This window comes from Podarcis erhardii (genome assembly GCF_964252035.2).
Source record: "Podarcis erhardii genome assembly, chromosome: 15".
NCBI lineage: Eukaryota > Metazoa > Chordata > Lepidosauria > Squamata > Lacertidae > Podarcis > Podarcis erhardii.
Genome location: NC_138505.1, coordinates 13,866,548 through 13,936,912, shown reverse-complemented (window position 1 = coordinate 13,936,912; position 70,365 = coordinate 13,866,548). Strand labels below are relative to the sequence as shown.

The 70,365-nt window shown below is 46.4% G+C and overlaps 3 protein-coding genes across 7 annotated transcripts in view; 1 reads left to right on the top strand and 2 right to left on the bottom strand.

The window, feature by feature from the left end:
* The first annotated feature begins 1,421 nt into the window (after nt 1-1,421).
* Nucleotides 1,422-10,848, top strand: LOC309330594 (V-set and immunoglobulin domain-containing protein 8-like). 4 transcript variants are annotated; one of them, XM_081842319.1, is made up of 7 exons: nt 1,422-2,812; nt 4,633-4,808; nt 5,410-5,719; nt 6,610-6,774; nt 7,854-7,976; nt 8,422-8,557; nt 9,990-10,848. In XM_081842319.1, exons 1-7 carry the CDS (start codon nt 2,653-2,655, stop codon nt 10,411-10,413), a joined length of 1,494 nt encoding a protein of 497 aa, XP_081698445.1. In that variant the 5' UTR covers nt 1,422-2,652; the 3' UTR covers nt 10,414-10,848. The 4 variants fall into 4 exon arrangements, with proteins under 4 accessions (XP_081698445.1, XP_081698443.1, XP_081698444.1 ...); XM_081842317.1 differs by having other exon boundaries at nt 5,380-5,719; XM_081842318.1 differs by lacking the exon at nt 1,422-2,812 and having other exon boundaries at nt 4,420-4,808.
* Nucleotides 10,849-16,172: 5,324 nt separating this feature from the next.
* On the bottom strand, nt 16,173-44,262 carry LOC309331048 (V-set and immunoglobulin domain-containing protein 8-like). Of its 2 annotated transcripts, none has more exons than XM_081843045.1 (8): nt 44,183-44,262; nt 37,871-38,110; nt 27,473-27,651; nt 25,943-26,144; nt 24,248-24,412; nt 23,447-23,569; nt 21,884-22,112; nt 16,173-19,883 (listed from the first exon to the last, which is right to left on the bottom strand). In XM_081843045.1, exons 2-8 carry the CDS (start codon nt 37,917-37,919, stop codon nt 19,403-19,405), a joined length of 1,428 nt encoding a protein of 475 aa, XP_081699171.1. In that variant the 5' UTR covers nt 37,920-38,110; nt 44,183-44,262; the 3' UTR covers nt 16,173-19,402. The 2 variants fall into 2 exon arrangements, with proteins under 2 accessions (XP_081699171.1, XP_081699170.1); XM_081843044.1 differs by lacking the exons at nt 37,871-38,110; nt 44,183-44,262 and adding exons at nt 32,601-33,144; nt 33,319-33,752.
* Nucleotides 44,263-61,789: 17,527 nt separating this feature from the next.
* The window catches only part of CFAP45 (cilia and flagella associated protein 45), a 14,669-nt gene continuing 6,093 nt past the window's right edge, over nt 61,790-70,365 (bottom strand). The window contains exons 6-12 of the mRNA XM_081842639.1: nt 69,396-69,574; nt 67,416-67,545; nt 66,025-66,171; nt 65,635-65,748; nt 64,367-64,560; nt 62,814-63,038; nt 61,790-61,973 (exon numbers count right to left, since the gene is read on the bottom strand). Coding sequence (XP_081698765.1) covers nt 61,904-61,973; nt 62,814-63,038; nt 64,367-64,560; nt 65,635-65,748; nt 66,025-66,171; nt 67,416-67,545; nt 69,396-69,574 — 1,059 coding nt within the window. The 3' untranslated portion in view covers nt 61,790-61,903. The remainder of the gene's footprint in view (nt 61,974-62,813; nt 63,039-64,366; nt 64,561-65,634; nt 65,749-66,024; nt 66,172-67,415; nt 67,546-69,395; nt 69,575-70,365) is intronic.

The following is a 70,365-nucleotide window of genomic DNA, read 5'->3' as shown; positions in this document are numbered from 1 at the left end:
TCCCTCATATCCCAACCCAAATCACACTCTGAGGGAGTTGCCTTATACGGATGAGTAACAGCCAGGTATACCGCTGACTCTTGTATTCACTTCCTGCCTTTTTCTTGACACTAGAGAGTCACATCCTCTCTGGCAGGCAAAAGGTAAGGACATCAGGAGAGCCCAAGTAGGGGAGGCCAGAGGCCCATCTAGTCCATCCTGTTCAAACAGTGGACAGCCACAGTGGCTTCTGAAAGCCCACAAACAGGACCTGGGTGCAAAAGCAGCTCTCCCCACTTGTGACTCCCAGCAAGTATACCTGAAGTAGCATCTCCACCTATATCGCTCATCCCAGACACTGAGGTCCAGCTCTAAGGGCCTTCTGGTGGTTCCCTCACTGCGAGATTACAGGGAACCAGGCAGAGGGCCTTCTTGGTAGTGGCACCTGCCCTGTGGAACACCCTCCCACCAGATGTCAAGGAAATAAACATCTACCTGACTTTTAGAAGACATCTGAAGGCAGCCCTGTTTAGGGAAGCTTTTAATGTTTGATGTTTTACTGTGTTTTTAATATTCTGTTGTGAGCCGCCCAGAGTGGCTGGGGAAACCTAGCTAGATAGGCGGGGTATAAATAAATAGATAGATAGATAAATAAATAAATAAATAAATAAATAAATAAATAAATAAATAAATAAATTATTATTATTATTATTATTATTATTATTATTATTATTATTATTATTTTCAGAGGCTTATTGCTGCTGATAGGAAAGAAAACATTGTCATTGTGGCTTGCAGCAGTGGGCAGCCTTGCTCTATTAATTTATCTTCAGACAACCAGATGCCTTTGGGAAGCCTGCAAATAGAAACAGACTGCCACAGCACTGCCCACCCTTTACAGCAACTGCTATTCAGAGCCAGTGACCCACCTAGCCAAACATCTTCCTCTCACGGCGGCCAACCAGACACCTCTACACACTCTCTGCTCTGTGTTCCATGTTGACAAGCAAGAAGCATTGAAGGACACATTCCAGCCAGGCACAAACATTCCAGGAGAGTACAAGAGCAGGCTTGGGGGGAGTTTCCAGGGCCTGATGGCGAGGACTGGAGGGCCACATTCGCCCCCAGGTCTGGGCTTCCCCATCCCCAATGTAAACATCAGAATCAAACTAGATGACCCATGACTTGCTTGATTAGTTACAGATAGGTAGCCGTGTTGGTCTGCCATAGTCAAAACAAAACAAATTCCTTCCAGTAGCACCTTAAAGACCAACTAAGTCAGTTCTTGGTATGAGCTTTCGTGTGCATGCACACTTCTTCAGTGTGCATGCACACTTCTTCACTTCATCTGAAGAAGTGTGCATGCACACGAAAGCTCATACCAAGAACTGACTTAGTTGGTCTTTAAGGTGCTACTGGAAGGAATTTGTTTTGTTTTGCTTGATTAGGAAAGTGACAGGGAAACGCATTGAAAAGCATGGGGTGAATGATGAGTGAGAAGTCGTATGAACACCCCAGAAGCAAATCAGGATGAATAGTTATGGTTGTAGAGCCACTCTGCAGACAAATTAGTGACTCGCCCATAATCAACCCTCTTGGGCCCTGCAATCAGCAAAGAAGACCCCCTTTGGTGCTGCTGCTTCTGGCTGTGGTCCAGTTGGTGTTGACCCAGGAGGAGACCTTCTTGGTGGTGGCTCCCCTTTTGTGAAAAGTGCTGTGCCTGTCTCCCTCATTATGGACTTTCAGCAGAAACATAAATGCATTCCTTGTTTACCCAGGCATTTGATGGTGACGGGATGAGCTCCCGTTGCTCTGTCCCAGCTCCTCCCAACCTAGCAGTTCGAAAGCACACCAGTGCAAGTAGATAAATAGGCACCGCTGTGGTGGGAAAGTAAACGGCGTTTCTGTGCACTCTGGTTTCCGTCACAGGGTTCCACTGCGCCAGAAGCAGTTTAGTCATGCTAGCCACATGACCCGGAAAGTTGTCTGAGGACAAACGCCGCTCCCTCGGCCTGAAAGCGAGATGAGCGCTGCAACCCCATAGTCACCTTTGACTGGACTTAACTGTCCAGAGGTCCTTTACTTTTTACTGGCCCTGACAACTTTGAAATTAGTAACTGTGAAGGCGTGTGATTGCTTTTATATGTTTCTCGATGTTCCAAATGTTTTGAAAATGCTGTTTTAAATACTTTTTTATTTCATTTAAAACACTGTTGTTTTAACATTCTGATGTTTTTCTCCTTGGGCTCTTCTGGGGGGAAGGGCAGCAGGGTGCAAATGAAACAAAATATAATAAATTGGAACAAATGTGCCATGAAGTCCAGCCATTGTATAGCCATTATGTAAACTTTGTGCGAGGAAATCTGGAAGCCTGCTCAAAAAATGGGTCTTCTGGAGGTCTTCCCCCAAAATCCCTTATCTGGATGTCACCATCCATTGCTGTCCTTTAAAATGCTGAGCCAAATGGCCCCCGAGACATGATTTCACTGGTATGAATAAGGCTCTGCTGGCACTTCAGGCGAAAGGATGCACAGTTGTCATTTAACGACTGAGTAAGAGCATCTCTGGAAGGGAAACCGGGTGGGGAGAGGCAGCACTCATCTTTTGGGAGTTGCACATTGTGCCTTCAATTCACCCCAAAGGCATTTGCACCTGGAGGGGAGGGGCCAGGCCATGGAGATCAAAAACCCTCGGCTCCCCAGGATTTCTACTCAAAGCTCGCCTTGCCTGAGACCTACCCAGCTCTCGAGAAACATTTGCTGCTCCGGAATACATTGCAGAATCATGGCGGGGACGTGGGGCCTGCGGATTTTCCTTTTGTGTTTAACACCAGGTAAGAGCCTTTGGGTAGCGCCAGAGGATAATGATGGAAGCTTCTTCTTCTTCTTTTTAAAGAGTGCTACGTGTGGTTTGATAGCATGGATGGTTTGATAGCATGCTTCCAGGCAACCCGTTTATTTGCGAGATCAGATGACATTTGAGCATTTGTTGAGCATTCCTTCTGATTTGTTTGCAGAGAGGTTAGACTTGCCTCCAAGCAATTGTCATTCAGCACTTTCCAGTGCATCTCTCCCTTGCTTTCCATATTGTAAAAAGTCTGCTTTTTTTGCGGGGGAAGCTGGCTTTTCATTGCCCGAGGGCACCAAAGCAACTTTCATTGAACAGCCTGGATTTGCTGCTATGGGATTGAATCTCTCCTGCAAGAAAGTGACAGTCCTCATAGTTTTATTTTCTGAGGCTGGCTGGAGTAATCATGTAAACTGTCCCGGTTCTGCCACAAAACATAGCTTTAAAAAACACACACCAAGTATCTAGTCCTTATTGTTGCAAATGTGTGTGTGAGTGACAGGCGTGCATAGTGAAATGTAAGAAGCAATGAGTGCAATGGGATTAGTACTGAGCTAAAAAGAAAATAGGGAGAGGATCGTTTTGTGAAAACCTGTTCCTTCCATACAGCCTCCCCCCCCCCCCCATTCCCAGTTTCAGTTATCTTCTGGGGGGACATGGACAGAAGTGGAAATGCAGTAAAACTGAAGTGAGACTGCAGGAGGCAGGTGGAGTGTCAAAAGTTTTGAAGCTTGTTCATGGGAATGGGAACCCCAGAATTTAGGATTGTAGCATGTCAGGGAGAAAGTTAGACCGGGGTCCTTCTCCCTTATATCTACAGGTTTTCGTTGTGCAAAGAATTCTTTTAAAACAAGCAAACAAAAATAAAGAGCATGGGACTCTTGAACTCAAGCCCCATGTTGCGTAAAAGATTCCTGCATTGCAGGCAGTTGGACTAGATGACTTGTGGTCCCTTTCCAACTCTACAATTCTGTGTTTCTAATATAAAATACAGAGCTTTAGCTGTCACCTTCCTTCAAAATCTCACTGTATGTGCTTTGAATTTGTCTGGATTATATACAATCCTTAAATCCTCTATCAGTGCTTGGTGGTTTTTACAGTATGTTGTTGTTGTTAGCACCATCAGTGACCCTGAACCTGACAACTAGCAGGTGATGCCTTGTTGGTGGGGCCCAGTTCCATTCACCCATGACAGGGCCTTTTCAGTGGCAGCTCCCTATTTATGGAATGTCCTTCCCAGTCAGGAGTGTCTGTCTCCCTCATTTTTTGTAGACTTTAAGAGCATTCCTGTTCGCTTAGGCATTTGATGGCTGAAAGACACTGTTCCTGGCAACCCTGAGATCACTGACAGAAAGAATTATTTTAACTGCTTTTAGAATTCTTTTTTTTTAAAAAAAAGTTTTAGTTAAGTATTTGCCACTTTGGGCTCCTTCAGGAGAAAGGGCCAAATAAAAACATATTTAGTAGCAGTAATTATGACTATTCGTAATCATTCGTGCATTGCAGGGGGTTGGACTAGATGACCCCAGGGATCCCTTCCAATTCTACAATTCCATGATTCTAAGTGTGTGCATATTTATGACTTTTCCATGGAATGTGTGGACCACCAATGGGTCATCTGTATGTCAGAACTTCTCCATTGGGCTACAGGGATTAAAGAGCTGAGCCAAAGGCTTTGCCTGAATCGTTCTCCACACTTGGGTGCCATATATAAAGACTTCCTTTGTGGGATGAGCTTAACTACCAGTTGCAGCCAGTTCGGGACACTCAGGCTGCTGTATATACCTCTTTTCTTTTGCCCACCAGCTCTTTTACCTGCCGTGAAGATCAATGCCAAGGGCCGGGAGGTGGTCTACCTAGCAGAAGGTGAGTCAGCCAAGCTCGGCTGCCCCTACGAGTTGGAACCGCAAGATCATGGCTCAAACGACCTGGACATTGAATGGACACAGATGAACTCTGACCCCACAAACCTGGACAATGTGGTGAGTACGTGGGTCGAGCTCAGCTGTTATAATAATAATAATTTATTATTTGTACCCCGCCTATCTGGCTAGGTTTCCCCAGCCACTCTGGGTGGCTTCCAACAAAGATTAAAAATACATTAAAATGTCACACATTAAAAACGTCCCTGAACAGGGCTGCCTTCAGATGTCTTCTAAATGTCAGGTAGTTGTTTATCTCTTTGACATCTGGTGGAAGGGCGTTCCACAGGGCGGGCGCCACTACCGAGAAGGCCCTCTGCCTGGTTCCCTGTAGCTTTGCTACAGTAAACAATAGATTAGAATGAGAAACAGAGAGAAAATGAAATTGATAGGTTTGCCCATCTGTAACCCCATTGAGTTTACCTCTATGCAATTGGCAAAACTGCTACAGCCTGACATGAGAGGCGCCATCGCTTTCCCACCTCCTCAGGCAAAATAATCTGTGGAATGCCAGGGGGGAAGCAAATATAGTTTTGTGAAGGAGGAGGAGGGTGTTGTTTTGCTTGCGAATGATCTGGTGCAAGATCTGTGACCACATAAGCAATTTGGAAATCTTATTCTGTTGATTCAGCGGTGTTGTTCTCTGGTTCCTGCCCACCAGATCCTGAGCTACAACAATCACCAGGTAATCCACCCCGGCTACCATTTCCTGCAGTCGAGAGGGGGTTCCGCAGCCCACGACTCACGACATTTTGGCAACTCTGGCCTGCAGCAGAACATGGTGATGGGGGGCTCTGGCCACGACTGCTGCTCTGGCCTGCAGCAGCGAGTGACCTTTGCAATCCAAGACCCCAGCCAGTACGATGCCTCCATCAACCTGCAGGATGTCCAGATTTCCGACTCGGCAACTTACGAATGCAAGGTGAAGAAAACCACAGTGGCCACCCGCAAGGTGACCGTCATGGTGCTAGGTGAGTCCTACTGATGCAGAAAAAGGGACTGTGGCCCCAAGGCAAAGCAGGAGGTCCAGGACTGCTCTGGTTTTGAGGGACTTGCCTTGCTTTGTAGAGTCATATGGCTGGGGCTGCAGGATGCTGGAATAGATGCCCCTCCTCTTTGTATGTTTTGTGGAAATGTTGTGGATAGTAGGGGAGGATGTATTGATTAAATATTATCCTTCCTCACTCACGCTGCTGAGTCAGTAGCAGAGTACATTCCCCAGTACATAGCAGGAAGCTGGTTGGTAGATTCGTCTGAATCTCTTTACTTAAGCAATCCAATCTGGCTTGCTTAAGTGGTAACTCCTCTTAAAAAGAATAAAGACACAACAGTCTTCTTTAAAAGTAGTGATAAGAAGTTTACTTACATTCAGTTCACAGCAGCTTCCCTGAAGGCAGGCTTTAGCTTGGAGTTACAGAAGAGAGTTTGAGTTCATCCCATGTGGGGATTGAGGTCATGTGCTGCTGGCTGAGAGCCAGCAGACAGCAAAATACTTCAAGAGATCAAGACTTCAAAGAGTCAAAAGAGAAAGATGGCTGTGTGATTGGCCTTTTACAGGGTCTCAAAGGGCCACGCCCACCTACCTGGTCACACGCAGGGGGAGAGGATGCTCCAGACCAGGTGTGACAGGAAGTCCTCCTGGCTGGATTAACATCCCCCTGTGTGTCCACTCTGGGCAAACAGGAAGTTTTGTACTTGACTGTTTGTGTTACATCCCATATGTTGGTGGGCCTTGGCTCCTATGGCTCACGTACTGGCAGTGCCAGAGTCTCCGGGAGCCATCCGACACTCTTCATTCCTTCCCCCCACCTCCTTTTCTTCAGACTTACTAACTGAGGACATTTTCTCTCTCTTCCATCAGCGAGACCATCCAATCCACAATGCTCAGTTGTAGGCAAGGTAGCCTTGGGCCAGAAAGTCACCCTGAGCTGCTCCGCAAACTCTGGCACTTCCCCACTCATGTACCAGTGGGCCAAAGTCACAGATCGCCCTTATGCAAACTGGCTCTCCGCTACCACCATTAAAGGTAAGAACCAGGAAGTAATGGAGAGTGTGTGGGATGCCCAGCATTTTGCTTGCTGCTCTGGGGTGGTAGGTCAACATTGTGAATGAGGAACGCCAAGCCCCGGGTACTGACTGCGGCCCTCCAGACCTGTCTACCTGGCCCTTGGGCTTCTTGTCTTTTGCTTGTGTGGATGGAAGAAAGAGACGGGCGCATGAGTGTGTGTAGAAACTAGCCTAGGTGAAATTTGCATCCATTGCTCCACCCACTTTTCCTTCTGGCTCCTCCCACCCACCTCTGGAAGGAATGCAGCCTTCCAGGTGAAAATGGTCCCCCACCTCTGGAGTAGAGGAAAGATGGTTGTACAGGAAAGGAAGCAGAGGAGAAATTGCAAGGTGAAAAATGAATTTACAAAATCCTTGGGTTAAGGGAAGCAATGAAAGCAAATTAGGGATAAAGACTGCAAACTAAAACTGCTGAACTTGTCACGCATTTGGGCCTCAACAAATGCAACAGCTACATATTTCATTACAGGGGTGAGTTGGTCACAGGCTTAACTTTTTGGCCAATCCTGTTTCCATATGTCTCCTACACCTTTCTCTCTCTCCCCCCCCCCCCCCAATTTAGCTAGATAGATACATGTGTACACACACTTCAGATTACATTTCAGGCATCTGGTACAGTGGACTCCACTCCACAAACACATGTGCCGTGATCAACAAAAGGTAAAGTCATACAGCCATACCTTGGAAGTTGAATGAAATCCTTCCCAGAAGTCCATTCAACTTCCAAAATGTTTGAAAACCAAATTGCAGCTTCTGATTGGCTGCAGGAAGCTCCTGCAACCAATCGGAAGCTGCGGAAGCCCTGTGGGATGTTCGGCTTCCAAAAATAGTTCACAAACCGGAACAGTCACTTCCGGGTTTGCAGCGTTCAGGAGCCAAAATGTTTAGGAACTAAGCTGTTCTAAAACTGAGGTACGGCTGTATTTGGTCTTGTGCAAAGCTTGCCTGGCTCATCTCGAGGTCATTGTGGAGGAGTGTAACCCAGATCAATGTGAGCTTATAGTAACTGGGTTTTTCCTGGATTTTCTCTCTCTCAAGGCCCAAATCCCGGTGACCTGATCATTCAGAACCTATCCAATGACCACGCTGGTGTTTACCAGTGCAGTGTGGCCAACAAAGTTGGATCGGCCAGGTGTGTTGTGGAGATCTCCTTCTCAAAGGGTAAGAGAGTAGCATTTTTCATTTTGTCCAAATACCAAATCTCATGCTTGTCTGGAAGAGTCTGAAAAGCAAGTTTTATGCACAGAAAGCCCACAAGTTTTATGCACGGAGAGCCTGCAAGCAGGACCAATAATTCTCCTCCCCTGCAGTTTCCAGAAACTGGTCTCCAGAAATAATCATCTTCAGAAGTTTCAGGATCTTGCAGAGAACTCCAGGGGAATTAAATCTTAGCATAAGGAACTATCCTCCATCTTGGCTTCTGGACTCATTCTCCATATCCCCCTGCCTTTATTTTAAATTTTTGAAATCGCAGACAAATTAGGGAAATGTAATCAGGGTAGATGACACCTAGTAGCTGCCAGTCAATCAAAAGCCATCCAGCTTAGCACCTCCTAGCCATTCCATCTCAGCTCAGTGTTCTCCATGGTCTTCTCCTCCCTTGCAGAGTCCAACCGAGTGAGCATCGTCGTGGGAGTAGTCCTTGGCTCTCTGCTCTTCCTGACCCTCCTGGTGTGTCTCATTGTGGGGCTGATCTGCTGCTGCAGGAAGAGGCGCTACAAGGAAGAGGCCAACCAGATCAGGTGACTAGAAGCAAGAGGAATATATGAAAGGAAGGCGTTTGTGGGGGGTGGGAGGTCTGCGCCGTAAGCCTCCTGTCATTAAGCCGCTTCCTGCTGCAGAACATTGAAGGGGGGGGTCCTCATTCCATGGAGGAAACCTTAGGTCCAGGGGCCAAATGTGGCCCTCCAGGCCTCTCTTTCTGGCCCTCAAGACTCTCCCAAGGCCAAGCTCCCTTGCCCAGCCACATCCTCTTTCAACAGCCCTGCTTGGCATCCTCCTTGAGTGCTTTTGCCTGGTTGGAAGGTGTCCTTAAATTCTGATAATTCTTTTGGTTTGCCTAGATGAAGGAGAGAGTGGGGTGTGCACAAATATAGCCACAAATCTCAACCTTTGGCCCTGGGACTTGAGTTTGGGGGTTCAATCTCAGATCTTTGGGGCTCTGGTGACTTCATCTAAGCATGCAGGACAGTTGCTCCAGACTCGTGATTCCCGATTAGCTAAGTGCTGCTGACTCCCAGTTTTTCAAAAGCCAAGCCAACTTTGGAAATTTTTGATATCTCCATGGTAGTTTTTGTTATGTGAATGGTGCCACGGACCCCCCTGGATGGGTTATGCAGACTCCCTGGGCTCCATGGACCACCGATTGGGAACCGCAATGCTAGACAGAAGCCTAATATTGTGCTCACTCGTGCACAGTTGATTTCCACATGCAGCCCCCACAGTTAAACATAGGTAACTGTGCAGTGTGCACAGGACTAGTCGATTGCCCGGGCTGTACTGCTGTTAACATGATGGGCCAGAGAAACACATGAGGGTGGAAAGTGCTTTAAACAATATTTCACTCATCATTTTTTAGATTCCACCCCCCGCTCTGCGAAATGGGGAAGGCAGATTTTCCAACCAAAAAGGGCACTCAGAAGCTGCAGGTGGCCCTTCCTGTTAGAACAGGCATCCAAAATTAGCCAGGAAAATGGACCATTAGAAAGTGCTATACTGTACTGTATTTTCCTGGAGTCCATCTATGCTGACTCGTAAGGCTTTAATACTTGCATCACAGTTTATTGTACAGTTGTACCTTGGAAGTTGAACAGAATCCATTCCGGAAGTCCATTCAACTTCTGAAACGTTTGGAAACCAAAGCACGGCTTCTGATTGGCTGGAGGAAGCTCCTGCAGCCAATCAGAAGCGACAGAAGCCCTATCGGACGTTCGGCTTCCAAAAATAGTTTCCAAACCAGAACAGTCACTTCTGGGTTTGCGGTGTCCAGAAGCCAAAATGTTCGAGAACTAAGCTGTCCGAAAACCAAGGTACAACTGTATTATGTTTCATCTTATTTAAAAAATCATTTGTTTCCTTTGTAAGCTGGCCTGAGCTGCAATTATTATTGTTGTTAGAAATGATAAATATATAAAGAAATTAAATAGTGAAACAGAGAACTCTTTGCCCTCACAGGGTTGACACAGCGCCCCCGCGGGCCAGAGGCGGAAGCCGAAACAGCAGCATACGATCCGTCCTGGACTTCGTGCCCCACAATATCAGCTTCATGCAGCGCCGCAAGTATGGCCCTCCCAAGGAGCAGGAAGGCACCGAGATGATCTCCCCGGCCCAAGAGGCACAGCCCGTGGATTGCAGCGGCGTGAAAAGCGAGCCCCACCGTGGCGGCTGCTCGACCGCCATCACGACAAAGGCCAGGGTTCACTACGCTCCTTCTGTGCCTTCCTCGCCCCAGGAGACATCTTCGCCATCAGCTGCTGGCCCAGATAATGGAGGAAGCTGCTCCATCACATCCGAGAAGGGCAGGCGAGGCCATCCTGCACAATATGGAGGCATTGCTGTGATGGTGCCAGCCAAGAGCAGAGATGGCCTCTTAGTATAGACTGCCACACCTGATGGCCCAACAGAACATTCCTGAACTGTGTGCTGGACGCATTTGTGCGCCGTGAATGGATTTCAAGCGCAGCCGCCAGAGGCAAATGGCATAATGATTTTATTTATTTCACAAAATCCCTGTACCGCTAGATTGTAATAAAACCTCTAAGTGGTCAGGTCTTTTCATGCTGGGATGGGGAGCTTTAGGCCTGGGGGCCTTGAGGCCTCTCTGCCCCTCCCCATTCTGACTCTGCTTAGCGCTTAGAGTGTCTTTGCTTAGCTGGAATGTCTCCTTGAACTCTTTCCAAGATGGCGGATGGGTTGTTTGTGGTTGTGTGTAGAACTAGCCTACTGTACCAAGGTGAAATTTACACTAGTTGCTCAGTCCACGTTTGCCTCTGGCCTCAGCCCCCACTGGCGTATGGCCCTAGAAAGGTTGTCTACAAACCTCAAAAGGGTTCCTCCCTCCTGCCCTTTTGGGAAGGAAGTTATAACTTCTGCCCTACTTCTGCCAGCTCCGTTCCCCCATTCCCCATAGCTGTCCTCAAAGAAGTGGGCCAGACAAGCCCTCCAAGTGGTTTGATGCTCACAGAAGTTCATCAAGTTAAAACCCTCTCTGAATTTTTGAAAAATCACGAAAGACCTTTCCGTTCTACCAAACATTTGCGACAGGCTGGTTGCAACCTTCGACGTTGTTTCTGCTCCAGATTATTAGAACTGGTTGTACATTGTATGCTTTTATGTATTTAAATGTGACTGAATGTAATTATTTGCTGCAGCCCACGTTTGTAAGAAACGACGGCTTCCCTTAATTTAACAAATAAATGATTAAAAGAAATGACCAAGGAGCTTCTTTTCCAATCAAAAGGTGAGAACGGTGAAAAGCAGTGAGCAACAAACCAATGTATTAATGCATCAACAGAATTGCTTAATGTTTCCATGTGTCAGGGACTGGCTGGATGAACTGGGGTAGTGGAAGGCAACAACCAGGGAAACCCCAGAGGAGGAATGCTCAGAGCCAGGGATTCATAGTAGGACACAGAGGAGAGGCCGGAGGAAGGATATAGGGAGGAGGTATGCTAAAGGGGCAACAGGGTTTAGTGAGCAGGAAGAGCCTGTGACAGGGAGCAGTTCAGACTCTGAGGCTGAAGCTGAAGCTGGGTCAGGAGGCTGCTGAAGAATCAAGCTCCTTTGTGGGTGTTAATGCTCTGAGCCCCTCCATCCTACGCTCTGGTTATATTTACAGTGGTACCTCTGGTTACATATGCTTCAGGTTACATACGCTTCAGGTTACAGACTCCGCTAACTCTGAAATAGTACCTTAGGTTAAGAACTTTGCTTCAGGATGAGAACAGAAATCGCACAGCGGCAGCAGGAGGCCACATTAGCTAAAGTGGTACTTCAGGTTAAGAACAGTTTCAGGTTAAGAATGGACCTCCGGAACGAATTAAGTATGTGACCAGAGGTACCACTGTATGTGTAAATAAAACCATATCTCCTAAAGACGCCACAGTCTCCGTTGATCTTCATTCCAAGGAAACTGAGGCCTGTGTAAGCACTGGAAGCCTTGAAGTTTCTCACTACTCAGAGATTGGCGTGGCGTGAAACAGCATTTATGCTGAATCAATGATCTGACTCATATCAAGGCAACTTCCTTCTATCGAGGAAGAGCAGGGCCTCATGATAGTGTGTGGATCTGGTTTAACGTTGAATGGTTTTCCCGCCAATACATTCACCAAATCATAACCTCTCTTTTTGGGGGGGCAGCCTTGAGGAAGCAACTGGCAAAGTCAGTTGCCACACACACACACACACACACTAAAGTGGTACCTCGGGTTACATACGCTTCAGGTTACATACGCTTCAGGTTATAGACTCTGCTAACCCAGAAATAGTGCCTTAGGTTAAGAACTTTGCTTCAGGATGAGAACAGAAATTGTGCTCCAGCGGTGCGACAGCAGCGGGAGGCCGCATTAGCTAAAGTGGTGCTTTGGGTTAAGAACAGTTTCAGGTTAAGGACGGACCTCCGGAATGAATTAAGTACGTAACCAGAGGTACTACTGTAATGTGTACTGGTATATGTTGCCCATCTGAATGGGTTGCCCCAGCCACTCTGGGCGGCTCCCAACAGAATATTAAAAACACAATAAATCATCAAACATTAAAAATATATATCATGTCTATTCTTAGGGCTGGCAGTGAGTCAGTTTATGCCTCTTAGTTTAACATCAGAATCTCTGTCAACGGTGAAACCCCGCCAAATCTTGGCAAGCAACCTTTGTTTATTATTTGCCTGATTCATATGTTGCTCCTTCCAAACCAGAGGGTTGCCACCCTCTGGGATTGGCCCATATATTATTACCAGCGTACTCTTTTGCAAAGCAAACAGTGGCTACTCTTCCTTTTCTGCAAGATTCTCATTTGTTTGCATATGTGGGTGGATGTTTGTGTAAGCCTAAACGCACAGACATCCTGACCCACTTACCACATGTGTATGCGGGGAGCTAGGCCAAGGGATGGCAACTACGGCCTGCGGGGACTCTCACTTCTGCTGCTCACCTATGCTATGTCTGAGGCAACAGCTGTGGTCACAGTTCTGCACACACACGCGTACACCCACCCACACCCACAGGGTTGGCTTTTACAGCCCAAGTCCCCATCAAGTCAGAGATTTACCTGCAAGGCAAGCTGTTGATCTTTACTGGTCTGTTACAACAAAGTCTCCTTGCTCCCTTGCAAGGAGGTGCCCAGAACAAAGGTGTGTGACATCTTTTAAAACCTCAGAAATTATCCACCTGCCCCTTGACAGAAGGACCACCAAAAAAATGTCTCAGATACATCACAAAATGAGTTGTGCTTGTGCACGTGAATTAGATCATGCTCAGGCTGTCATGTTTCTCCAACACATTTGCAAGCCCATCCATCAAGACGCCTGGCAATACCTGACATTAATTGCCCTTCCTGTCTGAGACTTCCTTTTGAAATGATGAATTACCTTGACTCCAGAATCCATTGACACAGACCTGTCCCCATTCACGTACATAAGATACCATTTCGGCGTCTGCTTGGATATTTGTGTACACTTGTTAAACCAGTTCCACAGAGGGGAGGCTCAGGAAGAATGTCCTGTAATGTGACAAGAGGGGTTGCTGAGGTCAGCTAAGGGCTAAACGTGGCCTTGTTTTTTGCTCTGTATAGTTTTCTGGCTGTGAGAGTATTATGAGCTTGGTGTGGGGCGCATTTATCTTCTACATGCACTCCATGTGGGCATGTGCGTATGTGTTTAAAACTGAATAAGAGTCACAGGAGCCCCTTTAAATCTTGCTTGAGGACTGGTCTAAGATTAAGGTGAGATGCTTCCCTGTTGCTCAGGGATGCAATAGAAACATAGAATTTTAGAGCAGGAATGCTCCTGGAGGTCATTTATTCTGACTGCAGGAATGACAATGCAGGGCTATAATATTAGGGAAGAAGTGTAGCTCAGTGGTAGAGCTCCTTCCCTGCATACAAGAAGTCCCAGGTTCAGTTTCCAGCATCTCTCGGTAGGGCTGGGAAAGATTCCCTGCCTGAAACCCTAGAGAAAAATGAGAAACTGAGAGAAACCCAAACAGTCCCATCCCTAGTTGTGACCTGATTCAGATCCACTGAGCTCCAGCAAGTGGATATCCTTTGCATATCCTTTGCATCTTCAGATCTGATAATCTATCAAGTGTCACCAGACTCTTGGGGTGCTTCCAGACTGCCGCCGCTGTGGGGTGCGGTTCAGTTCAATTGCATATTGACAAATTCAGGTGGCACAATCAAACTTGATTTGGAGGCCTTGCATTCTAAATCCACACCCCCACAAGCTGGACTTCCTTGCAATCTGCAAAATGATTAGGAGATACACTGGACTGTGTAGGATGCTCTCCAGGCCAACAAAAGCAGAATGAATGAATGCTCAGAGATCGCGGGCCTCCTTGCAAACACTGTGCAAACAAATCAGGATTTGTGCCCCACAAACAGGTTAGCAGAATGTGACTTTACTTGCTTAAAACAAACTGTTAGTGTTGTTTTAATACTATGTTTCAAACACCAAGGTAGTCATTTAAAAGGTCAGACTCAACGCAGTGCTTCATCTGACATTGTTTTTCTTTTTCTTTTAGAAATGACCTGGCAATTGCTACCTTAGGTTTTGAAGTGTAGCGTTAGGTGTGTGAAGAAAAAAGCACCACCAATCCGTTTGTTGAGAGGGCCGTATTATTATTTGCCTGTTTCAGCACAGGTCACAGGTGAATGTGTGTTTTCAGTTTCACAATCAGTTTTGTCAGTCAGAAGCCCATTCCATCCTCTTCTTGTCTGTGGATCCGCCCCGCCCCCCCACAAAGTGCATGCAAAAATTGCGTTTACATTGTACACACTTTTCCCTAACAGTGTTATAGGTTTGCAGTGTATGTCTTGGTCTCGATTATATCTGTGGGTCCTTTCCAGGCCTCTGATTCTCTACCAAGGAGGCTTAGAATCTAGTAGAAGAGGCTACTGAACTGGCCAGGCCAGTTTTTTTATAAGAGAATGGCCGTAGCTTCCTAGCTAAGTATCACCATTTACATGTCCAAAAAGGTTGCTCTGTTGCCAAAGAGACAAATGAGATTAATCCTCCCCCTCCCCACCTAGCTGGAAGCAGCATCACTTTGTAGGGACAGAGAACAATAGGCAAAGGGCAGGGGCTGTGCTGGAAGCTGGATACACAAAGGCTGGTCTTGTTCTGGGCCGCACCCAAAGCTTTGGCTTAAGGATCTCCCTGGGAACCTAATGGGAAGGTAATATCTGTTGGCGTATTAATTCTGTGAGACCCTCCATCCTTTGCTTAGGTAGTAAAAAGGTAAAGGGACCCCTGACCATTAGGTTCAGTCATGGCTCTGGGGTTGCGGCGCTCATCTCGCTTTACTGGCCGAGGGAGCAGGCGTACAGCTTCCGGGTCATGTGGCCAGCATGACTAAGCCGCTTCTGGCGAACCAGAGCAGTGCATGGAAACACTGTTTACCTTCCCGCCGGAATGGTACCTATTTATCTACTTGCACTTTGAGGTGCTTTCGAACTGCTAGGTTGGCAGGAGCAGAGACCAAGCAATGGGAGCTCATCCCATCGCAGGGATTCGAACCACCAACCTTCTGATCGGCAAGTCCTAGGCTCTGTGGTTTAACCCACAATGCCACCCACGTCCCTGCTTAGGTAGTATATTTATGTAATTCCTGAAGGCGCCACAGCCATTGATCTTTATCCCAAGGAAACCAAACTATAGAGAGGGGCAAACATCCCTGACTGCTCTCACTGCTCAGAGACTGGGTTGCAACGAACAATATGTACTTTGAGTTGTACCTACCTAAGCTCTACTCGGAGAAGACCTATCATATGCTAGTCATGTTCATTTAATGTCATTGGGACTCCTCTGAGTAGCACTTAAATTGAACAGAACCCTTTGTATAACCCCACCCCACAACACACACATTGAAACTTGATTTATTTTTCATATCTGATTATCCAAAGAATGGAGAAATGTGGATTAAATGGAGAGGGAATGTACAGGTTAGAGTTTTTCTTCATTGCAAGGGGTTGGACTAGATTACTTTTGGGGGTCCTTTCCAACTCTACAGTTCTGTGATTTTGATGAAGTGACACTATGCACTTGCTCTTAAATACTTGCATGCTTAGGTAACAGCAAATCCATAGTAAACTCCTGCATGAATGAAGCCTTGGTTTCGGCGCAATACAACAACATGGCTACTATTGAAGTGATAATTAAAGGCAGATGATTTATTGAACCACAAAAATATTCAAGAGCCTAGTGCATTTTTTAGGCTATACAGCCCTCCTTCAGGGAAATATCTCAGAAGCAATTAACAATCCTTATTACATTTAATTGAAGGGAACTAACCATATACACATTTAAAAAAACACACACACACTTACACACAGAAGGATAATGATGATACTCAAGTATACAGTTACAAAAATCCTGCATCTTGAACTGAAAAGGGCTTCTTAAAATAAAAAAGAACATTCATTCTCAAAAGCATTTTAAAATGGCAAAATGGTTTCCAAACATGACAATTTACAAACAGAAACATTTGTTCATGTGCTCTGTCTTGCGAATGAGAAGGTGTGATCTCTTTGGAATCCTTGTATGGCAAGAGAGGACAACACTTTTTTGTCAAGAACCGCATTCCCGTGCGAGTAATTTGATGGGGCCGTTTTTTCCTGTGGGTGCAGCCAAAGCCAACAGTGGGCAGGGTCAACTCCTTTCTCCCCTCCCCATTTTTTCCTCTCCCTCTGACACCCCCTTCTCTTCCTCTTCCTCTTTCTCTTCCTCTTCCCTCCCCAGGCAGTCAGGGGAGGGGCACATTGTTCCTTACCAGAAGTCTCAAGCTATTCCTTGCATAGGACTTTTGAAATTAGACTGATGGTCACATAAAATTAGACTGAGGACTACAAGTGGACCTATGGATGAGGGTCAACCGTTCCTGGTGAATGGAATTTCAAAGACAAAAAAAAAAAAAAACAGCTGCAGCAGTAAATTTAAGAGCAACATTTAGCTGTGGAGCTATTTATTTTATTTTTCACCTGCTGCTGTAATTGACCCTCTCTATTTCTGCGTGCGAAACCACCTCCATCCTTTAGAAAAGAAGGGATGGGGAACCACAGACCCAGAGGTCAGATGTGGCCCTCAAGGCCTCTCTGCCTAGCCCTCAAAACTCGCCCCAGGTCACACCATGATTTTGCCAGGGATGTGCAAGGAATGTGACTTTGAACCCTGATAATACCTCTTACTTGCATGGATGGAGAACTGAGTGAGCTTAGTGTGCGTGTAAAAAGTAGCCTACTGTTTTACATTTGTCCCTGCCCCCTCCCAAACCCCCACAGTTGCCTCTGGCTTCACCCACCACAGTCACACGGCCCTCGGAAGGTTGTCTGGGAGGAAATGTGGCCCTTAGCCTGAAAAATTGATTTCTTGCCCTGATTTAGAATGGCATATGCACAGCTGGGATACTGTTCTATGAACATTAACCCAAAAGCGAGCTCCACTGAATTGAGTGGGACTTGCTTTTGAGTAAATATGCAAAAGGATCAGGCTATTAGAAGAGTTTGTATTCCACTGCCGAAGAAAGTGTGCTTAAGAAAACAGGACTGTTACAAATGCCATTCTGTAGTTTAACTAATACTGTTATTGTTTCATCTTGTGCTCTTGTTTTCTGAGAAGCATTCATTCATAAAAACAAAAACAAAAACAAAAAAAGCTGCTAAAATAACAAGCCTAACTCTAATAATACTCAGCAGTTGTATGGCGCTTTTGCTGGATGAAAGCATTCCTTATACATCGTCTTGTCATAATACTTACAACGAATAATGTTTTGAGCGCTTAAATTAGGGGTGCTTGCAAAAGCGAGCTCCCTCATTTGAAGACTTGCTACTGGAACTCAGGCAAGCAGGGTTGCCTCCAACCTGCCCTTGCCCCAGAGGTCGAGAGACTTAGTTTGGGGTAAGGAGGAGACTAGTATCAGTAGCAGAGACACCAGATCAGGGAAAGAGTACCAGATGTGGCCCACAGGCCAGATCCTTCCTTCCCCTACCCTTGCGGGCCAACTTTGACAGTTAGGAAGGGCTGGCCACCTGCCAATCACCTGAAATAATGATGATGTCAGCTGACAACTTGAAAAAGGCTCACCTTTGGAGTCCATTTGCACTGGATAAAAACAACTTGGAACTGGACTTCAGAAAGTGAGACCTTTCGGCACTTATCAGCTGATGGGCACCAAGAGACATCGCTTTGAAATCCCTTCACAGGGGACTTCAATAAAAAATGCTTGCAGACAGATTTCAAAGTGATGTCGGGAGTGGGTATGTGGGTGTAGTTTGTGGGGGGAGGAAATGGCCTCATGGGTCAGAGATTCTCCACCTCTGCCATTCACATTCCCATCACCCCCAGCAAGAAAAGGGGGATATTTGCATTGTTTCCAACAGGAAAAAGAGCCTCCAAGAGAAAACGCTGTGGTGGAGCTCTGGGGAACCCTCTGCCACGGCCTTCCCTGCTCCCAAATTTGGTTTGGGGTTGGGTCTAAGGGAGGGGAAGGTGACAATGGTCACCCTTTTTGGTTGAACTTCAGGGTGCATACCTTCCTATGGAAAGGAGGCCAATATATTAGGATAATTCCAGTGGTGCCAATAATGGGGCTGAGGCAGAGGGGCAAACTTTGAAGGCTTAAAAAAAAAGTGCATTGGCCTCCCTCTCACTCTAACAGTGAGAGAAGGTTTATTCTCATGGAGAGCCCCTACTCCTTTCCATTCCTATTCAGCCAGAGTGGAAGTCCATACATTGTCAGGGCTGGGCTGTAGGCAAGTGTCTAAGGTGAGCCAGGAACCAGAAGTCATAGGACAAGCCAGTAATCAAGACCAAAGAAAGGGAAATGAGGAGATGGGATCAAGGAGCAAGCCAAACGTCAAGGCCAAAGGTCAAATCAGGAGACGAGGTCAAGGAGCAAGCCAGGGGTGAGGACCAAAGGTTGAATCAGGAGATGGGGGTCAAGGAGAAAGCCAGAGGTCAGGGCCAAAGGTCAAATCAGGGAATGGAGAAGGAGGTCAGACGTCAAGACCAAAGAATAGCCAAGGATGCTCAGGAGGTCCTCATTGTTCAAGGCTCAGCTGGGACAGGAAGCATCTTTGCACTCCTTCTTGCCCTGAAGGATCCAACAGTTAGCCTGGGTGGGCAGAATCAGAGCAGTACCAGAAGGTTCTTGATGGGGAACCCCACGACCTGCAGTTCTGTGATTCACCACATGGGACGGCGGCACACAGACAGATCCCAACAGCGGCTGGTACTTGTAGACATACATGAAGATGGGAGGCCGGCTGATGAGTTTGATCTCCAGCTCTGAATGAGAAGTTGGCAATATCTATCCCCAGCACCAGTGGTGCGTCAACATTCCCTGTCCCACCCCCCTCCCCTCCGCCCGGCATTTGCCTCATATCAAGAGCCCTTCTTTGCTTGCAGATCGCATCATGACTACGGTGCCCTTGTAGGGCCTGGTGTTTCCATCCTGCCAGCGGATGCAGCCAGGATCCGAGGCGGGCGTGGAGAACTTCTGCGGCTCGGCGTAGATCTGATGCCTCGGACTGGAGCCTTTGTAGTTCTCCCCCTTGACGTATCCAGGAACGGAGTCGATTGCTGCGGGATAAGCATCCTTCCCTTTAGCGGGGTAGTAGTGCTCAGAAACATCTCCTTGCTCCGAGCTGGGGGGAGACGGGATTTCGGGGGCCAGGACGACGCTCACGTCGCTGTCGGGGGGAGACGTCATCTTCACCTGAACGATGGGGGAGGCGTACTTGCGGCACTGCGTGTACTGGCCGGTCCGCGTCTGGTAGCCGCCAAGCAGGGAGTGGAGGCTGCTTGCGCGACTGAATGCCTGGCTGCACGGTCTGCTTGGAGGAGCATCGGCATCCACACTACAAGAAACAGGATTGGGGGGGGGGAAGGCAGGGGGGAACCACAAATCAGCTCAGGGTTAGGTGAAACGTGTGTCCCCTGCAACAAAATGTTGCAGCACAGGGGCTTTTATCCTGACAAGTGTTCCAATCGGCCAGCAATGTTCCATTTCATGAGAGTGGGCACAAACGAGGCTGCTTTAAAGAATCTGGTTTTACCTCAGGGGTCAGCAACCTTTTTCAGCTGTGGGCTGGTCTACCATCCCTCAGACCATGTGGTGGGCCAGACTATATTTGGCGGGGGGGGGGGGAATTAACGAATTCCTATGCCCCACAAATAACCCAGAGATGCATTTTAAATAAAAGCACACATTCTACTCTTGTAGAAACATGCTGCTTCTCAGACCGTCTGCGGGCCGGATTGAGAAGGCGATTGGGCCGCATCTGGCCCCCGGGCCTTAGGTTGCCTACCCCTGTTTTAGCTAATCTTTTATCTCAGTTTTTCCTTCTGAATGTTTTAAACGCTTGCCTCATAGTAAAGCGATGGACTATGCTGAATCAGCAAATTTAACAGAAAATAAGAGAACTTAACGACGGCTGTCTTATGGAAGAATGGAAGCCTTTTTCGGATTACTTAAAGAAATATTGTAACATGATGAGTTCGCGAGCAGGATTTGAACCACGAGCAACAGAAAGAACTGGAGGTTATTGTAATTAAGGTTCTGGTATACAAGAGCGACAACAGAGTGCAGCAAAGGGGTGGAATAAAAAACACCACGGAAAATGGAATGGGAACCCGATAAAACAAAAGGAAAAATTATTATGTATTGAAAGGTTTATGTGAAATTTGTAGAAATTTAATAAAATATATGTAAATGCCTGTTTCTTTGCAGTAATTTGAATATTTTGCTCTTTTTGTAATGTGCTTCTTACAATCAAGCAGTATATACAATGTTTGGAAATCAATAGCAATAAATATATACTGAATGAGACCATTGGCCCATCTAGCGCAATATTGCCTACACTGATTGGCAGCAGCTGTCTGGGGTTTCAGGCAGGGGACATTCCCAGCCTTACCTATAGATCCTGGGGATTGAGCAGGCACCTTCTGCATGCAGAGCAAATACTCTACCATTGAGGCTCTGCTCCTTGCCTCCAACACACACTTCTGCAAACCACATCTTGTGGCAGGGAGTTCCATAAGTTAACTAGGTTATTGTTTTGCTACCCTGAATATGAGTCCTAGGGGCTGGTGTTGCTTTGAATACCAGCACTGCCTGTCCTGGGAAGGGACCTGACTACCGGACCTGTATAGTTGTGAATAATCTGTAATATCCGTGCATTATGAAGCCATTACAAGTCCCATTTCTTTCTCTCTCTTAATTATTTCCTCTAACTGCTTGGAGAAGGGAGGAGCACAAAACCATTACAGTTGATTTAGGAACTCATAGCCTGCTCCTCCCATGCTCAGAGCAGTCCTTTAACAATTACTCATAAAATTCATTTGTTTACTCCTGAATTCCCTGCTTAGGTTTTTTTTTTTTTTTTTGGGTGTTTCTTATTCATTCTTTTGCTCTGATTAACCTTGGAAGTCCCTCCCCCTTTTCTTCTACTCCCCAGGCTTGCTTTTAGAAATTACCTATCGTGTGTAATTCTTCTCCGACGCCCCCACTTATTCCAACCCTTCCTTCTGAGATGTGAGAATGGAGACGAAATTTGATTCTGTTTGCTTTTAAAGAGTGAACTGGCCCACTTTGCACTTCCCAAAACAATTCATGAACCAAATCACAGCCATCCTGTGATGTCTGCAATTCTCTGGAGTTTGCAGAGCCCTAACTATGGGAGCTGGTGGGGGGAGCTAGCCAGGTTTTTTGCCCCGGGAGAAGCCTCTGGGAGGCGCCCTTGAGGCTCTCAGCCTGTGTGTATGTATGCAAATACGCATAGGGGGGCTGCCAAATAGGGTCTTTGACCCGGCTGAAATAAAGTCTAGTCTCACCCCTGCCTTGGGCTACAATACTCACCAGATCTCGCTGGCTTTGGTCTCCTGGTATTCCTGCTTCGGCTCCTGAGTGCAGCCGGAACAGCAGCAGTCCCAGCAATAATCCTTCCCGCAGTAGCAACCTGGGCAACCGCTACACCAGTTTTTCCCGCAGCAGCATGAACAGCACCAGATGATCCCCCCAATGATCAGGGCCAGGGCCAGGAGGGGGATGATGATGGATCCCGCGATGATCAAACCTCTTTGGTAACCTGCAACGAAAGGGCTCTTCAGTGACTCTTTCACTCGCTGCCTAGTACAGTGATACCTTGGTTCTCGAACAGCTTAGTTGCTGAACAAATCTGCTCCCGAACGCCACAAACCCAGAAGCGAGTGTTCCAGTCTGCGAAAGTTTTTCGGAAGCCAAACATCCGACACAGTTTCCGCTTGAGTGCAGGAAGCCCCTGCAGCCAATCGGAAGCCGCGCCTTGGTTTTCAAACAGTTTTGGGAGTCGAACATACTTCTGGAATGGATTAAGTTCGAGATCCAAGGTACCACTCTATTACAGTAGATGTGCTATTTAAGCCTGATTTACTTGCGAGATTACAGTTTTGTGAGGTGGTGGGGAAATGAATGAATGAAGAGCAAAGGGGAGAGGAAACAGTCGGAAGGTGTTGTCCGAGATCTCACAAAGACCCTATGAGATCTTGCATGGCATTCCCAGGTTTTGTTGCTGCAGAAAGAGGCTGTAAGCCCTCCGCCTTGCTTACCCAACTCTGGGAAGGTTGTGCAAAGAACTCTGTGGGGCTCCTACAAGATATTGTGGGGCCCTCTGAGATCTCAAAAGAGATCTTGTGAGATTTTGGCCAGCCCCTCTGGGAGGCTATCACATCATCACCTAACATTCCCATGAATCAATTTTCTACAAAAGTAAATAAAATATCTGCCGCCTCTCCTGGAACACCTTTAATGTTTATTATTTACCGTATTTTTTGCTCTATAAGACTCACTTTTTCCCTCCTAAAAAGTAAGGGGAAATGTGTGTGCGTCTTATGGAGCGAATGCAGGCTGCGCAGCTATCCCAGAAGCCAGAACATCAAGAGGGATTGCTGCTTTCACTGCGCAGCAATCCCTCTTGCTGTTCTGGCTTCTGAGATTCAGAATATATTTTTTTTCTTGTTTTCCTCCTCCAAAAACTAGGTGCGTCTTGTGGTCTGGTGCGCCTTATAGAGCAGTATTTAGCAGGATTTATATACTGCTAAACAAACAAACAAACAAACAAACAAACAAACAAACACCCCTTGAAATGGTTTACACAAATGTTCATTAAAACAAACACCCCAAAAGCCCAACTTTAAAAACAAAACATGTAATAAAATTTAATAAATTGCAATAAAAATGTAATAAAACAACATGTTTGGGCAGCTATGAAGCTGGTGGGATGTGGGGTGGGGCGAGTGCAGCCCTGTTTTTAAATGGACACCCCCCAAAAAACAGGGAAAGTAGTGCTGAACAAAAATGCCCCCCCCCCATTCACTCTCCCACATACCTGTGCCAGTTTTGTCTGGATAAGTTGCCTTAGTGACAAACCTCGCCCTCGCTTACCTCCGCCAAAGTAGATGTCCACGGAGCAATAGGCCACGCCAACGTTATTCCGCACACTGCACTGGTAGGTACCCACGTGGTCTTCGCACAAATCCCTGATGTGGAGGTCTCCAGGGACAGAGCCTGCTTAGCAGAAACGAGAGTGTGAAGGGCTGGTTAACTGGAATGCTTCTGAGAAAGTCCAGAGAGCCTGATCCTTTCCCAAGCCAGGTCCGAGGATGCCCCTATAGCAGTGGTGTCCAAACTTTTTCCAAAAAGGGCTAGATTTGATGAAGTGAAGGGTGAAGGGTCGTGGGGCTGACCAAAGGGCTGACCAAAGTTATTGACCTTTTTTTAGGATTGAAGTTTTTGAGCTTCTTTTAGGATTGAAGTTAGAATCATAGAATCATAGAGTTGGAAGAGACCACAAGGGCCATCGAGTCCAACCCCCTGCCAAGCAGGAAACACCATCAGAGCACTCCTGACATATGGTTGTCAAGCCTCTGCTTAAAGACCTCCAAAGAAGGAGACTCCACCACACTCCTTGGCAGCAAATTCCACTGTCGAACAGCTCTTACTGTCAGGAAGTTCTTCCTAATGTTTAGGTGGAATCTTCTTTCTTGTAGTTTGGAACCATTGCTCCGTGTCCGCTTCGTGTCCGAAGTTGTTGAGGTTTTTTTTAAGGATTTTACCCCAGGAAATAAACTGCCACAGGGGCCAGATTAAACTGACCGGCAGCCTGGATTAGGCTCCTGTAACAAACTTTGGATATGCCTGCCCTATAGTTTTCTTCCCCCTGGCCCCACTGTTGTCGTCACTCACCCATTGATCCTCCGGGGGGCATCCAGTCCCTGAATTGGTGTCCGTGCGTCATGGACCACTGGTAGGTGAGGGGTGGTGAGCCCGTGGAAGTGAAGCAGCGCAGCGTGACATCCGCCCCATAGGCTACATTACCGATTATCGAGCATTGCGGCAGTAATGGTCTTTCTAGATTGGCAGAGAGAAGACGTCAGATTCCTGCTACGGCAGGGAGCCACCAACCTTTCTAGATCAGCGAGCGCCATAAACTTTTAAGGGTGCACATGCATAGTAGACAAAATACACTCCGTGGAAACCCATCTCTCTTTAAAATATTAGGAAATATTCCTTGAGGAAAAACCTCACATTTTGGCAAACAGAACAATCCCCAAAAGCCATTTTGACTCTCCCGAAATGACCTCAAATATTCCTCTGCAGTAGAAGGAAGGAAATGGGGGAAAGCTTCCCAATTGTCTTTTCGCTTGCAAATCCCGTCAACAAAACTGCCTGGAATCTAGGGGGCTTACCCACTTCCCGCAAATCCAAGTTTCTGTTAAGCTGAGCAAACTATCAATAGATGTAAGTTTGTAAATAAGAGATTCAGGAACTAAAGTACGGTATTTACAATCTCAATGGAATGGTCAGGCTCCCCAGGAAATGCCACCAGTGACCATTATCAGGTATCCTGGCAGACAGGATTTATGTTGTAGACCACCTCCTGTGATGTATGTATGATGCTTTTAGGGTGGTCTTTGGCTAAGGGGTTGGGCAATTTCAAAGGTCTTTAAAGGTTCCTGCACCTTTACCTCCTCTCTTACCTCCTTACAAGGAGGCGAGGTAACTCTGTTGCAACAGAAAAATAAAGATCTGCCTTGCTTCCCCTGCATCCTGCCTCCATCCATTCATCTCTGACCGATCATGGACTTAGGGGACTCAGTCCCTTGGGGAGTTACGCAAAAAAATCAACACCCCCCCAATTTTCCATAACAGTGGGCATATATGGATTTTTTGATGAGTGCTGTGGGTACTACCCTTTCTAGTCACTTCTGCCTCCCCATCCCTCCTGCATATAATTTGCACTCCACACCTGGTTGGATGCTACCTATTCATTCAAAGAAGGGCAACCTCAAGTCCAGGACTGTGGCCTTTCAGGCTTTGCTAGCTCACTCTCAGCTTTCTGCCTCCCTGGGTTGCATCCCGTGCTAGTCCTACTCAGAGTAGACCCACTGAAATTAATAAACATAACCCATTTAGAATAATAGAATTGTTGAATTGTAGAGGTGGAAGGGACCCAACACAAAGCTGTCACATACGGGGATCGAACCTGAAACCTTGGCGTTATCAGCACCATGCTGCAACCAACTAAACTATACAGGCATTCAACTTGGGTCCATTGATTTCAGTGGGTCTTTTCTGAGTAAGACTAGCATTGGATACAAGCCAATGCCTGCCTGGGCTGAGGAGAGAGAAGTGTGTGTTTGGAAGCTAGATAAAAATTGTATTCATTGCTCCACCCACTATTGCCTCTGGCCCCCCACACCACTGGTAGTGGCCCTTGAAAGGCTGTCCTGGAAGGAATGTCGCCCTCAAGCCTTTTCCCACCCCTGCATTAAAAGATGAGGACCTGCCCTCTGAAACATGCTTAAGGCTACAGTCTTAACCCCTCCTGTTAAGCAACACCACCATCACCCCAAGAATGGAACAAGAGATGAGGTCCACCTTGCACAGTGATGGTCACTTTGTGGCTGGCTTCTGTGGTCTTCTTCACCTTGCACTCGTATGTGGCTGAGTCAGTGATCTGCACGTCCCTTAGTTGCATGGAGGCATCATACAGGCTGGGATCTGGAGAGATGAAACCCACCCTCTGCTGGAGATCAGGAGGTCCAGGGTAGATGACACGGTTATCGTGGTAACCCAGGAGCTTGTGAAGAATCAGACAAGGAGAGGTTGATGGAAAACACATTGGACAGAGGAGAGTGGAGCTTTGTGCATTTTATGATGCTAGTCCTTTTGACGGAAAAGTTATGTTTTGACATCAGCAATGCCCCCAGAAATCTAGCCAGAGGAGTGTGCTCAGTAATAGTTTTAGCAGCTGACCTAGCCTAGCTCAACCAGAATCTTTTTTTTAAAATAAATTTTTATTAATTTTCCAACAAAATTATACAATTTTATCCAAATTTTAACAAATAAAAACATTTTGGACTTCCTTCAGCTTCTCTGGTAATCATCCATAGTTATTCTTCAGTACGCATTCCCTTCATTGTATTGCCTTCATTTTATTCAAATTAGTAAAAATGGCAAACTAAAGTAAGTCATGCAAATGCCCATCATTTGCATATTTTGTGCAGGTGGGAGAGAACAATTCCTTAGGGACACGGGATTTCGCTTAATTATTTAGTATTATTGTTATTTCACTGGGGGCTGAGGCTCTCTTCTACTCCCTGCATGGTGACAGGATCGCAGAAAGCACAGCTCTTTGGAGACAACCAAACCAGTCTCAGGTTCTGCTTGTGGGCATATTTCTTGGGAGCAGGACTCATGGAACTCTGTGGGGTTTACTTCTGACTTGCCATGTTGGCTCGGCCTGCAATGCTCTCCTAGCAATGCAGGGATCTCAGCGCTAAGCCGTTCCTCTCTTTCTCGAGCTGGGAGATTGAAACCCAGCGATTTATAGATGCAACTAAATTACTAAACTGTAAACAGAAACACAATCCATCTCACACCAGCGGGGAAGACTGTGACCAGGTGAATGGTTTGCCTGCTCAGTCTGCCGCCCAGATGCTCACTGTCAATGAGCATCTTCAGCGCCCCTGTTCTCCCTTTGTTATGTTTATGCTGGGCTTGGGCCAGGCCAACTCTTCAAGAAGAGCAGGAGACTCCAACATGGCGCCCATGAAAAGGCTGAATAAATATCCCCTCAAAAATCCACAGTGCTCTTCCTGCTCAGTCAGCCATTTTGTGACTGACGCCCACGACACTTCCTCAAAATAATAATTATAATAATTATTATTATTATACTCCGCCCATCTGACTGAGTTGCCCCAGACACTTGGAATGGGGATTCTAAGTGTACCGACAGGCCCCCCTAAAAAAAGTTGGTGACCCCTGAAGTAGCAGATGCCTTCAAATAAGAGGGCTGTCCTCGCTGAAGCAGAACCCACGATCACCCTACCAGCAGTCTCAGCAATCACTAGAAGCCCATCTCTGCCAGGGAGACGGGGACACAGGGTTTGAAAACCACAAACTCACCGGGTAATCCTGGGGGTGTGGACCTGGCTTCACTTGCTTCCATTCAATGTCCCAGCCATTGTCCGGAGTGTCGTCTTCTGGGTCTGATGCAAATGGGCACCCCAGCTTGACCGACTCCCCTTTGGGAAGGTAGATGACATCCTGCCCCTTTTCCTTGATCCTCACAGCAAAACAGGAAACTAAAAACAAAGAGCCACATAGCGCATTAAACCAGGTCGTTTTTAAATTAAAAAAACAAACCAAATTTTTATTGGTTTTAAAGCAAATACAATAACCATTAAACACTTATCCAGCAGTGCAGTACAACTAATAGTGTTTGTTTTATCCATTGTTTCTAGACATAACACTTACACATTCAACATTCAAACATACTACCTAACATAAGCTAGGAATATTGAGCAGCTGGTGTAAGAAGATTTTAATTTTTGATCATTAACATAGTTAAAGAAGGGGTCCCTGTTTCTTGGAAGGTGTCTCTATTCACTAGGCTTTTTATTGCCCTCCTGTGTCTAGTGAGACCTTGCTGTATCCCAGATAATATTCTCCCGACAGAATCCAGGGTTTTTTTCTACTAGAAAAGGTTTTGCAAAGTGTGGTGCCTTTCATACTAACGCAGCGGAAATCCACTACCACAGAATTCCTGACAGGCCGTCCAGTCTGTGCTAAAGTACCTGTAATGAAGACCCACCAACCTCTGAGCAAGACTCTGTTCCACTGCTGAAGGTATTGTCGGGAAGTTCTTCCCAACGTTTGTCAAAATCCATTTCCTTGTGATTTGAACCCACCAGTTTGCGACCTCTCTGAAGCAGCAGAAAGCTGCATTATCCACGCAACAGACATTTGAAGATGACTATTAAGAACACAAGAGCCCTGCTGGATCAAGGCAGCTGCACCAATGGTTGCAGCTTTTTACCAAAGTGTATGCCAGTGAAACACTACAGAAAGAGGCACTGATGATGGCCACTAGTTTGAACAACTTTACAAGAGGATAATAATAATAATAATAATAATAATTATTATTATTATTATTATTATTATTATTATTTACCCCGCCCATCTGGCTGGGTTTCCCCAGCCACTCTGGGCGGTTTCCAACAAAGATTAAAAATACATTAAAATGTCACACATTAAAAACTTCCCTGAACAGGGCTGCCTTCAGATGTCTTCTAAAAGTCAGATAGTTGTTTATCTCTTTGACATCTGATGGGAGGGCGTTCCACAAGGCAGGCGCCACTACCAAGAAGGCCCTCTGCCTGGTTCCCTGTAGCTCTGCTTCTCACAGTGAAAAAACTGCCAGCAGGCCTTCGGCGTTGGACCTCAGTGTCTGGGCAGAACGATGGGGGTGGAGACGCTCCTTCAGGTATACTGGGCCGAGGCCGTTTATGGCTTTAAAGGTCAGCACCAACACTTTGAATTGTGCTCAGAAACATACTGGGAGCCAACGTAGATCTTTCAGGACTGGTGTTATATGGTCCCGGCAGCCGCTCCCAGTCACCAGTCTAGCTGCCACATTCTGGATTAGTTGTAGTTTCCTGGTCACCTTCAAAGGTAGCCCCACATAGAGTGCATTTCAGTAGTCCAAGCGGGAGATAACTAGAGCATGCACCACTCTGGCAAGACAGTCCTCAGGCAGGTAGGGTCTCAGCTGGTGTACCAGATGGAGCTGGTAGACAGCTGCCCTGGATACAGAACTGACCTGTGCCTCCATGGACAGCTGTGAGTCCAAAATGACTCCCAGGCTGCACACCTGGTCCTTCAGGGGCACAGTTACCCCATTCAGGACCAGGGAGTCCTCCACACCAGCCCGCCCCCTGTCCCCCAGGTTGAATCCTGACTTCTGTCTTGTCAGGATTCAACCTCAATCCATTAGCTGCCATCCATCCTCCAACAGCCTCCAGGCACTCACACAGGACCTTTACTGGTTCATATTAATGGACACCCAGCCCAAACCCCCTGATGATCTCTCCCAGCGGCTTCATGTAGATGTTAAAAAGCATGGGGGAGAGGACAGAACCCTGAGGCACCCCACAAGTGAGGGCCCAGGTGTCTGAACACTCATCCCCCACCACCACTTTCTGAACACGACCAAGGAGGAAGGAGTGGAACCACTGTATAACAGTGCCCCCAGCTCCCAGCTCCTCTAGACGGAAGGATGTTATGGTTGGTGGTGTCAAAGGCTACTGAGAGATCCAGCAGAACCAGGAAACAGCTCTCACTTTTGTCCCTAGCCCACCGGAGATCATCAACCAGTGTGACCAAGGCAGTTTCAGTCCTATGATGAGGTCTGAATCCCAATGGGAAGGGATCCAAATGGTCCGCATCCTCCAGACATGCCTGGAGTTGTTCAGCAACCACCTGCTCCATTAGACGGATCACAGAGAATAAGGCTACTACCCTCCTTCAGAGGCAATACAGACATTCCCACACTTATGTGCGATAAACTTACGCACATCTGTGTATATGCACGGCTCCGGGATATAAATAAAGAGATTCAAACCAGGAGATGGTGGGAGAGAGCTCGAGAGCCCCCATGGCTCACCAGGAGACCCTCTCTGCAGCCCAAAGAGGATGCCGTTGAGGGCAAAGGATGCCCCAAAGAGACCGGAGGTGAAGTGGGGCTTTGTTTACACCAGCCAACCCCAGAGCTTCAGCTCTACTTGAAGAGAAAACAGTGTGGAGAGCAAGCAGGAAAAAGAGCTGGAGAGCAGGGGGAAACGGGTGTTTAGAGGCTTTTTAGAGGGTGTGTTCCACTTACGCGATTTTCGCTTAGGAGTGCGGGGGCCTGGAACTTAACCCCCGCCTAAGTGGGGGGGACAGATGCCTATATACATCTGAGAACCAGTTGCTGGAAACCATAAGATGGAAGAGAGCTGTATTGCTCATGTCATGCTTGGGGTTTTCCCCCAGAAGCAGCTGGCTGGCCACTGTGAGAACAGGATACTGGACTTGGGTGGGTCTTTGGCCTGATCCAGCAGTGCTCGTCTATTAATAATATTAATGTCCCGTGACTGTAATTGGTTTTAACTTTCATCTGCCCCACCTGCAATAAAACATGTTTCTCCCGTATCAGTCCATAAAGGTGTAACTCACCAACGCTTTGACATTGCCCCCGAAGGCACAGCCTTCCATTGTCTCCAGAGACAAGATGGATGCCGACAAGTTTTCAACATATGGTTTTAAAGAGTTTTAGCTTGCCTTGGGACTCTGCTGGTGAACAGTGGGTAATAAATTTAGGAACCACCCACACCACAACAGCAGCAAAGTTCCTTATGTTCTGAACTGCACCACTGACTCCCTCTTTGTTTCCTCAGTCCAATTCAAAGTACCCCTTAGGATATTCCAAGCCATGCACGACTTAGCAGCAGGATATCTGATGGACCTGCCTTCTGCTATATCTATTTATATTTGATTTATATTCTGCTTTTCAACTGAATGATCCTCAAGGCGGCGTACAGTGGGCTGCAATTAATAATATATTAAATTAAATTGTAAATAAAATTTTAAAATATGCTTGTGCCATCTTTAAAGTGGGGTGGCCAGGGGGGCAGGGGGGGGGGGAGAAACCTCACCAAAACAGCATACAATTAAAATACCACAAAGTACAAGCAGCAATCTGTGGGGCTACCCTTGGAACGTCAAGGGCATCCCTCAGAAACCTCAGCTGGTCTAAAACACATTTACTGGGGTCAGGGATGATGAGCGCTTTAGTCCAAACAACAAGTTTCCCACCCCCTGTTTTAGAGACTGGATTTTTATTACTTGCCTACCATAATTATTTTTTACTTTGCTTTTCCACACTGATTATTATGATGTTTTATTATGCTTCTCAATGCAGCTGCTTTTAAACTGTTTTACTGCTGGCTTTTACTGCTGTTTCTTCCTTTTAATGCATGGCTGCTTTTATTGTGTTTTTCGATTTCCCTAAGCCACCTTGCCCTAGTTCGCACGACACAGTAAGCCCCCTTTGCTCTTCTTGGTTCCTTTTCGACTGCTGCGCCATACGGAGAATGCCTTCCAAACTGGGAGTCATAATCTTTCTCCTCATTCAGGTTTAAAAACGAGGTTGCATAGAATGGCGCACTGGGATTTAATTTATTAGCAAGCTTCCTTCAGTTGCTGCCCTTTCTTTAGAGAGGCAGTCAACACAGCTGCTGCAGTAACAAGGAAAAAAAGTGTGGGTGCCCATTTATATATTGATCATCTGCTGCCCTCTGTAGCACCCAGTAAGTGGCAGCCATTTTGAATTATCCAGAGTTCAACACGCACCTCAGAAAAGGGCATTCTGAAGGGAAACAAAGCAGTGGCTGCTCTGATTCTCTTCCCCACATACAAAACAATAATCATAATCATAATCACTGCTCAAAACATAGTTGAAACAAAACAGGCAATTTCAACGGCTGTGGAACAGTCCTTGTCAGTCCAGTATGGCCCTAACCTGATATTAGGATTATTTCCTACCCTTTCGTTGAAAACACAGCGAGTCTCTGGTGCTTGTTGTGCTTAGTCATACCTGCTGTGAAAACTGAGATCGTTGTCTAGGATTAAGATAATAAACGGGTATGATAATAGTTTAGAAACATTCAGAAACCTGTTCCCCAACTCTATCTAATTAAAATTATGGGATACCCTCCAACAGTCCTTGTTTACTTGGAACAACCCTGATTTTCTCGCCCTTGTCTCCAGGAAATCACGGTTCCCGTAGATTGAGGAATTGAGTAAAGAAAAGGGCGTAAGCTTGTGCGTTTCCCCAAATGGGAGCTTTGCAGGAGGAGCTCCACTCAAAAGCATTGTCAACACCTAAAATGATCATTATAATGATAAACCATTGGTGGGAGGGAGGTTCAAGGACAGAAGAGCAGCCCTGCTAGATCAGGCCAAAATGCCGATCTAATCTAGCATCCTGTTGGCCACAGTGGCCAATGAGATGCCTCTGAGAAGCCCACAAGTGGGGCATAATAACTGCAACAGCCCTCTCCCCACATGCAGCTCCCAACTTCTAGTATTCAGAGGGTATATCGCCTCCGACAGTGAAGGCAGAACACAGGCATTGTGGAGTCTGATAGCCTGATCTCCCATTAATTTGTCCAATCCTCTTTTAAACCTCTCCATGTTTGTGGCCCTCACATACAGCTGGAGGGAGCAAAATCCATGCAGAGGGCTAGCCTTGTGGGCTGGGCCGGCCCTCCCATTAGACGGGTTGAATATCTTGCCTCAGGCGGCACTTCACAAAGAGCAGCAGACTGGTATCCCTCAACCAGACCACCTGCTCGGCCACTGTTTTGCTCAGTCACCCTCCGGCCGGTCCACCATCCCCACCCTCTCCCTGTGCTTGCACTGACATAGCTGTGGCAGAGCATCTGCTTTGAATGCAGAAGGTGAATCCGTGGCAGGTTGGGCCGGGGAGAGAAATCCTGGACAGGCCCCTGCCCATCAGTGTGGAGAATACTGGAGTAGGTGGCCTAGCGTGGACTGACTCAGTAGGATGTAGCTTCCTCCGTTCCTATTGAAGTATGAGGAAGCAACAGCAAAGGTCACTGAGCTGGTGGCGTCAGTGGCTACAGCACATCCCGCCAGTGGGTAATATTGCAGCCATTTTGAAACTCCTTTGCTGGTAGAGATCAGTGAGATCTCTGCAAGGATGAGGGGGAAATGGCTCTGCACTTTCTCTGCCCCTTATGACTCAGACTCATAGCTGTCAACTTTCAGATTTGAAAATAAGGGATCAGCAGCCTCACCTGTCCCGGGGACAGTCTACGGGATACCTAACAATCTGGGATAGCAGCAGGAAGCAGCGGGAAACGTCGCTGGAATAAGGGAATTTCCCGCAAAAAAAAAGGAAGGTTGACAGCTATGCTCAGACTCCGTTCTGCACCAGGAGCCTTTGCTTCTAACTATTGTTAAGAGTTTGGGTTTTAAGATGGGTGCCAGACCCCCCTAATCTAGCAAGTGTTAGAATTTAATACAGATTTCTAAGGCTTGGAATAGCCAGGCTAGCCTCCTGCTGAGGCGATCTCCTGGGTGATGAGCCATTAAGGGGAATTCAGGGGTTCAGTGGGAGACGGCAAATGGGTGGGGGCCCCTCCCTCAATGGAAAAACCCAGAGTTTGGAGCAGAGGTAGCAGTGATGTGACCTAGAGGTAAAGCAGAAAGCTGGAGAGAGAGTCAAGGCAACAATTGAGACCAATGTTTGATTTCTGTTTGAATCCAAAGCTGTAGCTATGGCAGAAACAAGACCCTTTTGGGGTGTTAATGCTGTGAACCCCTCCACCGTAGGTTGCACACATGCATAAATAAACCGTATATCCCAAAGACACCACAGTCCCCTCTGTGGAAAACATGAACCCTGGATAAGTGCCTGGGGTGGTGTGCAATACTGTGGTGTCAGAAGTGGAGTTTCCAGAGTGTGGGTGGGCAGCTGAAGGATTTGGGCAGCAAACAGATGCAGTCAGTAGCTGAAGGCAAGGGGGAAGATGGTGCCTCAGAGAAAGGTGAGCAGGCTAGAGCTGAGGAGCTGCTGCTGCTTGATTTCTCCATTCCTTGGGAGCATGCTGTGGGGAATGGGGCGCAGGAGGAATTGGAGGTGTGTGTGAACGTGCAGGAGGAGCAGCCAGCACCTGAGGAAATGATGGTGTTTTCTTTGGTGGAGGAAAAGCTCGAGGCCTATGTGCATGCAGCTGGCGCCTGCTGAATTGGGAGAGATAAACCCCTCAATGATTTTGGCCCTTGGGTGCCCCAATATGGCATTGTGGGGTGGGAACCAGTCCCTATATTGGGTGCAGCCCTTAAGTAGTCTGGGCAGCCAGAGTCATCCAGGGTCCCATGGGTTTTGGGGGCAAGAGTCACTGTGAGGGTTATTTTCCTTTGTTTGGGCCCATGAAGCATTTAAGAGATGCTGGAAGTAAGCAGAGGTGGTGGGATTCCTGGCTGCCATTTTGGGTGGACTGAGCCACCTGATCCTAAGTAAAAGGACTTGTGCCAGGACTTGGATTTGCAGTTTGGGGCAGGAGGTGAAGTGGATGGGCCCAGGGGCAGCAAGAGGAAGTGTGCCTGTGAGGAAGCAGATGTTCTCCTAGAGTTGGGTCTTGAAGCCCTGCTTGCAGCTACAGAGACTGTTTTGGGACTCGAGTGTGAGTCTGGAGCCCCTGATCCACAGCCTGAGGTGAGCCAAAGTGAAACTGAAGGGCTCCTAAAAAACTGATGCTGTGATTTGAGCCTCGAAGTAGCTGTTGATCTACTGGGACCTTTGTGAAATCCCAAGGAAAAGAGTAATTTAGGCAAGTGCATGGTGTGGAGGTGGGGTTGCTGTATTGGGACTGCTTATTTGCTGCATGGATCCTTCCTGAAAATTTTAGCATTTATTGTTATTCTTTTTAAAATGCTGTTATTTTTGCATGCTGGAAACTATTTAATGATTTTTTAGGAATTGTAGTAGCACCAGGAAAAGGATGAGCAAGGGTAACGAAGCTCTAGTACTAAGGCTTGCATATTGACTTAAACATGTTGGAAACCCATTATTTTGGGGCTGGCAAATGTGGGAGACTGAGTAAGCTGCTTTGGGATGCAGAACTGACTGGGAGCGTGCACCAAGGGGAAAGAGGGAGGTCTTAAGAGATCCTGATGGACTGGAACTTGCATGAAAGAAATCAACTGTTACTCTCCTGGTGTTGGATTAAAAGTGTAATTGTGTATTATTATTAGTTTTGGATGACATGTGTTCTAATGCCTTTGCTAACTTGCCTGTTATTTTTCCGCAGGGAAGCTGTACTTTGCTGTTTGTTTGTACAGCTAGGACCAGATGTTCTTGGGGAGGGGGTAGTGTTATGAGTTAGGAGCGTTAAACTGGGTGCCAAACCCCTCTAATCCCTGGATCCAGAAAGTGATAGAACTTAATCAAGGCTTCTAAATCTTGGACTAGATAAGCTAGCCTTCTGGTGAAGAGCCATTAAGAGGGATTAAGGGGTTCGGTGCGAGACAGCAAATGGGTGGGACCCCCTTGTTTGAATCCAAGTTTGCGGCTATGGGAGAAACAAGACCCTTCTGAGGTATTAATGCTGTGAAGCCCTCCATCGTAGGCTCAGGTTGCATATATGTGTAAATAACCCATATATCATAAAGACACCACAGTCTCTGCTGTGCGTCATTCCAAAAGCAACATGAACCCTCAGTAAGCGCCTGGAAGCCCTGAAATCTCGCACCGCTTTGAGATTGGGGTGGCGTGCAACACTATTATAATTAGCAGCAAGTCGTGGACACCTTCCACTTGTTTGCCCAAATTAAGGGGTGCGAAATTGGGGTCAATCTCAAGCAGGCAGCATCCTTGGCAATCTTCCCCAAACACCTCTTTCTTCTGCTTTCCTTCCTCAAGAAACTCACATTTTTTCCATGACTTAAACCACTTACTGCAAGAAACATTAGAGGATATACAATTCCCTGTGCTTAGAAGAGGAGGCAAATTGGGGTGCGGGGCATTTTGCAGGGAAACTGAGGATGGGGAGAGCAAAGCGAATAATGGGCAGAGCCAGGGACAGATGTTCGTGTTCAACTAATCTGGAATGCCATGATGAAAACTGAAGGAAAACAATCTCAGAAGGGGAGTTCCCCATCTTATGCAGATCTGCTCAGCAGGAAGTCTCATTGGGTTTGCTTTCAAACAGGGATACCATGGATACCACCCACCCACCAGGGCCCCTTTGTGGGGAAGGGTAGAATATAAAGTTGTTAATAATAATAATAATAATAATAATAATTTATTACAACACAGCTGCTGTTCTGGAAAACAAAGTAAGTCCCTTCTGACCATAGCACACACAAACAATATAGAAGTCTACCAGTTTGTTTTCAGACAGCTGGTTGGGATTTTTCCCCACCCACAAGCCATACAACCCAGAGGAACATAACAACAACAATTACTAATAATTAATAATAATAATAATAATAATAATAATAATAATAATAATGATGTTACATTGCTATTAGGTCGCCAATGCTGGTCCTACTCAGAGTAAACCCACTGAAGTTAATGAGCACAACTAACAGGTTCATTACTTTCAACAGGTCTACTCTGAGTAGAACGTAGGTACAACTTATCATCAAATAAAACGCTGCCCGTTCTAACACTTTTGCATGGCAAGAGGGGGACATGCTTGCAAAAACCACATAAATAAGGAGGAAATGAACAAGAAGGGAGAAACTCTGGCAGGATGGAAGAATGGGGCAGCCTCAGGAGCCACGTAAAACGAGGCTGGGGCATTCATGAGCTCATTGCTTCCTCTCTTTTCTTAAGTCCCTCAAAGTCATAGAATCATAAAAATGTAGAGTTGGAAAGGACCACGATTTATTTTTATAAACTGAATTGATATTAAAATTTAGCTTGCAGGCAGGGGGTGTTTTATCTGTGCAAAGCTCCACACTTTTTCAAGAGCAACCTTCCCCCCTATTGTTGGCACAGCCATTATTAGTTAGCTGAATGGTGACCTTTTTTTTTTTAAATGCCTGCTCCAAAGGTCTTATCTTACTACACTAGGGATTATATAGCTATATCTGAAATTTCATGCATATCAGTTAATATTTTGACACTCCTCCATGAAAATAGCTGTTTACTTGGCCGTTTTCCTACGTTGTGAAGGCTGAAATTTCAATTCAGTGGAGCAGGGTCAAGATATTAACTGATATGCATGAAATTTCAGATATCGCTATGTAATCCCTAGTGTAGTGAGATAAGACCTTTGGAGCAGGCATTTTTTTTAAAAAAAAAGTTTTTTTATGAACCGCCCTACTTTTCAGTGGTGGCACCGCTGTCCCAGGATGTGGTTGCCAGGCTACTCTAGATGACCACATTACAGATGTCCTTTGGCGCTTTTTCTTCTGCAAGGCTTTTAATGATTAGTATTGCTGCTTTTCTCTGCATTTATTTATTTAAATTTATTTAAATCTGCTTGCCTGCATTTTTATGATGATGATAAAACAGAATAAATTGAATACAATCCTTTCAATTAAAAATAATGGCATTGCAAAAAAAATAATAATGACTGCACACGTGTATACTAAATTGTGCTTAAAAAAAAATATTTCCTCCCCTCTCTGCTTAAAGATTCTCCTGTGTGGTAGGTTAGGCTGGGCCACTAGAACGGGGATTTGGAGCCGGGACTTCCTCTAGCCACTGACACCCCAGCCACTACACCACACTGCCTCTCATCAAAGGTGACACTCTTTTCTTCATTGTACAACAATATAAAATATTGGGTTCTCTCGTGGGCTATTGCCCTTTAGTTTGTGCTCACCTCTTCTTTGTCGCTTTTACAACACAGAAATCAAATGCATGAAGAAAGAAAGAAAGAAAGAAAGAAAGAAAGAAAGAAAGAAAGAAAGAAAGAAAGAAAGAAAGAAATGTAGCCTTACCTAGCATCACGCAGAAGACGAGGGATCGAAAATCCTTGTTCCCTGGCATTGCAAAAAAATGAAGCTGGGCTTCTGTGAAGAGCGGCTGCTGAAGAGGCTTGTTGCAGGCTCCAAGGCAGGCAGAGTCTGTCAACTGATGATCTGGAGACGGGTGTCAAATCTTCTCCTGGGCTCACTTAGTCTGCGCTGTCAGGATTCCTTTGGGTTGACTTGCAGCAGGTGACTGAGGGCCTCCAAACTCTGTAAAAGGAGCCAGTGACCCATCCCAGTTTCCTTTGAAGTAATTGCAATGCACACTTAACAATTAGGTCACACTTTCATCTGAGAGGTTGCCAAACACACACACACACACACACACACACGGATGCGTGCAAGTCAGGTCCCTTGCTGGGATCCACACGCCTAAACTTTAGGGCAAGTCCGTTCAGTTTTCTCAGGTCTTTTATTTATTTATTTTTGAAATTATCCTAAAATAATACGTTGCAAAGCAAACCACAGAGCTATTTGCTGCTGGGCTTTGGATCCAGGATGTGGCATAGAGCACTTGAGGAAGGGAGCTTTTCCTTTATTTTGATGTATTGTGCAATTAATATACAATCAGCTTGCTGCCGTGTGATCCAAGCACACTTGTAGAACATTTCCCCTCCATTCTGCAATTTGTTTGATTATTATTTTTTAAGCACGGAATTCCAAATTTTCCTTCACACATTTTTACCTAAGAGATGAGCATGTTTTTAATCTAAAACACACATTTTAGTATGTTTTTGAGCTGCATATACAGCAACATTCAGATAAGAGGATTGTATTTTGACCTGTGAAATAGTCCAGAAAGTGCGAATAAAGTCAATTTGCTTACAAAATGTCCATTCAAGCATCGCTGGTCTTAATTCTGGCTCAGAATCAAATCCGCTTCAAGCCACTGTCTAGGATCCTGGCTGGCTTCCCTAAAGCACGAGGTTTGGATGCAAAGACAAACCATAGTTAATTCCAAATGGACATGGAAGTTGCTCACCAGGTAGGGCAGAACAGCATCACTGGCTTCCTGGCAGGTGAGGCACTGCTTATTCCCAGGAGGGAGATGGGTGATGCAGCGGTGGGGTGGGGGTCAGCATGCTCCTTGCTGCTGTGTTTGCACTGCACCCCATAAAAACAACCCTACTGATCAGGCCCATGGCCCATCTAGTCCAGCATAATGTTCTCACAGTTGCCTCTGGGAAGCCTGAAATCAGGGCCTGAGTGCAGCAATGTCAGGGACTGGCCGGTGGCTCTGGCAGTGTGTGGCAGAGGAATAATAGTAATAGTAATAGTAATAGTAATAGTAATAGTAATAGTAATAGTAATTTATTATTTGTACCCCACCCATCTGACTGGGTTTCCCCAGCCACTCTGGGTGGCTTCCAACAAAGATTAAAAATACATAAAAATGTCACACATTAAAAACTTCCCTGAACAGGACTGCCTTCTGATGTCTTCTAAAAGTCAGATAGTTGTTTATTTCTTTGACATCTGATGGGAGGGTGTTCCACAGGGCAGGTGCCACTACCAAGAAGGCCTTCTGCCTGGTTCCCTGTAACCTCACTTCTCACAGGGAAGGAACCGCCAGAAGGCCCTCGGAGCTGGACCTCAGTGTCTGGGTTGAACAAAAGGGGTAGAGACGCTCCTTCAGATATACTGGACCGAGGCCGTTTAGGGCTTTAAAGGTCAGCACCAACACTTTGAATTGTGCCCGGAAATGTACTGGGAGCCAATGTAGGTCTTTCAGGATCAGTGTTATGTGGTCCCAGTGGCCACTCCCAGTCGCCAGTCTACATAGCTGTCAAGGTTTCCCTTTCTTAAAGGAAAATTCCCTTATTCCGAATAGGATTCCTCGCAAGAAAAGGGAAAAGTTGACAGCTATGCCAGTCTAGCTGCCGCATTCTGGATTAATTGAAGTTTCCAGGTCACCTTCAAAGGTAGCCCCACGTAGAGCTTATTGCAGTAGTCCAAGCAGGAGATAACCAGAGCATGCACCATTCTGGCGAGACAGTCTGTGGGCAGGTAGGGTCTCAGCCTGCGTTCCAGATGGAGCTGGTAGAGAGCCGCCCAGGACACAGAATTAACCTGCGCCTCCATGGACAGCTGTGAGTCCAAAAGGACTCCCAGGATGCGCACCTGGTCCTTCAGGGGCACAGTTACCCCGTTCAGGACCAGGGGAGTCCTCCACACCTGCAGGTCTTCCATTAATTTGTCGAATCCTTTTGTAAAACCATCCAAGTAACACCCGCCGACACACCTGCCCATCATCTTGGGCCCTTCAGAGGAGCTGCCTCATGGTATCCAACATCACCCTTCCATAATGCCTAGGGGTCATGGCAGGACATCTGCAGCACTCCTTGTAGGGAAGGAGATCAGGCCAGAACGGTGGCTGCTAGGTGGCAGCTACCCCAAACAGTTTCGCTGACACTTTCACCAAAGGGGCAGCGCACATTTAAACAACAACAACAATTAAACCTCCACCCCCCACAGGTCCAGCTTGACAGGTGGGTATCATAGAATTGTAGAGTTGGAAGGGACCACCAAGGCTCATCTAGTCAAACCCTTGGCAGTGCGGAAGTAAGGCATGTTATTTAATTGCACAGCACTGTGCTGCTCATTGGGGCTGCCATGCACAGCTCTATTGCAAGCCTCAGGGATCCAGTTGATGGTTGATGCTTACAAGAACACTGGGCAGAGGACTTTGCAATCTCCCACCATGGTCCAAGCAAGTCTTTGCCTACCCCACACACAATGTCATATATGGCGTCCAGTGTAAGGCAGGTAAGGCCTGGCTTGAGTGAATTAAGCTAAGTGATTAATCACCCAGATATTAATCAACCCTAATTTTTAAACTGATGGGTTCATCAGCAATTTTTTAGTACTGGAGCAGTAAGAAGGCCCAGTCAGTGGGTCAGTGCATCTGGCTGTTAACCAGAAGGTTGATGGTTTGAGCCCACCCAGGGACAGTTGTGGGTAGGATACCTGCATTGCAGGGGGTTGGACTAGATGACCCTCAGGGTCCCTTCCAACGATAATTCTATGATATGACTGGCCACCTTTTTAACGTTTTTGCTTTATTGTGGCAGCAACACACTGAAACCAATACAGATGCAAGAAGAAAACCGCCACACCCTTAACATCTTGTATCATTGAATAAGATCAGGCCACAGAATAATTAAGCGAGGAAAGCTACAACCCAGTTGGGACAAACTTCTGAGGCGGCAAAGAGATAGGATCAGGCTGCCTTAAATCTAAACCACCCACCACTGTCTGTTATTAGAAAAACCAAAGTATCACCACCCAAAACACTCTGTTTAGAGCTAGAGATAGGAACTCACTGAGGTGGTACATTCATGAAAGTCATCAGCGTTTTTGTGTGAATTGCTCCTGCTGTGCCCATTTTTCTGTGCAATTTTGCCCAATATACATACTTTTACAAAGCAAATTTCCCTGTTACAATGGATGTTTGTGTTAGTATTTCATTCTCTCCTGGCAGGATCATGTGATCCTCTGTTTATATTCCATAACACTGTAAGTGTAGGAATGGAACTCAGACTAGAGAACTTCCGTTCTGTGTGCTTTTGGGTTTTGCTCTTTGTTCTCTGCTCTCTGACAGAGAAGACGTGTGTGAGAGACGCTGGTCACCCCAGCCAGGTTTTGTTGTTTTAATTTGCTGTACAAAAAGAAATGTGTGATGCCACATTCCTTCATCATCTGGCTACTTGCAGAACTCTAAGTGTGCACACAGCTCCACTGGATGTGTGTCGCAGTGTTGTCCGTGCAGGGGATGTACAGAAAGTTTGTATGTTAATTTAATGAATGTATGCTGTCACATACAACCATTACCCAAATATATGCCTTTTTGCACACATTACCTGCCTGGAGAACTGCATTGCAAAATTCAGGAAAGCGCAGATTTTGAAGGATGGCTGTATTTCGCCTGGCACATTTGCTTTGAAGATTGCAAATTAGGCAAGCTTGCCTTCAAATGTGAACTGAATCAAATTTCTCCTTAATCCCTACTCCCCAATAAATATGGTACCAAAAATGTTCCTTGGTTGGGGGAGGTTCCATTTGAACTATACATTTAAAGCAGTATTATACCACTTTAAACAGTCGTGGCTTTCCCCAAAGGCTTCTGGGAATTACAATTCATTCAGGGTGATGAGAGTCATTGGAAGACCTCTCCCCATTCCCCTCACAGAGCTACAATTTCTCAGAGTGGTTTAACAACCAGTTGTAGCTCTATGAGGGGAATGGGGCTCTCTCAACAACTCCCAGCATCCTCAACAAACTACAACTCCCAGGATTCTTTGTGGGGAGCCATGGCTGTTGAATGTGGCATGATACTGCTTTAAATGTGTAGAACAGGATGGGGCCAAAATCCTTGCTTGTGGAGAGCTAACAAAAGGGAGAAGGCTGGGCAATATAGTGTGTTACTGAAGTTATGGTGTCCAGTGAATTATTTGGTGGTGGAATGAAAGGTAAAAGGTAAAGGTAAAGGTACCCCTGCCCGTACGGGCCAGTCTTGCCAGACTCTGGGGTTGGTGCGCCCATCTCACTCAAGAGGCCGGGGGCCAGCGCTGTCCGGAGACACTTCCGGGTCACGTGGCCAGCGTGACATTGCTGCTCTGGCCAGAGCCAGAGCCAGAGCCGCACATGGAAACGCCGTTTACCTTCCCGCTAGTAAGCGGTCCCTATTTATCTACTTGCACCCAGGGGTGCTTTCGAACTGCTAGGTTGGCAGGCGCTGGGACCGAACAACGGGTACGGTCCCTATTTATCTACTTGCACCCAGGGGTGCTTTCGAACTGCTAGGTTGGCAGGCGCTGGGACCGAACGACGGGAGCGCACCCCGCCGCAGGGATTTGAACCGCCGACCTTTCGATCGGCAAGCCCTAGGCGCTGAGGCTTTTACCCACAGCGCCACCTGCGTCCCTTGGACGGAATGAAAGAGGAATGAAAGAGGTGGAATGAAAGAGCATTCTGCAATCTGAAGCTGCAATACAGGTTGTCCCAGACTCTTAGTATCCATCTGCTTGCACAAGGCTGGGGAGCCTGTCAGCCTCCAGGTCAGTGGTTTCCAAATGTTTTCGAACCTCTGCCCCCTTGATTCCACCCACAATGCCCCTACTCTGCCCTATAAAAGGCATTGTGCAGAATAGTGGTTTGCATGACCAGCTAGGGAAGATAACAACACAGTAAAATTCAGCACTCCCATAAATGAAGATGCAAGGGTGAAGGAAATTGACAGCATGTAATCTTTATACATGAGTGGCTTCCCAAACATGCACAACCCTTCACCTACCACAGACGTGCGGTAACTACTAAGAAAACCAATAGCTATTCCCAATAATTGTGATTAGTGACAACTCAGAGTCGTAAATACATACAAACGTGACCAAAGGAAATAGCTTTGAAAGCGTTAAGAGCAATAAAGCCTTAAAGAAGAGGTGAGGAAGGTGTTTCTCTCTGGGCCAGGGTTTCCTAAACTTGTGTCTCCGGCTATTTCTGGACTACAACTCCCATCACCCCTAGCTAGCAGGACCTGTGGTCAGGGATGATGGGAGCTGCAGTCCAACAAGAGCTGGAGACCCAAGTTTGGGAAACATTACTCTAGGCTCTAGCCTGGTCCATCGTAAACAAGGAATAAATGTGCTGGGAGGGGCCCAACTCCAGCACCCCACTGCCGCCTCCTTGCTTCTTACTGCCCTTCTAGGTACTCTCAGTCCCCATACAAGGGGTGGTAAAGGTAAAGGGACCCCTGGCAGTTAAGTCCAGTCGCAAACGACTCTGGGGTTGCAGTGCTCATCTCGCTTTACAGGCCGAGGGAGCCAGCGTTTGTCTGCTCCGCAGACAGTTTGTCCAGGTCATGTGGCCAGCATGACTAAGCCGCTTCTGGCGCAACAGAACACTGACACCAGAGCAGCGCATGAAAACATTGTTTACCTTTATCTACTTGCACTTTGACGTGCTTTTGACTGCTAGGTTGGCAGGAGCTGGGACCGAGCAATGGGAGCTCACCCTGTCGTGGGGATTTGAACCGCTGACCTTCTGATTGACAAACCCAAAGGCTCAGTGGTTTAGACCACAGAGCCACCCGCATCCTAGGACAAGGAGTGGTACCAACCACTTTGAGAACCACAGCTGCAGATGTTGCTGACTCCCATCCTCCCTCACTATTGGGCAGTGCTGGTTGGGGCTGATGGGAGTCAGATTTCCAAGATACCTGGAAGGTCTCTAGCGCCCACATGCCAGCCCAGCCCAGCCCAGATCAGCCTCCCTCCCAAACGGTACCTTGCTCCACGCCTCTCCGACAGTGCATCCGGGCCCTGCCTCTCCGCTTTCTATCATCCTGCATCAGGAAGGGAAGGAAGGCAAACTGGGCACAGACAACGCCCTGCACCTTTCAATTAGGGTTTGACAGCCCGGAGCTAACTGGTGGTGACTCGTCCTCCAAACTAAACCCAGATGTAATTTATGAGAGCAAGCAAAGGAAACAAATGTTTGGATTCATCGCAGGGCAGGGTGCCTTGCTAAGGCACTAGGCATTTTGTGGGACATCCCTCATTTTCACCAAACGGCAAAACCAGATCTGGTGAGCGTGTGGTGAATGTTTCTATAAAGTTTACGAGGCTCGGGTGCCTCCCTTGGTTTCAAAAGTTTTCGTGAGGACAGGACTCGTACTAATCACTATTCACATGTATATTGCGCTTTGGCGTATGTCATCATAAGGTCTTTGGTCTCAGTGCTCCTCACAACAGCTCAGAAAGATAGGCCAGAGCAGACTGCACATGGACCACAGGAGATTTTGCACAACTCCCCTGGGCTTTTTACAGTTAATTAATTAATTAATTTACAATGTGTATATATTGATAGGTGATAACGCCAAGGCCTGGTGCCTCCCCCAAAATGCAGCATTGCCCGGGATTCATCACTCCAGTCTCCTGGCACGCTGATGTGGCCTGTATCAAGGGACATGAGCACACGATTAGCAGAGTTCAAAACAGAATCTCAGCCTTGAGGAGTAACACCTAAGGCTAATTTATTGCAAATTAAATCAAACGTAACAAAACAAAGAAAACATGGCTTCTCTCTCTGTCTTTCTTCCTCGGAAAGAGAGCTGCAAAAGCAAAAGCTATACAAAAACGGAACAGCGTATCTCCATTTCCCCTCACAAGACTCCAACAATCAGGGCTGGAATGTAAACAGACATGTGACATGCAACAATCCCACACCTCTGCAGCTGGGGAGGAATGGAAATCTCAACATCCTCCCCCATTTCATGTAACCCGCTGCTGCAGTATTTCAGCCTAACTGCAACAGCTGTACATAAGTCTGAAGTTGTTCCCTGTCAACAACTTTTGACAACAGATCAGCAGGAATTCCCTTTCCTGGCATGTAGGACACCTGAATGAGTCCCATGATATACTGCCTGATTGTAGTAAAACCTCTAAGCACGTTACAAGAAATTTTAAAAATCATCACAAAAAAAACCCTGTTGATTAAAATCAATTGCAAAAAAAAAAAGATTAAAACACAGTAGCATCTACGTGTCTAGAAAGGCTTACCAGAACAAAACTCTTCTAAGCAGTGGGGAGCCCCTGTGGGGGGGGGCTTTCACAGCTTTGGGGCCATCACAGAGAAGGCCCTCTCCTGAGCTGCCACCCCTTTGAGCCTCTGAGGATAGAGGAACTATCCAGGTGCTGATCTCAACATCTGAAATGCTTTTGAAGGGGAGGAGGTGCTCTTTCTGTTATCTGGGGCCTGAGACATTATGCAGAATCCACTTAATCAGAGGCACACCCTCCAACCCACATGAGACCACAGAGCCCAAAATATGCGCTTCTTTCGGAGCCGTGCTTGCACAGCACCTTCAAATCTGTGTTTTGGAGAGCTGTGTGAAATCATGGTTTAAAAATAATAATGTTTTTTTAGGGGGGTGCTTTTTACCGGGCAGGATCTCAGCGTCAAATCATGCGAGATCATGGCATCCAAAATGGCTGCCATGCTCTCAAGCAAGCAAACAAACGGGATGTCCCATTTTTTTCCAGGACACTTGCTGGTTATGAGAGAGTCCAGCTTTCCATACTTTTCAAGTTGGTGACACACTTTTTAGACGTGTATCATTTCACGACATAGTCATTCAGTTTTCCTAGTGAACCGGAGGTTAAACTAACCCCTTTTCCAGCCCTGGGAGGTGTGTGAAGAGCATTTGCATGGCACAACTGCGCACTGCAGCCGACACACTAGTGTGTTGCAACACACAGTTTGGAAAGCTCTAGTCTACGAAGGCTGATGATGCCACAATACATCTGTGGCAGGATATTGCTCTTGTGGCAACAGGCTCACATAGTTGCCCCTCTGAAATTTGATGCCCAGGGCTTGCTTTGTGAGCATCTTCACAGGTCAGACCCATAGCAGCCATTTTGTGCTGTCACCCACAGCACTTTTATCAATATAAGATGAACCACACACCCCCAAAGCACTGGTCAGACTTATAGTCTCTGAGCACAATAAGAGTCCCACTGGTTCAGATCAGAGGCTTGTCTAGTCCAGTAACCTATCCTCTTGGTGGCAGATTCTCCTTCATGATCGCCAACAACACAACTATCTTGACTAGTAGCCATCGATAGATTTATTTCACCCTCCTTGAATTTGTCTAACCCCCATTTAAAGTTGTCCAAGTTGGCAACCATTACTCCATCACATGTAAGCAAATTACATAGTTTAACTGCATGAAAAAAATACTTCATTTTGTCTGCCCTGAATCTTCCAACGTTCACCTTTGTTGGATGATCCTGGGCAATGAGAGATGGAGGATTTTTTTTTCTTTTAAAAGGACTAGAAATTTGAGCATTAAAATAAATTCATGCCGATTTTTCTGCTTTGAGGAGCTGTGACAACACTTCTCAAAGTTGATAGTAAAGTGTATCTAGAGCGTGGATGGAAATGTAAGAGCATGTGAGCTGTGCTGGATCAGGCCAGAGGCCCATCTAAGCCCAACATCCTGTTTTCATCAGGTACTAACCCAGGTGGCCCTGATGGGAAACCCACAAGCAGAGCTAGAAGGCAATAACGTTTGGTATGTAAAGGTATACTGCCTCTGTCCATGGAAGTTCTCTGTAACTATTGTGGCTAATAGCTGTTGATGAACATGGATTTATTCAACTCCCTTTTACTCAGGGCCAAACTAGATGTGTCACTGCCATAAACACACAGGTTTCTAAACGCAAATTGCATCAGTTGGTGAGGTGGAGCGATAATTCTTTTTAAAAAATCCTTCTTTGATGTCAGTATTGGCCTTGCAAGGAATTCCCCTCTGGGTGCTAACAGTCAGTTTGAACCCATGGCTGGATTTGTTTTTACATATGTAATTGCTTTTCATTGTTTCTTCTACGGAATTGTTTTTAATTGTTTCTCTTGCTGTTTTTCTTACTGATTGTTGATTAAGTCTATTTTATGGGAAGTTATTCATAAACGGAATCAAGCAATAAACAAGCAAATAATTTGCTTTGGGAGGAAATTCCTTTCTGGATTTAACCATGGTTTATTATAAGCGGAATCCAGCTGGTGCCCTTGAGCTCACACAGTGGGGAATGTTCACCTGTCCATTTTGTTTTCTCTTAATTTTCTCAGTTTCTCAGTCTTAAATTCAGTTTGCTACATTTCCTCACCAGTTTGTGATTTTGTCTCTGTCTAGTTTTTGGCACCGGGAAAAAACTTTCCTTTTTATCTGGGTTTTTGTCCCTTAATCTGAAGGGTTCTTAAATATTTGTGGCCTCCTGAGGTGAGGCAGGACCTGCTAGGCCTGTCTTTTATTTGTGCAGATGTGTTTCTCGGTTCATTGATTGTGTTTATTGTAATTGATTTTAGTACAGTGGTACCTTGGTTCTCTAACTCAATCCATTCTGGAAGTCCGTTCAACTTCCGAAATGTTCGAAAATCAAGGCACGGCTTCTGATTGGCTGATTGGCTGATTGGACGTTCGGCTTCTGAAAAACGTTCACAAATTGGAACAGTTACTCCCAGGTTTGCAGCGTTCATGAGCCGATTTGTTCGTCAAGTAAGCCGTTCGGGAACCAAGGTACCACTGTATTGCTATTGTGTTCATAAGTTGTTTCAAGGCCTTTTTATGAATAAAATGACTAATTAATAATAACAATAACAATAGTTCTAAAAATATGTTTTTAATTAAGATTTTCCATAAGTAACAAAAATACATTCAGTGTCTCTATTTTCAAATTGTAGAGTTTTCATATAGGTTGATTGCAGTCAATCTGAGACATTTTTGTTGTACATAATAGTAATAATAATTTTAAAACAAAAAGTCCTCGTGGAAGTTCTTCAGAATTTTGATATGCATTTCTTCTGATAGACACATTTTTGTGTGTTCAATTTTGCCAAAGATGCACATTTTTGCAATGAATTTTCCCCACAATAATACATTTTTATATGTGATTGCCACTAATTATATCAGCATTTGGCTGTTAGAGGTACCAAGTGCCACCTGACATTAGGGGGGCTCATCGCATGTGCATGACATCACATGTGCAATGCACACCCCTCTCTGTCTGCAAGGCCCGGTGATGCCCTCCACCACCGCAGGCAGGCCCAGCGAGGCTTGGATACTCAAGATTGGGGGGTTCAGCCCCATCCCCACATACTTGGGGGGGGGACCCTCATCCCCATAAAGTTGACATTTATGTTAGCTTTGATTCCTAAATTGCAGGGGGTTGGGCCCTTCCAACTCTACAACTGTAAGATTCTGATCTATTAACCACCTTGGTTCTCCATCTTAAGGACCAAAACAAGAAATTGTGAGCTGCTGCTTGAGCCGCTGCTGGCATCAACACAGCTTCCTCTGCTATGTACTTCCCTCACCCTCTGGCAAGCATTAATTTTGGATGGAGGAATTGGAATTGCCCAATTCCGGGGCTGTTGGACGCAAGACATTAAAACTCCAGCAGATAATCTGGTGCAATTGAACTGCTCTGCTTTGCAGTCGGCATTCCTGGAAGTCAACATTCCAGTGTCTCTGGGTGGGGCTGGCCCCGGCCAATTGTGGCGCTGGTTGTAATGCAATTTGGTTACTTTTAATTAACTCTAGCTCTAATTAGGGACTGGAAGCAAGCCGGACAGAAAGCTAGTCAAGTGGCTAACTGATCTCACTTCCTAGGAAAGAATCCAGCATTTTGGCAGTGAAGCAACAGGGAGACAGTATTTGTGGAAAGAGGGTTCTCTCTCTCTCTCTCTCTCTCTCTCTCTCTCTCTGTGTGTGTGTGTGTGTGTGTGAGAGAGAGAGAGAGAGAGAGAGAGAGAGAGAGAGAGATTTAACATTAGCCCAGGGGACTAAGAGTGCATTAATCACAAGTCAAAACAACTCAGCAGGGTTTTTTAAAATATAAAAAAACTCTCCAACAAAATCAACATGCCTCATCTTGTGGGTTTTGTATTTCCCTGGGAGTGGCATCCACAAATGGGTGGCAAGAATTGGTAACTCCGCTTGGTACACTGAGGTCATAAGAACTTAATTAAGGCCTTGCTGGATCCGGCCAAGTTTCATTGATGTACAGTATTGCAAACAGCAGCCTGCCAGGTGCGCGCATGCATGCCTCCTGCAAGCACAACAGCAGAAGCTGGCCAGAATGCGGAAGTTGACTGACCCTGGACCTGGAGCCTTTACTGAGCAATCGAGAGCGTGAACTGGGGAATCCTGGCTCCCAGTTTCCCCTGAGAACAGGGGTGGAGAGACTCGAACCCAAGGGTCAAATGTCCCCCTCCAGACCTCAATGGCATGTGGGACTCCCCCCTGACCCAGCAATGCACTCCCTCCCCAGGCTACACTCCTCACTGGCCCTGAGGGTTTCTGCCTGGCTGGCGTTTGCCCTTGAACTCATAGCTGCGATTCCTGCATTGTGGAGGGTTGAGCTAGATGGCCCTTGGGGTCTCTTCCAGCTCAGCGATTCTATGACTCTATGGCAATGCCTCTTGCTTCACTGGCTGGAGGACGGAAATGGGTGTGTGTGGAAACTGGCCTGCTGGAGGAGAAGGAGAAGGAGGAGAAGGAGAAGAAGAAGAATATGTACATTTGCTGCTCCGCCTACTTTGGCTTTCAGCCTTGCCTGTCGCTGACATGTGGCCCCCAAAAGGTTGCCCCACAGGGAATGCGGCCCTCAATAGGAAAAAAAGGTTCCCCATCCCTGATCTAAGCCAATTGACTGTAATCCACCTTGAGTAAGATAATTCCCAATGTATTAGTGATGCATTGCATCAGGAAGGCACTTCCTTTCATCATTCCTGAACCTAATGCCATATCAATTAATTGGGATGACTTGGAGTTCTGAGCAATGTCCGGGTGTCCACGCCATGCTCACAGCATGCACCATTTCGCAAACCTCTCCTGCAGTCATGCTTTCCCCCTTAAATTAAAAACCCCACATGTTGTAATTGTTCCTTGCCAAGGAGTCAAGCAGTCGCTTGAGCACTCTGGCCACCCAATTCCAAATGTACAATATCATTTTTGAAATAAGCAACAGCAAGAATCTGTCACGGTGTTGTTGTTATACAAGTGGTTTTTTCCTTAGGGTATTCAAGGGTACACAATACCAGCATCTTTGCACCAAAATGTTAAAAGTGCAGCACTTAATGTAACAATTCATGGCGAGTACCAGCACCTTTTCCCCTAAGTAAATAAAAAAAGCACTGATGATGATGATTTTCATTTCTATACTGCTTTATATTTCAGAGAAAACACCTCAAAGCAGTTTGCGACCTACATTAAAACATCAAATAAAACAATCCAGAATGAAACATCACTGAAGAAAGTCAGATATGAAGTATACATTCAATGCAACATGTTTAACAGGAAACTAAAATGTTACCTTAAAAGATTTCAAACTAAAGCCTTACAAAGGAGGTCAACTTCAGAATGCATATTTAACGCAGCAAAGTTAACCAAAAAAAGCATCTTAAATGTTTCAAAAGAAAGCATCACTAAAGGAAGTCAGATATAAAATGGACACTTAAAAGAGCATAATTAACAAGAGAACAAAACATTATCTTGAGTGTAGAACGTATCTGCCAGTCCTGCCCATAGTGGTTCATAGCAGGTGGCGGCTGTGGAAACTCAGGCTCCATGACCTGGGTCTGCACGATGAGACAACCAAAATGTCAGTGGCGATATCACGATTCAGGGAGCCTACAGACTGTCTGCCTGCCTCCTCCCACTCAGCTGACCTACAGCTTAGGGCAGGTAGCAGGCAGACCGTTTAGGGAACGCAGAACCTACGCGCATCCAAGCCACCATGTCTCTCCTAGGAGAGACGCGTGGCTTGGGCACGCTGCAGGCCCCACAGTGAGTACCGCCTGGCATTTTGTCACCCCCCCCCCCAGTGGTGACACCCAGGGCAGACTGCACCCACCAAACACCCCTTCTCCGCCCCTGGCAAAACGTAGCTTCGGGAGATTAGAGTGGATAAAAGCACCATAGCTCAACAAGTCTCAGAAAGGTGATGGGGAAATGCACTGGAAAACTGTGGAGGTGAACAAACGATTTACTGGAAGACGTAAAGCCTGAGAGCAAATCAGCGTAAAATGCAGGATGAGTGCTCATTATATATATAAAAAATAGACCAGATTTGCCTCCGCATAACAATGAGGGAGGAATTCGATTCAGTTTGCACTGAAAAACAGATTGATTAAATCTGCACATTCCAAAACAATGTGAGAACCAAAACAGAGCCACTGTTTGAATTACGCAACTTTCCGAATTGTCTGATGCAATTCTTCCTATAAATGGAAGCAGAACAGGACTTGAAAAGCAAAGAGTTATCTTTCACCTCTTATCAACAGCCTGGGGCAATGTTGCCAGATCCTTGAAAACCTTCAGCATCTGTCATTTGGATTGCTGATACTCCAGGGTTTGGCAAACTGCCCTTCTTGTAAAGATCTCTCATAAACTAAAAGTACCTGAAGGGTACAAATGACAATATTTGGTGGTTATACGGCCTGATTTTATTTCTAATACAAATATTGGCACACGGTCTGTGCAAATGGCCAGCTCATCTAAGACTCTACAGAACCTTTATTCTCAATAAAGATGGAACTCGCAGGTGAAGAATGCTTTTCTTTTTACACATCTTTTTTATTAGCTGTAAAGCGAATCTTTGTACGAGTTAACATATTATTATCCCTCTGCACCGTGTCTTTGTACTTTTCTCCTACTAGGCTGTGATGCTTCACAGCTGGCAGTTTTAATTCTTTGTTTACTTTTTGTACTTAAAGAAAAACAAAACAAATCAAATTAAAAAAAGAAATGGAGAGGATTGAAATTGGCAGGTCCTCCCATCCCTGCCTATGTCTCTAAGCTTTGTGCAAGCAAATCAGGATGGATGCTGAGCAAACAGAAACAGCAGCCCAGGCCTCTCCTCAAAGTGGCTCCACATTCTCTGCTCAACCGATTTTTCAAGTTATACCATTTGATCAATTGTGCCTCATCCAAGCACTTCCAGCTTCTTCCTTTCCCTCCTACTCTCCTCATCACTCACACCCTTCTCCTCAGTCATGAAAGTCGGTGCCTCATGTTCAAGGCGTGGCCCTTCCTCCCCGTGACAGCTCTCTTAATCGCCCGTGAGTCTCAACACTTCCCTTTTCCTTCCTCCTTTCCACACGACTTTGGTCACTGGGCAGTTCCCCTTTCCTTAGCTGCTCAGACAAACACCAGGATTTCAATAGGGACATTCTGGGCTTCCAGAATCTTCTGTACACATCCCTCACACCCTCCAAGTGCCCCTATTTTCCAGGGACATCCCTCATTTACAGAAGCTGTCCCGGTTTCCGATTTGATTCCGGAATGTCCCACTTTTCTTTAGGATGTCCCTATTTCCATTGGAGAAATGTTGTAAGGTATGGAGTTATCCGACCCCTGAGCCATCTGAAGGCAATTCTGTACAGGGGTTTGTTTTTTTTAAAAAATGTATTGTTTAAAAAATGTTTAATGTTTTACAGTGGAACCTCGGAAGCTGAACGCCTTTGAACTCGAATGTTTCGGCTTCTGAACAATCGAAAACTGGAAGTGATTGTTCTGGTTTTTGAATGATTTTTGGAAGCCGAACGTCCGGCGCAGCTTCCATGGCTTCTGATTGGCTGCAGGATGCTCCTGCAGCCAATCGGAAGCCGTTCCTTGGTTTTCAAACTGTTCCGGGAGTTGAGCAGACTCCTGGAACGGATTAAATTTGAAAACTAATTTACGACTGTATTATGTTTTTATATATGTTGAAGCCACTCAGAGAAGTGGGGGCAACCCAATAAGATGTGTGTGGTATACATAGTAAAATTATCATTATGGAATGGGACGTCCCTATTTTCATCAGAGAAATGTTGGAGGGTATGATTCCTCAGTTCAAAGATGGGGAAGCTTTTCCCTCCTGAGGGCCACATTCCCTTCTAGTCAACTTTCCAGGGGCCACAGGGTAGGCCAGAGGTAAAAGCAGGTAGAGCAACAGAAGCAAATGTTAGCTTTCTTCATTTCCCCACTCAGACAAGAAAGAAGCATTGTTATCAGAGCTCTAGGAGGCACTCCAGCCGGGAGAAATGGAGCCTCAAAGAGCAAAGAAGGGTTGGACGGGGGGCAGGGGGCATCCAGAGAGCCCCAGGGGCCACTTATAGCAGTTTGGAGGGCCACATTTGCCCCTTTGCCTGAGGTTCCCCATCCTTGCCTTAAATACTCAAATCTTTTTGGACGTAATCCCAAATAATCCCAGCTAATCCTTTTGACAAATTGATAAATTGTAGGGATGTCACGGCAGCATTATTCCAATATGGCAAGTGGCTAGATAGTGGTGTCCTCAGGGCTGATCTTGGCATTTTGCAATCATCACAGCAGAGAGTTTCGCCATCTTGTTTTTAATGAGAGGAATCTGTTGACAGCCTGCTGTTAAGGCACTATGTGGAGGAGGAGGAGGCCTAACCTATTCTCATCTGTTTTCCCAGCCAAAATGGGCCTCTCCAAAGCAAGTGCCTTGGAGCGAAAGGGACGACCCAGCTCAGTATTGTCTACACTGACTGGCAGCAGCAGGGTTTTCACAAAGGCATCTTTCCCATCCCTAAGATTGAAGCTGGGACCTCTAGCCTACAGGAAACATGTGTTGTGTGGGGCTGCCCTTGTCAGTGGTCCGGGAACTTCAGCTGGTGCAAAACACAGCAGCCAAGGTGCTCATAGGAGCAAGTTGCTGGCCATATGTTACTCTCTTTAGGAAGAAAATAATTCAGGGCCTCCTGTCATTTTTACTCAGTGTGGCTGATTGGGTCAGATTGATCCTACAATGGTGGTTCCCTCAACCCACCAAGCATAGGAATTGACCATTCCAGCATGAATAGTGCCAACAAGGTTTGTGGGGATATAGATGGGGGGGGGGGGACACAACGCCTAAACCCTATAAATTAATAAATGGTAGGATTTTATTTAGGATATGAAGAGAGAATACAAGTTGCAGTGAAATTCCTGGGCTAGCTTATGCCAAATGACCTGGCCAAGCTAGGACCACTGAGAAACAATACAGGGCTATAGAGATCCTTTGACAATACAAGAGAACTGTCCTCCCTTAGGGTTGCCATGTGTCTGTTTTCCAGGACATGTCCTTTTTTTCAGGTGTAAAATTTCTATCCGGGTGGATTTTTTATATTTGCCAAAATGTCTCTGGCTATACTTTCTGGATGAGACATAGACATAACTGATGGTTGAAGACTTGCCTTCCTCTTCTCCTGCCCCCCTCAGCAATATATCACAGCTTCTATAGCCTACATGTAGTAGAGGTATTTAAAATGAGTGTCGTCACAGCGTCCTCTTTTATTTTTGCTCTTCAAAATATGGCAACCCTATCGTCCCCACCCCTTGTGCTGAGGTTGTGAACAGAGACTGGGGGCTTGGAAGGTTGCTAGAGTAACTGGAAGTGAGGTGACAGGAAAGGAGAGGTTTTAGCAAGGTGCGCTGGGAAGAAGAAGGGGAGAGAAGAAAGACTGGGATCCATCTTGGGCAGGCTGGCTGAAGGCCGGCTGGGAGAGATCATTGGACTCCAAGGCTGCATTGCTGTGGGGGACAAGCCTCTCTGGAAATGACCATGCTTTAAGATCTGGACCTCCTCCATGCAGACTGAAGGTGCAAATAGGTGAACGAACCATATTTCTTAAAGCTATGACAATCTCCGCCATATCTCAATTCTCCCAAGGAACACAGACCCTGGGTGAGTGCCTGGAACCCCATGGACTCTTGCCACTGCTCGGCAGAGAGTGGGGTTGGCGCATGACTTTTGTAACAATACATTATGAAAGCTGAAAAGTAATCCTGTTGCAATTCAAGGACAACAGTATAAACAAAGAATATGATTTCAGCTGAGTGTCACGTCAAAGTGCCTGTTCCCAGTCAGCAATGAAGGGAGAGAGAAGCTCAGATTCCTCCTTTTAGTCACTTTCAGACCCCAAAGCCATCACTCATGCATCCTGTGGGGAACCTTTATGGCTCCAGGAACCGGATCTATATCAGGCCTCAGCCTGTGGGACAACTTTGATAAATGGGCAGGCGCTTGTCAATCACATGGCATTATTATGGCATCACAGGTTGATAGATGGGTTGTCATGCCCATTTCAAAATCCTTTGCATGGGCTTCGCTATGCTTCTCCTTTCTGTTGCCAAAGCCAAAGGCAGAAAGGGGAGGATGATGCTCATCTCACCTCTCCCCCACTGCCTACTGCCTGCTCTCTGTGGTGTTTAAAGAGAAAGGGGACAACTGCATCAAAGAGCACTTTTGCAAAGGGCTTCAAAACACCCTCTGCACTCCCATTTGAGGCTCTGGAGGCTCAGACAGGAGCACGGGGGCTGTCTTAAAGCCCTTTGCAAAAGCAATATTTGAAGCAGCCCAGAACTTCTTTAAGTGAGCTGCCCACAGCCATACCCCTTTAAAGAAGACATGTAGAGCTGCTTCCGAGAGTGCTTTTGCAAAGGGCTTTAACCCCCACTCAGCAACCGAAGAGTAGGGATTACACCCTGCTGCCTCGGCTGCACAATCACGTACCATGCTGGGAAGAAGGCAAGCAGCCAATGCAGGGTTAAACCCTGCCATGCCAGCCATTGACTGACATCACCGATGGTTTGAAGAAAATGGGCCTACTGTCCAATCTTGGCCTGTGGGCTAGAAGTTCCCCACCCCTGCTATGTTTGTTAATGCCAAGCATTCTGTTATCACAAAAGCACCACCGCACACCAGATTCCTTGTCTTGTCACAACCGGACCCCTCTCGTGTACACCCATCCAGTTTCAGTGTTTGTATCTCCTGATATTTAAGATTTGCCAAGATCCCCAAACTGAGGGTTGCATACAGTGTTAGTCCTTCTCAAAGTAGACATGACTAATGTGGATTCAGTGATTTCAAAGTGTCTACTCTGTGTAGAACTTAGTTGGATACCACTCTTGACGCTTCAAAACATTCACCTGATGTCTTAACTAGAAACCACAAGCTGCTGCACGTGTGCCTCGTATTCCTCTTCCTCTCTGTCCAGCTACTCCCAGCTCTTTTAATAGAAAAACATGCCGTGCCCTCTGTGGCATCATGCTGATTTTGGTAACTTATAATAGTAGTCCTTTCGGCAAGCTTTGAAGAGATTCCCATGCAGCAGAGTGATTGATACCTTTGCCAGGTGAGTCCATATGAATCACTTCCAGCTGGGTGAGAGGAAGAGCTGCACTGGAGGCTGACTTGTGCTTAGATCACATTCCAACGGCTGTAGCCAACTACGTCCTACTTAGAGTAAACCCAATGAAAGTAATGTACCTGTTTATTTCAATGGGTCTACTCGTATTTACGGGACCACCTCTCCTGGTATGCCCCGCAGAGGACCTTAAGGTCCACAAATAACCATAGTTTAGAGGTCCCGGGCCCTAAGGAAGTCAGACTATCCTCCACCAGGGCCAGGGCCTTCTCAGTGATGGCTCCGACCTGGTGGAATGCTCTATCCCATGATACCAGGGCCCTTTAGGATTTAACCTCCTTTCGTCCAGCCTGTAAGACAGAGCTATTCCACCTGGCCTTCAATTTGATCTTCTATTTCCCTTCTCTTCCCTCTCCCTCCCCTTTTATGAAGATTACCCACTCTGAGACCCCACAGCTAATTCTCCCTGGCCTCCTTGCTGGCCCAAGTAGGACTAATTCAGCCAGCTAGCCCTGGTGGTTATCTAATGCTTATTAGATGGATTTCCCCTAAACTGATTTCTGAACTTTGAATTTCATTGTTATTCGTGTTTTTATACTGTATTTTATGCTGCTTTTACAATTGTGTTTTAAATTTGTTGTTAGCCGCCCTGAGGGCGGGGTATAAATAAAAAATAAAAAATTATTATTATTATTATTATTATTATTATTATTATTATTATTATTATTATTACTCTGAGAAGGACTACCCACACTACATGCAACCTAAAAGCAACAAATTTATCCACTATTTTTCAACAATTTCTCAACAATTTTGGGTTCTTCCAAAAAAAAAAAAAAAAAAAAAGGCTCAACAACCTGGTTTTTACTTTTTGTAAATACGGTATGTCAACTGTAGCCTTATTAGACTATACCGACTGGTGGGGTCTGCGTTGCTCCTAGGAGGGAGAAAGGAAGTCAAATGACATCGAGGTTTGGTTCAGAGAAAGAGTTTATTCTGCTCTCCGGATAGCAGAAGGCACTTGCATGGTCAGCCCACAGCAAGTCCAAAGAAAAGAGAAATTTCATGCAGTATATATATCCTTCAGGCACCCTCTCTCCCCTTCCCCAGGAATCTAACCACGTCAGCTTATACACGTAAGTTGACATCCATGACCATAAACAGTTGTTCCTGTTCTGGCACTCTTGACCATAAAAGGTTGTTCCTGTTCCTATTCCTACTCTTATCTTGGAGCAAGAGGTCACCAACTCTAAGAGCTCTCCTGGCGCCGTTCCCGGGTGGCTGACAAGGTCTGTACGTCAGTGTGGTCAGGATGTAAGATAAGACCCAGACGTGCCATCCCTGCTCTATTTTGGAATGGACAAGGCCATCCATTGCCATCACGGACTGATAAAGGAGAGGGCTTTGAGCACTTGTTTATACAGCTGGCTTTCTGTTTATACATTGACTCAAGCTCAAGCTTCCTGAGCTTGAAAAGCTCAAGTTAATGCATTTTAGAAATGCTCCCTTGGAGGAGGAAAAATGGGGATTTTGGGGGCCCGTTTCAGACTGACTGCACAGTCAGTTTTTGGATTTGGAAAACCCATTCCTTCACAACCCTACTTCCATGCATCTATATAAACTACGGATTTCATAGAATCATAGGGCTGGAAGGGACATCAAGGGCCATCTAGTCCACCCCCCTGTAATGCAGGAATCCCAGCCATCCAAGCTCCATTTAGAAACTTCCAATGAAGGAGAGTCCACCGCCTTCTGAGGCAGTCCATCCCACGGCTGAACACCTCTTACCATCTGAAAACTCCTCCTAGTTTTTAGTCAGAATCTCCTTCCGTGTAATGTGAATCCATTGGTTCAAAGGCATCCTGTGGCAGTGAGTTCCATACATTAACTGTGCATCATGTGAAGCCCTCTCTCTTTTCTATCCTGAACTGACTGTCCATCAATTCCAGCGGTCAGCACTAAGGACTAATATTACTAAACAGGGGAAAGCATTTCTCTCTATCCAGTTTCTCTACCCCCTGCATTAATCGTGTGTGTAAACTTCAACAGGTCTCATCTGAGTAGGAATAGCACCAGATACAACAACAAAATTCAGGTGCTAATTCACAAAGCCCAAAACAACTTGGGACCAGGGGACTTTATGGGTTGCCTAATTCCTTACTATCCAGATCGTCGGATGCTGTTCCCTCCATCCCCCGAGATCTGGCAGGCCTTTATCAGAGTGTAGCAGGCCCAGCCCTGTGGAACTCCTTGCTACCAGAACCTGGCAGCTGCTGTGTCTGGCTTCTTTCAGACATCTTTTAAAACTATTTTTCAGGCAGTCCTTTGGCATATGAATTTTGCTTTGCCTGCTGGTTTTTACTGGTGCATTACTGAAGTTTTCAATATTGCATATTTTCCCAGCTACATTCCTTGTTATATTTCCAGTGAGAGTGCAGCTTAAGTAAAGGTAAAGGGACCCCTGACCATTAGGTCCAGTTGTGACCGACTCTGGGGTTGCGGCCGCTCATCTCGCTTTACTGGCTGAGGGAGCCAGCGTACAGCTTCCGGGTCATGTGGCCAGCATGACTAAGCCTCTTCTGGTGAACCAGAGCAGCGCACGGAAACGCCGTTTACCTTCCCACCTATTTATGTGGTACCTATTTATCTACTGGCACTTTGATGTGCTTTTGAACTGCTAGGTTGGCAGGAGCAGGGGCCGAGCAACGGGAGCTCACCCCGTCATGGGGATTCAAACTGCCGACCTGATTGGCAAGTCCTAGGCTCTGTGGTTTAACCCACAGCGCCACCTGTGTATAAGAGTGCAGCTTATACAGAGGTAAATAAAATAAAACCATCCATAGCCATAGGCTCCCCTCTCTACCCACTGCTGCCTCAAACCCTGGCAAATCGCTGCTTGTCCGTGTAAACAATACTGAGCTAGATGGACTAATTGTCTGATTCTGTATAAGGCAACTTCCTGTGCTGTTTCCCACTGTTCCCTGCTGACAAGGGAGAGGACGATTGAGGTGCCTGATATTTCCCCTTGACTCTGCCATTCCTCCCTTGAAACTCATGGCCTCTGTGGCTGCTTTTCATATTGGGAGACATCAGCAGCATAATATCTGGTTTGGCTTTTGGGTTGACCAGCGAGTTCGTGGCTGAGCTGGAATGTTAAGTGGGGACTTCCTGGTTTGTAGCCAAGGCTTTTTGGCACCAGCCGAGATCATCGTTATTGTCTAATTATTATTTATTGTGTTTCTGACCCGCCCTTCACTAGAAGGGCTCAGCGCATGTTACCACATATAAAAACAATTAAAGCAAGAAGAAGGAGGAAAAAGTCAGCAGCAACACAACCCTATCCATCATCTCAAGTCCTTAAAACCAGCTGCCTTATTTGTCAAATATTTGCAAATATTTTTCCTGGCATTTATCTCCAGCTAGTAAAATACCCATTGTTATGACGGCAGTGAGAAGTAGGTTAGAGGTTATAAAAGCTGCCTTTTGCTCTCCCTCTCGACAGGATAGAGAGATGCATTACAGGCGCTCCTTACTTATGCTTGGGTTTCGATCCAGAGCCCTGCACACTTAATTGAAATTGTGAAAAGTGGGAAGCACCCTCTAAATGCCCTCTTTGATCCATACCAAAAATACTGTATCCAAAAATATCCACAACTAGAATTGATGCTCTGGGGCTGGCAGGAGGCAGGAGGATGCGCTACCCCGCAAACCAGCTGTTAGGCGGGGAGGCGGAGCAGCTTAAACAAAGCCCTCTGGTCTTTTCGGGGCTTCCTCTGGCCTGACATCATTTTTGGGCTCACGGGAGGGTCTCCTTGTGAGCCACAAGAACTCTTAAGCTCTCTCCTGCCATTTCTGGGTATGAATCGAATTAATTACCCAGCACAACACATATACAAAGCCACATGCGAGCAGAAAGCTTGTAGTTGGGGGGGGTGCCAGTAGGTTTACTTCTGTGTAAAAATGCAACTGTCTGCTAGTCACAGATGATGCTCCGCCCATTTTTTCTTCCGGACCCACCCTCCAGAAATGTGGCCCCTAGAAAGTTCCCTAAGAGGAAATGTGATTCTCAGGTGAGAACCCCCCCCCCCAACCCTGATTCCAATGGTTGCTTGGAAGCCAAAGGAAAGAGGGGACTTCACACAGGTGAGTAAGGAGGGTGGATCTCTCCATCCATTCTCTGCTTCAGCCAACACGCTTGGCTTCTGTGCCTGGCACAGAGGAAGGGAGGTCACCCCACAAAGGCTTCCTACTTAGTAGAACCTATTTTTAAACAACCTGCTAAAATGCTCTTAGCCAGTGTTTCTATGCAGGCTGCAGAGGAGGCGGCTAGAATTTTGGGGCAGGGGTGATAAACCTTTATGGGTTTCTTATTCAAGCTCTGGATAAAGAATGGCAATGAGGAAGAAATCAGATGCAGTTTGCATTGAAAGGAAAGCCAACCAAATTTACAATACAGAAATTGAAATACTTTCAGAATTCACACTTCTCACAGGTCTCCAGCCGAATAATGTCAGATAAATGTACATACCAGGGTAAAGTGTGCATATGTTAGCAAAAATAATATGCAGAAATGCATTATATATGGGAAAATCGCTTCGCAAAAAAAAATGTGTTTACAGTGGTACCTCGGGTTACATACGCTTCAGGTTACAGACTCCGCTAACCCAGAAATAGTGCTTCAGGTTAAGAACTTTGCTTCAGGATGAGAACAGAAATTGTGCTCCGGCGGCGCAACAGCAGCAGGAGGCCCCATTAGCTAAAGTGATGCTTCAGGTTAAGAACAGTTTCAAGTTAAGAAAGGACCTCCAGAACGAATTAAGTTCTTAACCCGAGGTACCACTGTATTTGGCAAAATTGCATGCAAAAAGAGAAAAGTGCACTAAAATGCCAATGAATTTTCATGAGGAGTTCCTGGGCTGTATCCAATGTTAGTCCTACTCAGAGTAGAACCATTGCAGTTAATAAACACGACTAACTTAGGTTCAGTTGGATAACACCCTACAAAATAAATAAATCACAAACGGAGGTGGAAATGTGGAGAAATACGCTTACAATGGTTTGGGTGGGGGGATTAGAAACTGACAATGACAGATTCGACCCTTCCTAATTAAGGGGCCAATGGCTCCGTGAACTTCTAGGTCATGCCCTGAAAGGGAAGGAAGGAAACAAAACAAAGCAAAACACAAATCCACACAGATGTATCCAGAAATAGGTCTATTCATAAAATACTCTTGGAAAGTAAGAAAATAGAAAATCTAGGCTACACGTAGACAGTCTACAAGGTGTTGTGGGTGATGGAGGTTCTTCCCCCACTCAGTGCACTGACTGGACATAGGCCTTGCGCTCCACCTGGGCACAGTACTTCTCAGGGAGGCCAGCAGCTCTGCAAAGAAGAAAGAGAAGAAGGAAACGCTGGTCACTAGAGGGCACGCAGTCCATCCTCGCGTCAGTGCTGTGCATGAACGCCAACCAGATGAGTGTAAATCGGTCGCTGCCTGTGCAGTACATTTGAATCTTACGTGGACGTTCAATTCCAAGTGTTCCATGTAAACATGAAAATCGTGTATACCCAAACCCTTGGGTCCGCTCATGTGCTTGACAGGTGGGGGGGGGGAGAGAGATAAAGAGACAAAGATACAGAGAGAGAGAGACAGAGATGTCCCTGTACTCCCAGAGCCCAGGTGCTGACCACCAAGCAAAGCACATAGTTTAACAGGGGTCAGCAAACTTTTTCAGCAGGGGGCTGGTCCACTGTCCCTCAGACCTTGTGGGAGGCTGGACTATATTTTGAAAATAAATAAATAAATGAACAAATTCCTATGCCCCACAAATAACCCAGAGATGCATTTTAAATAAAATAAAAGGACACATTCTACTCATGCTGATTCCCGGCCCGTCTGCAGGCCAAATTTAGAAGGTGATTGGGCTGCACCTGGCCCCTGGGCCTTTGTTTGTCTACCCATGGTTTAAAAGCTATTTGGGTAACCCCAAGCAGACCAGGCGCAAAAAGAGCTTTTAAGCCCTTCACTTTGCTAGGATTTAACTTGAGCAATTTCAACCAGCCTGCCTGCAACCACGTACGGTTGAAATTGCACCTCGTGCATGATGCGATCATAGCAGGGGTGGGGAGGGGGAGAGTGCGAGCTGAGGAAACCAGACTTTGCAAAGTGCCACGGATTCAGAGATTCAGACAATGAGTCACAGGGTCGTTGCGCAGCCTTACCGGAGCTCATCGAGCTTCTTGCGCTTGATCTCGTTGAGGCGCTCGCTGCGCCGGCGGGCTTCTTCCTTGAGCCTCTTGCCCTCCTCGAAGATGGCGATACGCTCCTGGACCTGCTTCTGCTGGTGCTCGCGCACCTGGCGCCGGATCTCGTCCGCGTGGGCCTGCTGAAGAGCCACACGCTTCTCGTGCTCTTTCCGCTCCTTCTCAATCTGTTCCTGTTGGATTCTGGGGCAGGGGAGGCAACAACATGAGTTAGTGAGTGTGCTTGACTAAGTCTAGAAGCATTTAACCCAACCAATTGCAGGGGTTAGTATGTGGCAAACACCCCCATCAAAAAAAAGAGGAAAAGATTGCATTGATTTCCAGAGGTGGGCAAATTTCGAGAATGTGTGTTGGGTGTGTGTGATTTTACCTTAAAATCAGATATTGCTACGGTCCAATACCTGCCATCTTAACCCTGAATTGAAGGAGGCAGCACACAAAGGATGTTTCTTCGTAGGTTCAGTGTGAGCCATAATAATAGCGATAGTTTTATTATTTGTACCCCGCCATGCCAACCAGTAATTTTTTGTGTGTTTTGGCTTACCTGACACCATTGTGATGTCAGGTGACTGGCAGGTGGGAGGCTTTATCCACCTGCCAAAATGGCCCTCAGGAGGGCAGGGAAGTCAGGATCCTGCCTGCTGGTTGGATCCTATTCCCCAGCTCTGTCTTAAAACTGGGAATTCTGGCAGCAGGATTCAGGCGCCTTGCGGGAAGAGGGAGCTGCTGTCCTGATCCCGGCTGTGTTGCAGTGCAACCATCTGCAGAAGGCCAGAGCAGGGATGGGGAAGCTTGTGGTGCAAGCACTGCCTTGTGGGAGTCCACAATGACTACACAAGATAATCTTGCAAACAGGAATATAGGAAGCTGCCTTATAGCAAGAAAGACCCTGTAAAGTATAATTGTTTAATTGCACACTGAAAAAGAGAAATACCTGCATGTATATTGCTAAGAGTTTAATATTGAAAAAATCCATTGAAGCATACTGAAGCTCTCTGAGCTCTAACAGGTTGATAATTAGCTGCTGGCGTTCTCTGCTCTTTCACGCGAGTGTTTAACCTTAGATCATGTGAGTAACGTATTTAGTTGAAAATCTCCATCTTGATGGGTGTTTGTTGCCTGTTAGTTATTCTCTGGAAGCCACAGAGAACAAAGGATGTGATAATGGTGCCTCTCCAGGAGCAAATAGCCTTAAACTGGATTAAGGCTAATGCAGGCTATGAATGAAACAGAGCTTTGGTTTTTGTTCTGATTGTAATTAGGTTCTATTTTGAAGAAGAAGAAACCCATGCTTGGATATGCATATGCTTTATACAACTTTCTGGGTGTATCATTGATTGTCTTGCACCTGTTTTGAAGAAGTTCTGGTTAGTAAAGCTTTGAATTGTATTCATGGGTCTGGAAAATGATTATTCCAAAAGGCGTCTGTTTTGTATGCATCCTATCACAGCAGGACCTCTACCCCTGCACCACGGCCCTTCCACGCACTGCCAAGCAGCCCGCTTCCCTACCTGACAATCCTCTCGAACTCGGCCCGGTCCCGCTGCACCTGGACAGCCAAGGTGTGCTCCTTGTGGGCCACCTGCTCCAAGCGGCTCTGTTTCAGCATGGCTTCCGTCTGGGCCTTCTTATGTGCCGCGTCCTTCTCCTTCCGGCGCCACTCCCGCTCGGTGGCCTCCTGGTTACGCTTGGCCCTCAGGGCGTCCTGAAGGGGATGGAAGGGAAGCAGGGGGCGTTGGCTGGGCCGTGAGGTGCTGTGTGTGGCGATGCCTGGGAGACTCTTATCATATTTCAGAAGAGAGACAGGGAGAGGAGCACTGTGCTTCCCTGTAATATATTACTACAGTGGTACCTCAGGTTACCGACGCTTCAGGTTATAGACTCCACTAACCCAGAAATAGTACCCCGGGTTAAGAACTTTACCTCAGTATGAGAACAGAAATCATGCGGCAGTGGGAGGCCCCATTAGCTAAAGTGGTACCTCAGGTTAAGAGCAGTTTCAGGTTAAGAACGGACCTCCAGAACAAATTAAGTTCTTAACCCGAGGTACCACTGTATTTATTATTGTTATCGTTAGAATCAAGGGTCATCCATTCTAACCCCCTGCAATGCAGGAATCACAGCTAAAGAATCCCTGACAACTGGCCATCCAAGCTCTGTTTGAAAAGCTCCACCGAAGGAGACTTTGCCACCTTCCAAGGCAGTCCACTGTCAAACAGCCAAACAGAATTCCCTCCTCTGCTCTAACCACCATGCTGCCACTGGTATCGATACTTCAGAATGAACAGGTGAATAAATGAACAGCATCGTCTACCTGTGGGCTGTCCACTTTATCCATTTACTGGTCGAAGGAGCTAGGGAAGTTTAACCTGGAAAGGAAGAGACTGAGAGGAGATAGGATAGCAGTCTTCAAATCTCTAAAGGGCTGTCACATGGAAGAGGGAGCAAGCTTGTTTTCTCCTCGTCTGGAAGGCAGGACTCAAACTAGTGGCTTCAAGTTACAACAAAGGAGATTCCGACTAAACATACGGAAAACTTTTCTGACAGGAAGAGCTGTATGACAGTGGGAAAGACTCCCTCGGTAGGTTGTGGAATCTCCTTCCTTGGAGGTTTTTAAGCAGAGGTTGGACGGCCATGTGTCACGGATGCTTCCGCTGAGATTCCTGCATCGCAGAGGGTTAGATTGGATGACCCTTGGGGGTCCCTTCTAACGCTACGATTCTATGACCTGCACTCCTGGCCCCGTTCCGTGCTTTAAGAATGCACCCCTGAGCCACACCTGCTCTGCTTGGTGATCCTGGGCTTTCTCCTGCAGCGCCCTTAGCCGGGCCGTCTCCATCTCCTTTTCCCGGCGGATTTTCTCCTGCTCAGCCTCAAACTCGGCCTCCCGTTCCTGGCGGGGTACAATAAAAAAAAAATTATGTAATTTTTCACAAAGTTTTAAAAATATATATTTAAACAAAGTCACAGGTCGGTGCAAGCAGACTTATGAACTAATGAACACATGTGAAACTGACCCAGCCTGACCTGCCCATCCCTAGCCAAGAGGAGCCCAAAGCGGGAGGGAGTTGGCTCTGGGAAGGTTTTCCGCTGTACCTGAAATTTGCCTAGGCGTTTCTTCCCCAGCGGTGCCCTCTCCCTGACCACATGCCCTGCCACCACCACATACCATCTTCTTCCTCTGGTACTCCAGCACCCGCCGGTCGGCCATCTTCTCCTGCTCCAACATTTCCTGTTTGCGCTTCTCGTTCTCGTCGTTGACGCGCCTGATCTCGGCCTGCAAACGCAGCTGCTCCCTCCTCCTGCGCTCCATTTCCTGGAGGAGAGCAGGAAGAGTCGCTAAGCATCCTCGTTAACCGTGGGTTGGGTCCAGCTACGTGAGGCCACATCCGTGATTCCTGAGGGGTCTACTTGGAGCAAGACTAACGTTGGACAAAACATGGGCCTGAAATACCGTCGGTTCCTTCTGCTCTCCTCAGTCACAGAGATCATCTGACTAAGGCACTTTTGGTGGTTCCCGCATGCTTCCGTTGGACTACAACTCCCATCATTCCTAGCCAAGATGGCCAGGGATGATGGGAGTTGTAGTTCAAGAACATCTGGGAATCCAAGGTAGAGAAAGGCTGGTCTACAATGTGGCTCTTCTGCAAAGGCACCTGCTCCTGGGGGCTGAGGCAATATAGGCCCTCAATATTCAGAGGGCCCAGTGAGGATAATAATAATAATAATAATAATAATAATAATAATAATAATAATAATTTATTTATACCCTACCCATACCCATCTGGCTGGGTTTCCCCAGTCACTCTGGGTGGCTCCCAACAGAATAATAAGAACACAATAAAACATCAACCATTAAAAACTTCCCTGAACAGGGCTACCTTCAGATGTCTTCTAAAAGTCAGTTTTTATTTCCTTGACATCTGATGGGAGGGCATTCCACAGGGCCGGCGCCACTGCCGAGAAGGCCCTCTGCCTGGTTCCCTGTAACCTCACTTCTTGCAGTGATGAAACTGCCAGAAAGCCCTTGGCACTGGACCTCAGTATCTGGGCAGAACGATGGGGGTGGAGGCGCTCCTTCAGGTATAGTGGGCCGAGGCCATTTAGGGCTCTAAAGGTCAGCACCAACACTTTGAATTGTGCTAGGAAACCTACTGGGAAACATTGTGCATGTGGGGCCCCCTCAATCGTATGGAGAAGCTGGCACTTCTGTTCTCCAGGGTTTGGGGCAGAGGGCATTCCCATCCCTACCTGGAGAGCTGGGACCTTCTGCATGCAAAGCAGGTGCTCTACCACTGACCTATGGCCTCCTCCAAATGTTTAACTCACCAATTCTTACCAGAAGGACTGCTGCCCCGTCCCAAGCTCTTTGTCCAGCTAGCTCAACATTGTCTGCTCAGACTTGCAGCAGCTTCCCAGGATCTCAGACAGAAATAACCTCACTCTTCTGTGCTAACTGATCCTTTTTGTTAAACTGGAGGTGCTGCTGGGGACTGAATTGCAGGCCTTCTGCATTCAGTGCAGGTGCCCTGCCCCTCAGCTACGGTCCTGCCCCCTTACCCTCTCGTCTTCAAACTGCAGTCTCTCCAGGTACTCCAGCATCTCCTGCGCCTCTTGGTCTCGCTGCTCAGACTTCATGGAACGCATCTCTTCGTTCTTCTGTATCTGCTCAAGGAGGTGACGCTTCCCCCTGAGAATCAGGTGAAGGAGGAATTTTCCTTTGGAGCAAATGGGTTCTGATGGCACAGAGAGGCCTAATGAATGGTATTCCTCTGAGCAGGGAACCAATTGTGGCCAAGGTTCCCAATCTTAGGTAGTTGTGGTATCACGTTAATCTGTTGACGTAATTCTTGTTGAAGCCAGATTTCCCAGGTATGCAAAAATTTGGCCACAACTGAAGGAACCTTTGTTAAAGTTCTTTCAATTGTTTCCTTGTTTTGTTCCTTCAATTTTGTTTCCTTATTGTGTAGGTCACGGATAGAAGCTGAGGGTGGCAATATTTTGAGTGGTAAGACCCTCTGACCTTGGATATGACATTATCAACGTGCAATGGAACTGTTTGTGCACAAAGAAACCTTTAAAATCTGTCTCTGCCAGGATAAGAGAGACCTCACTAAATTTCTTCTTAGGTGGTATTTCATGCCAGTGAGATGGTCCCACATATCAATTGACTCTGATTCTAATTGTTAGCAGGATTGCAGGCTTAAAGGAACCTTCTTCCATATATGGTGACACTGCAGACAACTTTCAGACCAGTGTCTTTAGAGAAGCAAGTCTCCTTTTTTCCTTTACTTACTTACTTATTATTTTTATTACAGATTTCTTGGTTTACAAAAGTATGTGCAATGTCTCTTTTTTCAAGTTACATTTTCTACAGATCAGTTTCATTTGTTGAGACAAAATAAAAAAAATCCTTCCAGTAGCACCTTAAAGACCAACTAAGTTAGTTCTAGGTATGAGCTTTCGTGTGCATGCACACTTCTTCAGATACACTGAAACAGAAGTCACCAGACACTTCTAAATAGTGGGAAGGTGCTACTGGAAGGATTTTTTTTATTTTGTTTTGACTATGGCAGACCAACACGGCTACCTATCTATTTGTTGAGACATTAGTGTTACATTGGGAAGGAAAAACAGGGAAAGAGGTGGAGGGGGGAATCATGAGTTGGGGGTGGGGGTCTGGTGGTGATGTTTCTATTTTACTTAATGTATGTGTGGGGTTTTGTGTCAGCGTTGCTTGTGCCTAAGGCCACGTAGCAACTTCACAGCAGAGGTGAGACCCAAACCAGGGACTTCCTGACTCACAGCTCAGTGGCCTCTTATACAGTTTGAGAAGGAGGCTCTGATTCTCCAGGGGTGTGCCCCTTTTATTTTTATTTATTTTTAATAGATTTTTATTAAGATTTTAAAAGTTACATGGATAAAAAATAGCAAAAAAACCCACCCAATTAAACAAAAAAGAAAACAAAACAATACGTAAAAACCAGTCACATCCAAGAAAAAAAATAAAAAAGGAAAACAAACAAAAAAGAAAAAAAATACATACAATCGGGGAAAAAATACAAATCAAACCTTTACATAACTTTCTTTCTTTAGCTTATTTCCTTGACCTCCTCACACCTCCCCTCTTTGTATTCTAGTTCAGTTAGATATTTCAGCAAATCCTTCATCTTTGTTTTTATCCTAATAATTTATCTTAATATGTTGTAATTTTACATTCTTCTTTCACCAATTAACCATCCATTTTTACTTTATTTAATCTTATTTCTCATTAAAACTAATATATTTAAACTTGATCTCTTAAGACATTTCCCCTAGGGTCATAAAAATTCCCTTCCACGATTTTTCCCTCTCTCATTAAATTTTTTTTAAATCTCTATCTATACACTTTAAACAGGGGTGTGCCCCTTTTAACTCATGCTGCTGCACACATGCATATTGTACCTGCGGTGCAGGGAAGGCAACGCTGCAATGATGCTCCACCACTGAGCTACAACGAAACCCCTTGGCCAGAAGCCGCACAGAAGTCTGGGCTCTCACCTGTACTTCTCCTCCTTCCTCTTCTGTTCCAGCTCATCCTGCATCATGCCGACCTTCTGCCTCTCCGCCTCCATCATCTTGGCCAGCCGCATCTCCTCCTCGTTCATCTCCTTCTCAATCTGCTTCTTCTCCAGGATCTGGGCATCGCGGATGGCGTGGCATTTGGCCTCCAGGATGATCTGAAAAGAGCGGAAGGGAGCTGCTGCCGTGGGCCGAAATGCACATGCGGGGCTTCATCTGGAGCTGAGCTCCAGCACCTCTTTTTGCCCAGATCCCAGCGGTTCCACCTTGGAAGGTGCAGAAGCCAGCGGTTAAATAAATCCACTCTTGGAAGAGAACCTGAGCGCAACAGTATTCTCTCCACCTGCAATTATCAGCAACCAATATGCAGTTGCAGGCAGCAGAGGCAGAATATAGCTGTTCTGGCTAGTAGCTATCGACAGCCTCCATGAATTTGCCCAGTCCTCCATCCAAGTTGAAGCCATCCTAGTTGGTGGCCATCACTGCATCCAGTGGCAGACAAGCACTACTTCCTGTGGGAAGTAGAACATAGTCATCATGGCTGGTAGACACTGGCAGCCCTTTCTTCCATGAAGGAGGGGCAGAGAGGCCCCATATGCCTCTGCTTCACTCCCCTACATGGAATTCCTGTCCCCCTGTGCCAACAGGGAGAGATGTGAAATAGGAGGCTGCTTTTCTTTTGGGAATTATAGGGACAAAGCTACCTAAATTGTATGGAAATTCATTTATCTATGCTACTACAGCAGCAGGGACGTGGGTGGCGCTGTAAACCACGGAGCCTAGGACTTGCTGATCAGAAGGTCAGTGGATTGAATCCCCGCGACGGGGTGAGCGCCCGTTGCTCGGTCCCTGCTCCTGCCAACCTAGCAGTTCAAAAGCACCTCAAAAGTGCAAGTAGATAAATAGGTACCGCTCAGCGGGAAGGTAAACAGCGTTTCCATGCGCTGCT

What these genes read in the sequence shown, in the direction of transcription:
- LOC309330594 (XM_081842316.1), top strand. Translation starts at nt 4,449, where the DNA reads ATGTCAGAACTTCTCCATTGGGCTACAGGGATTAAAGAGCTGAGCCAA. An exon ending in CCACAAACCTGGACAATGTG is followed by an intron (nt 4,809 to 5,379) that starts GTGAGTACGTGG and finishes CTGTTGATTCAG; the next exon opens with CGGTGTTGTTCTCTGGTTCC. An exon ending in GGAGATCTCCTTCTCAAAGG is followed by an intron (nt 7,977 to 8,421) that starts GTAAGAGAGTAG and finishes CCTCCCTTGCAG; the next exon opens with AGTCCAACCGAGTGAGCATC.
- LOC309331048 (XM_081843044.1), bottom strand. Translation starts at nt 32,829, where the DNA reads ATGCTCTGCCACAGCTATGTCAGTGCAAGCACAGGGAGAGGGTGGGGA. An exon ending in GGATTTTGCTCCCTCCAGCT is followed by an intron (nt 27,652 to 32,600) that starts GTATGTGAGGGC and finishes CTTTGTTTTTAG; the next exon opens with TTTCCTGTTTTGCTGTGAGG. An exon ending in AGTGACCATCACTGTGCAAG is followed by an intron (nt 24,413 to 25,942) that starts GTGGACCTCATC and finishes CTGCCAATCTAG; the next exon opens with AAAGACCATTACTGCCGCAA.